Below are 64,451 nucleotides of genomic sequence, written 5' to 3' on the forward strand. Positions count from 1 at the left end.
ACATTAGTGACATATAAAGGGACACGATGTGAGGGGGCTCTGACATTAGTGACATATAAAGGGGCACGGTGTGAGGAGGCTCTGACATTAGTGACATATAAAGGGGCATGGTGTGAGGGGGCTCTGGCATTAGTGACATATAAAGGGGCAAGGTGTGAGGGGTTCTGGCATTAGTGACATATAAAGGGGCACGGTGTGAGGGGGCTCTGTTATTAGTGACATATAAAGGGACACGACGTGAGGGGGCTCTGGCATTAGTGGCATATAAAGGGACAAGGTGTGAGGGGGCTCTTACATTAGTGACATATAGAGGGACACAGTGTGAGCGGGCTCTGGCATTAGTGACATATAAAGAGGCACGGGTTCAGGGGCTCTGGCATTAGTGACATATAAAGGGACACGACGTGAGGGGGCTCTGGCATTAGTGGCATATAAAGGGACAAGGTGTGAGGGGGCTCTTACATTAGTGACATATAAAGGGACACAGTGTGAGGGGGCTCTGGCATTAGTGACATATAAAGAGGCACGGGTTCAGGGGCTCTGGCATTAGTGACATATAAAGGGACACGGTGTGAGGGGGCTCTGTTATTAGTGACATATAAAGGGACACGACGTGAGGGGGCTCTGGTATTAGTGACATATAAAGGGACACGGTGTGAGGGGGCTCTGGCATTAGTGACATATAAAGGGACATGGTGTAAGGTGGCTGTGGTATTAGTGACATATAAAGGGATACGGCCTGAGAGGCTCTGGTATTAGTGACATATAAAGGGATACGGCGTGAGGGGCTCTGGCATTAGTGGTATATAAAGGGACACAGTGTGAGGGGGCTCTGGTATTAGTGACATATAAAGGGATACGGCGTGAGGGGCTCTGGTATTAGTGACATATAAAGGGATACGGCGTGAGGGGCCTCTGGCATTAGTGGTATATAAAGGGACACGGTGTGAGGGGGCTCTGGTATTAGTGACATATAAAGGGATACGGTGTGAGGGGGCACTGGTATTAGTGACATATAAAGGGACACGGTGTGAGGGGGCTCTGGCATTAGTGACATATAAAGGGGCACGGCGTGAGGGGGCTCTGGTATTAGTGACATATAAAGGGACACAGCGTGAGGGGCTCTGGTATTAGTGACATATAAAGGGGCACAGCGTGAGGGGCTCTGGTATTAGTGACATATACGGGACACGGCGTGAGGGGCTCTGGTATTAGTGACATATAAAGGGACACGGCGTGAGGGGGCTCAGACCTGATACCATATAAAAGGACATGATAAAGCTCTGGCATATAAAGTTTCTTGAGGGGATTCTTGTGGCATGTGAGGGGCATGAGGGGGCTCTGGCATATAATGGGGGCATGTGTTTATGAGAGGGGTAAGAAAATGGCCTGAAATCTTACAATTGGTTATCACCCTCCTGGGGTACTGGCCACGCCCCCTGGTCTCACCCGCTGTCCGGGGATCTGAAACAGAAAGGCGGTAACCCATAGCAATGACACAGAACACATAATATGTAGCTGGCTGACTGGGGGCCGGTTACCGCAGGTCTGTGTGAATCAGGTGTTTCCCATATTAAATGGATGAGTTATAATAACCCCTCCTAACCCCCTGCAATGGGATGGCGCTCCTGCGTAACCTTGTACATCCTCGGAAACCCTTTATGAGCAGTCACACATTCTGTCCTCTGCACGGAATACAAACCTGCAATACATTTACTCTGATTAATAGAACGATCAGGGATTTACAGGGTTAAATGTTACCTCACCCAACCTCTCATCCGGACTATGGACTGTTTTCCCAATACACTCAGCACCTTCCACGTTATATGACAGTAAGACAGGTCAGTAACAAGAATTTCCTGACGAGACATTTTTTAATCAGATGCAGCAGATACATTGTATAAGGGCTGTTTGCAGAGATATATATACAGCAGACAGACCTATTACTCTGACACTTAAAGGATACAATATTATTATTATTATTATTATTATTATTGCAACTGCTAGGCCTGCCACTGTACTGTTGTATTGATATCTGATACAACTGGAAATATTCTTAAAAATAAAATATTAATTGTAAACTTTATACAGTGTTTTACCTTCTGTTTTCCCAGATGCTATGGCATTAGTGTCGTATAAAGGGACACGGTGTGAGGGGGAACTGGCATTAGTGACATATAAAGGGACACAGCGTGAGGGGGCTCTGGCATTAGTGACATATAAAGGGACAAGGCGTAAGGGGGCTCTGACATTAGTGACATATAAAGGGATATGGTGTGAGGGGGCTCTGGCATTAGTGACATATAAAGGGACAAGGCGTAAGGGGGCTCTGACATTAGTGACATATAAAGGGATATGGTGTGAGGGGGCTCTGGCATTAGTGACATATAAAGGGACACGGTGTGAGGGGGAACTGGCATTAGTGACATATAAAGGGACACAGCGTGAGGGGGCTCTGACATTAGTGACATATAAAGGGACAAGGCGTAAGGGGGCTCTGACATTAGTGACATATAAAGGGATATGGTGTGAGGGGGCTCTGGCATTAGTGACATATAAAGGGACACGGTGTGAGGGGGCTCTGGAATTAGTGACATATAAAGTGACACGACGTGAGGGGGCTCTGGCATTAGTGACATATAAAGGGACACGGTGTGAGGAGGCTCTGGTATTAGTGACATATAAAGGGGCACGGTGTGAGGGGGCTCTGGTATTAGTAACATATAAAGGGACACGGTGTGAGGAGGCTCTGGTATTAGTGACATATAGAGGGACACGGGTTGAGGGGGCTCTGGCATTAGTGATATATAAAGGGGCACAGTGTGAGGGGGCTCTGACATTAGTGACATATAAAGGGTCACGGTGTGAGGGGGCTCTGACATTAGTGACATATAAAGGGGCACGGTGTGAAGGGGCTCTGGCATTAGTGACATATAAAGGGATACGGTGTGAGGGGGCTCTGGCATTAGTGGTATATATAGGGACACGGTGTGAGGGACTCTGGCATTAGTGACATAAAGGGACACAGTGTGAGGGGGCTCTGACATTAGTGACATATAAAGGGGCACGGCGTGAGGGGGCTCTGGTAATAGTGACATATAAAGGGGCACAGCGTGAGGGGCTCTGGCATTAGTGACATATAAAGGGACACGGTGTGAGGGGGCTCTGGCATTAGTGACATATAAAGGGACACGGTGTGAGGTGGCTCTGACATTAGTGACATATAAAGGGACACGGCATGAGGGGGCTCTGTTATTAGTGACATATAAAGGTACACGGCGTGAGGGGGCTCTGGCATTAGTGACATATAGAGGGACACGGTGTGAGGGGGCTCTGACATTAGTGACATATAAAGGGGCACGGTGTGAGGAGGCTCTGACATTAGTGACATATAAAGGGGCATGGTGTGAGGGGGCTCTGGCATTAGTGACATATAAAGGGACACGGCGTGAGGGGGCTCTGACATTAGTGACATATAAAGGGGCACGGCGTGAGGGGGCTCTGGTATTAGTGACATATAAAGGGGCACGGCGTGAGGGGCTCTGGCATTAGTGACATATAAAGGGACACGGTGTGAGGGGGCTCTGACATTAGTGACATATAAAGGGACATGATGTGAGGGGGCTCTGACATTAGTGACATATAAAGGGGCACGGTGTGAGGAGGCTCTGACATTAGTGACATATAAAGGGGCACGGTGTGAGGGGGCTCTGGTATTAGTGACATATAAAGGGATACGGCGTGAGGGGGCTCTGACATTAGTGACATATAAAGGGGCACGTGTGAGGGGGCTCTGGTATTAGTGACATATAAAGGGACACGGTGTGAGGGGGCTCTGGCATTAGTGGTATATATAGGGACACGGTGTGAGGGTGCTCTGGCATTAGTGGTATATAGAGGGACACGGGTTGAGGTGCTCTGGCATTAGTGACATATAAAGGGATACGGCGTGAGGGGCTCTGGCATTAGTGGTATATAAAGGGACACAGTGTGAGGGGGCTCTGGTATTAGTGACATATAAAGGGATACGGCGTGAGGGGCTCTGGTATTAGTGACATATAAAGGGATACGGCGTGAGGGGCTCTGGTATTAGTGACATATAAAGAAATACGGCGTGAGGGGCCTCTGGCATTAGTGGTATATAAAGGGACACGGTGTGAGGGGGCTCTGGTATTAGTGACATATAAAGGGATACGGTGTGAGGGGGCACTGGTATTAGTGACATATAAAGGGACACGGTGTGAGGGGGCTCTGGCATTAGTGACATATAAAGGGGCACGGCGTGAGGGGGCTCTGGTATTAGTGACATATAAAGGGACACAGCGTGAGGGGCTCTGGTATTAGTGACATATAAATTAACACAGCGTGAGGGGCTCTGGTATTAGTGACATATAAAGGGACACGGCGTGAGGGACTCTGGTATTAGTGACATATAAAGGGACACGGCGTGAGGGGGCTCAGACCTGATACCATATAAACGGACATGAGAAAGGTTCTTGAGGGGATTCTTGTGGCATGTGAGGGGCATGAGGGGGCTCTGGCATATAATGGGGGCATGTGTTTATGAGAGGGGTAAGAAAATGGCCTGAAATCTTACAAATGGTTATCACCCTCCTGGGGTACTGGCCACGCCCCCTGGTCTCATCCGTTGTCCGGGGATCTGAAATAGAAAGGCGGTAACCCATAGCAATGACACAGAACACATAATATGTAGCTGGCTGACTGGGGGCCGGTTACCGCAGGTCTGTGTGAATCAGGTGTTTCCCATATTAAATGGATGAGTTATAATAACCCCTCCTAACCCCCTGCAATGGGATGGCGCTCCTGCGTAACCTTGTACATCCTCGGAAACCCTTTATGAGCAGTCACACATTCTGTCCTCTGCACGGAATACAAACCTGCAATACATTTACTCTGATTAATAGAACGATCAGGGATTTACAGGGTTAAATGTTACCTCACCCAACCTCTCATCCGGACTATGGACTGTTTTCCAAATACACTCAGCACCTTCCACGTTATATGACAGTAAGACAGGTCAGTAACAAGAATTTCCTGACAAGACATTTTTTAATCAGATGCAGCAGATACATTGTGTAAGGGCTGTTTACAGAGATATATATACAGCAGACAGACCTATTACTCTGACACTTAAAGGATACAATATTATTATTATTATTATTATTATTATTATTATTGCAACTGCTAGGCCTGCCACTGTACTGTTGTATTGATATCTGATACAACTGGAAATATTTTTAAAAATAAAATATTAATTATAAACTTTATACAGTGTTTTACCTTCTGTTTTCCCAGATTTTCCAGAATTAATTCTGTTCCCCTGAGTAACCCCTAACCCTGACTGACAGACCGAATTACATGCAGCGCTACAGAAGCTAGAGATGTGAATATAAAGTAGCAGGAGTCAGTGACCACTATTTGATATAAATAGGGGGCAGCATAGGGCCTTTCAAAGCAGTGTCACATGCAAAGTGCATTTTCATACCATTTTTCCTTGGTTTGCTGCTTCAGACTGATGATAATGATTGTTAACTGATAATTCTGCAGATTTTCCATCGAACTGTGGTTACCGTGGCAACCACAGTCACATGACACAGGGTGTAGTGAGCAGAGAGGCTGTTCTCTCCATGACAACCCACTTCCTTCCTCTACTGCTGAATAGTTGGGAATCTGTGAGACTGTGTCTGGCAACCATACTTGTTCTCCCTCCAGATATATTTGTGAAATTAGAGAATATGTAGTAGAACAGCAGAAATGACAAGATGCATGCTAAAAACATGAGTGTATCCAGGACTGCCATCAGAAATTGTGGGGTCCGGCACAGACGGATTAGGCAGCCCCCTCCTCCCGCCCTAAAAAAAGTGGAGTGGGTGATAGGCAGAGGCTGACAGGGTGAGGTAGTGGGTGATGGGCAGAGGCATTGCGGTGGGCCCTGGTGCCACCTGTTCCGCCAGGCACCGGCCTCTTCTCTCTCTCTGGGCCCAGGACTCCAGTCCCTTCAGTCCCCCCCTGATGGCAGCACTGTGCATCTGTTATGGCTGGAGGGTGTGCGGTGCACACGGACCTCTGGGTCCATGCCATACTGCACCCATAACCTATACTTACCTCTCTGCCGACGCAATGACCAGTGTAACAACATGCGCAGCAGAGAAATCACCAGGCTCAGCGTGGGTTCTGCACATGTGCACCGGCGAGAGAGGTGGGGCCGCACAGAGACTGTGCACGTGCCATCTCCTTCATTAAAAGGCACCATGGGGCAGATTCAACAGAAAGTGATATTCTTGTTACCACTCGTTACGATTGTTAAATAGTGCTCCAGCCAATCAGCTCCTGTCACATGATAGTTAAGGGCTGATTGGCTGGCGCACCTTTAATCATTCGCAGAGAGTGATAACAAGAATATCACTTGTTGTTAAATCTGCCCCATCATTTAAAATCTATGGGGGATTTGTGCTTTAATACCATTTCCCAAAGAGAACGCGGGATAAGTTAGGGTTAGGCTGCACCGTGGGAGGGTTTGGGTGCGGGGAGGGGCGGTTAGGCACCCCCCTCCGAAGGTTAGGTTGCAGAGGGGGTGGGAAAGGTTAGGCAGTAAGGGGGGAGGTTAGGCTGTGGGTAGGGAGGGGTACGGGATGGGGTACAACACCCCTTACTCCCCCCTGCCGGCATTCTTGCGGTTGGGATCCCAATGACGGTATTTCAAACGCCAGGGTCCGGTGCGCTGGCTTTTCCTACTGAAACCCTTGCAGATAGGTATCATTTGATAGGTTAATATTTTAATTTACAGGTTCATAATGTTTATTGATGAAATGCAGTTTTCAATACACGAGTCAGTTAGGGGTATTCCTGGAAGTGATGATAATGCTTTTATCATGGAAAAGCGTAATAAAGTCTGTTTAATGACCGGATTTTTTGCGACTTTCTAGGCCCATATTAAAGTATTTCATGTGAAATCTGACAGGCTAACGCTATTTTTGATGTTTATTGATAGAATTTTTACTGAAAAGAAAAAAAATATTAATGCAAGAGACCGAACCTTCCTGCGCCGAAGAGCTTACAATCTATACGGAACGAGACCGGTACTTGTTGCTGCCGAACCCGGTGACAAGAGCCAAAGGCTTTCGTTCCGAGTGATGACCTGCACTGAATAAAGCGATGACGGTTATGTGTCCCCTGACTGGCGTGCTGTATCTGTCCCTCATTGATCAGGGGGGCAAAGGTTGCACCTTATCAGCCTGAGCGGCAGTGTGTAAGAGGAGAGAATGTCACAGTATCAGGACAGTCAGACGTCTCGGCATGGCGAGGAGAGCACAGCTGCTGAGCTAGGCATGCCACGAAGGGCTCTGCTGAAGCTGACGTACCCCAGAATCATGCGTTTCCTCCTGCCGCTGGCACTCATCTTCCTCTTCCTGTACTTCAGCTCCACCAAGCTCCGTAAGTAACCAGATCAGAGACCAGGAACGGCGGACTTGCACGGCTATCTGTGTTAGACGAACCTAGTCCCAAACGTGGCGGCCTAAGCCGGGCTGCGGTTGGCAGGGCATGCTGCGACTTCTAGTTCCACACCGGCCGGACATTCACAGGTCGTGGAATAAGTGGATTATACGGAAATATTTGCAATGAAAGACTGGAGGGGTGTATAGGAATTGTTGACATTAGTTCTGTCGACAGTTAAAATGTTGACGCGTTTTGCCGGCGTGGTTGTAATGTGACTTATTGCATTGTGACCGTGTCGGCTTCATAACTTTATGTTTACAGTTAGCGATCATTTAATGGAGGTATATACACACTAGTGGTGAACTTGCTGGCCTCGAACCATTGACTAGTCAGACTGTCCTAATTGCGGGACCCCCAAAGGGTGGGGGTCATAGGACAGCGCGTTGTGGGTGGTTGGGGGGATTAAGGTGGGTTTGGGGTTGTTTGGGTATTTTGTCCCAATTTTGGCTAAAATACTGCTTAAAGGTATGTGACGGTACACCTTCGCCAGGTAGGTGTACCGAAAATGAGCCGGGGAGGTAACCAGGGGTGTGAGAGTGAAGCCATGAGGTGTGATGGTGATTAATGAGATGTGTGGTTAGCTCACGCTTCCTGATGAAGGGGGGGGTCTCCCGGACACTCAGAACGGCGCTGTACGCTCTGACCCGAATCACAACATTAAGCCCTGTCTACTTCTCTGCACACCGAGTGTGATTGCACAACTAGTGCTGTAATCACCAGAGCCTCACTGAGCAGGAGATAACGCACACACATGCAGAGCAGCTTCCAGGTGCAATAACACACTGCAGAGACAGACAGACATACGCAGCGCCACGTCTATCATGCACAGCCAACCCTTATGCCAAAACTAATATGCAGAACCAAACCTAGTGCCAAGACTAATCTGCAGAGCAATACCTGATGCTGAGACTAACATGCAGAGCCATATCTGATACTGAGAGTAATGTGCAGAGCCGTACTTGATGCAGAGCCATATCTGATACTGAGAGTAATGTGCAGAGCCATATCTCATACTGAGAGTAATTTGCAGAGCCATATCTCATACTGAGAGTAATGTGCAGAGCCGTACCTGATACAGAGCCATAGCTGATGCTGAGACCAATGTGCAGAGCCATATCTGATACTGAGAGTAATGTGCAGAGCCATATCTGATACTGAGAGTAATGTGCAGAGCCATATCTGATGCTGAGAGTAATGTGCAGAGCCGTATCTGGTACTGAGAGTAATGTGCAGAGCCATATCTGATACTGAGAGTAAAGTGCAGAGCCATACCTGTTGCTGAAAGTAATGTGCAGAGCCATACCTGATGCTGTAAGTAATGTGCAGAACCGAGCCTAGTGCCAAGACTAATCTGCAGAGCAATACCTGATGCTGAGACTAACATGCAGAGCCATATCTGATACTGAGAGTAATGTGCAGAGCCGTACTTGATGCAGAACCATATCTGATACTGAGAGTAATGTGCAGAGCCATACCTGATGCTGAGACCAATGTGCAGAGCCATATCTGATGCTGAGAGTAATGTGCAGAGCCAACCCTGATGCACAGCCATATTTGCTGCCAGTTATAATGGGACTGAAGTATCAAGCAGATAAAAAAGTAGACAAGTGGAGATGTTGCCCATGGCAACCAATTGGCTTTGAGGTAGAATTTATGAAGCACACCCTATAAAATAATAGGTGGATGCTGATTGGTTACTGTGGGCAACTTCTCCACTCTTTTTGGTGCTTGATACACAGAGAGAGATAAAGTACCAACCAATCAGCTCCTAACTGTCATGTTACAGGCTCTGCTTGAAAAATGACAGGAGCAGACTGGTTGGTACTTTGTGGTCTATTCATGAAGCAGTGAAAAGAGTGGAGAAGTGAGCCTGTGGAGAAGTTGCCGTGGCAACCAATCATCTGCTCCGTACAATTGTATAGTATGCAAATTATGAATGTTACTTCAATGCTGATTGGTTGTCATGGGCAACTTCTCCACACTTTTCACTGCTTCATGAATAGACCCCTTTCTCTCTCTCCGCTTTATCTCTCTCCAAGGCTTAGTAAATAGACCCCTAAGGAGGAATTATATCAAGCCTTGGAGAGAGATAAAGTAGATAAAGTACCATCCAATCAGCTCCTGTCATTTTTCAATTACATCCTGTAACATGGCAGTTAGGAGCTGATTGGCTGATACTTTATCTCCATCTACTTTATCTCTCTCCAAGGCTTGATACATATCCCTCCAGGGGGGAACCACCCATATAATTTTTTTCTTCAAATAACATCCAGTCATGAATGATGGATCACAGTGGGACAGAAGCGCTGTCTCTAGATTTTTTCGCCACTTGAAGTATTGAGAGGTAAAAAACCCGCCCAAAACTATACTTATCAGGACAAACGTATGGGGCTTGAATAATGGCCACCACAGTCTTTCCATGCTAACCCACCCAGCACAAAATGGCCGCCCCTAGAACCAATTATGTAAATTTGCCTTTGTAACGAAAACAAAATGAGATGCGGGAACTGAAAGCAGCACATAAACCCACTGCATCTACACAACGTTACGTGTGGGTGAGGCGGCTCATGTGTGATCTTTTCCTGTCACCCACAGCAGATGCCGACCTACACGACTGCATCATAGACGGCAAGCGGTGCGCGGAGATCCAGAACGACGTCATCGCTAAGCATGAACTGAAAGTAAGTCTATTACCTCTGTGTCCGTGGCCATCATGCGTTTTACAATTCATAGCGCCTTAGAACAAGGGAGGGTGACCGATGCCTAGTACGTTTTCCTGTGCTGGGGATGGGATGGCCCGCCACCTTGACAGACAGAGCTGTCATTCACACCCCAGCCCCGCCTCCGGATCTTGCACAGAAGCTGCCGCTTGTGCGCATTTGCAAAAAACACTGATGGTAAAACCGATGATACCGCATAGAATAGTTATATACAATCAATGGCTTGTGCCACCATCACCAAGACCATCGATGAAGGGCATACCGATGATCTATCTACCCTAGGCTGCAGTTATAGGGCATACGCTGCACAACCCATAGCTATTTATTTTATGAACAGTGATCGCGATACCATAATCCCAAATATTGTCCTTTTACAGCAGGTGGAGGGTGTCGGGTCCATGAAGGAAGAAGCCACCTACATCCGGGTGATAGAGAACTCCATGAGGAACTGCAAGGGGAAGAATTTCCAGATTGGAAAAATGCTGCAGTCGTTTCACAACTGTGTGACGGACGAGCAAGAGATCTTACTGGAGCATTACCTGCATGGGTGGAGGGAGCTGATAAAGTGAGTCTACTCCCCCTGCAGGGTCACACAGAGAGGGGCATTACTAGACATTAGAGGCCCAATAGCAACATTTTTAATGGGCCCTATCCCAATACTTCTAGGGGGGCACCTCTCTCTATAAAGTTTGTCCATGGTTCATATTAATACCCTGGTTAATTTTATACCCGTAATAGTGACCTGGCTAATTTTACACCCCCAATTCATATTGTGTTACACTGTGGTGACCCCTGTTCACATTATGCCACACTGCAGCACCCCATGTTCACAATATGCCACATTGTAATGCCCCCTGTTCACATTATGCCACACTGTAGTGCCCCAGTTTACATTATGCACAATGTAGTGTACCCTGTTCACATTATGCCACACTGTAACGCCCCATGGTCACAATATGCCACAATTTAATACCCCTTGTTCACATTGTCACATTGTAGTGACCCAGTTCACATTATGCCACTTTCTAGTGCCCCCTGTTCACATTATGCCTTATTGCAGTGCCCCTTTTCACATTTTCACCACAATGCAGTGCTCCCTGTTCACAATATGCCACATTGTAGTGCCCCGTTCACATCATGCCACATTGTAGTGCCCCCTGTTTACATTATGCCACATTGTAGTGCCCCCTGTTCACATTATACCACATTGTAGTGCCCCCAGCTCACATTATCCCACACTGTAGTGACCACAGTTTACATTATGCCACATTGTAGTGACCCCAGTGATGGTGTTACAGTGACCAAAAGGCAATGGGGGCCTATTTATTAACAAATGTCAAAATCTGTAATCAAAACAATTTATCAATAAATCTCGGCTAGGTGGCGAAGTGATACTAACTCGGCAGGGTCAATGAGAGCCACAGGGCCTGGGTATTGAAGGGGGAGTAATACAACAAAAGGATAAAAATAACTTGCGCCAAAAACAACTGCAACTCGGAATACCGCTCCCAAAGAGCACCACTCCTTGACACAATATGCAACCAAAAAATAGGACGGCTCCCAAGCGCTGTTGTTATACGTATGTACGAATCTCTTTCTGTCAGACTTCAACAATGTCAATCCTCAGGGAAGAGAAAAGAATATATTCATACATTAAATATATTCGTATATATATCTATTCGCATTGACTGTCCCCAACTGACCTTTGGGCAATGCCCTATGTACACATCAAGGTTTCTTTAAAATCTTCAGAATTCATAACATTAAAAATGGTCTTCTTCTTAACTTATTGGTATATGGCTTACCTTTGGTAAATGCCCTATATGCATCAAAAGGTATCTTTCTTGCACTCCTTCCCCAAAACAGGACTGGAAACGGTCCAGCTATTCTCTTTTCAGGATTAATGGAGCACACCAACAAGAAAGTCCATGCAAAGTTGGGTATAAACCAATTTATTTACATAAAAAAATATATAAAATATTTCCACTATACCACAGGCCACAAAAACCAGAAATAATCTATGTTGGCAGGGTCTACTACACCACACACCCCTCAGATGGAAAAAGTGGGGGGGGGGGGGAGAAATATGAATGGTACAGATGGAGAAAAAGGTTCTATATCCAAAAAATGGCATACAAGTCCTTTACCAATTTCTCCCGGTGAGTGACTCTGTCTGACCTATGGAAAGTGCCAAATTTTACCTTTCCATAAGTCAGACAGAGTCACTCACCGGGAGAAATTGGTAAAGGACTTGTATGCCATTTTTTGGATATAGAACCTTTTTCTCCATCTGTACCATTCATATTTCTCCCCCCCCCCCTTTTTTTTTTTCCATCTGAGGGGTGTGTGGTGTAGTAGACCCTGCCAACATAGATTATTTCTGGTTTTTGTGGCCTGTGGTATAGTGGAAATATTTTATATATTTTTTATATTTTTATGTAAATAAATTGGTTTATACCCAACTTTGCATGGACTTTCTCGTTGGTGTGCTACATTAATCCTGAAAAGAGAATAGCTGGACCGTTTCCAGTCCTGTTTTGGGGAAGGAGTGCAAGAAAGATACCTTTTGATGCATATAGGGCATTTACCAAAGGTAAGCCATATACCAATAAGTTAAGAAGAAGACCATTTTTAATGTTATGAATTCTGAAGATTTTAAAGAAACCTTGATGTGCACATAGGGCATTGCCCAAAGGTCAGTTGGGGACAGTCAATGCGAATAGATATATATACGAATATATTTAAGGTATGAATATATTCTTTTCTCTTCCCTGAGGATTGACATTGTTGAAGTCTGACAGAAAGAGATTCGTACATACGTATAACAACAGCGCTTGGGTGCCGTCCTATTTTTTGGTTGCATATTGAAGGGGGTGTGGCTAAATCAGAAGGCATAGCCATGCCCCTACCAGGAAAATAAACAATAATACTATGTGGGCCATCAAGAAGTGGCATCGTGCACTGCAAAGGGGAATATCTGCCCCCGTCAGCATGTGGCCGAGCCCCTCCGACAGGCCCTGGACCTGGTAATTAGTACTCACTCCCCTCCTCCCAGTAGTAATTTAAGTAGAATAATATGGAGACGCTGGACTAATACTCCATCTCACTTCCCTACAGGTTCATGGACTCAATGGGTACTGTGTTTACTTTCATATCACAAGAGACCCTCTCCAAAATTGACATCCTTCAAGGGTATCTAAATGGCAAGAATGGGAAGAGCTACAGAACGATCAGGTCCATGATAAAACACGAACTGGACAACAGTGTGGTGAACTTCAAGGAGCTGCCATCCAACCAGGTTCCCTCCGGCTGCCGTACCCTGCTACGCATGCACCGGGCCCTCAAGTGGTTGGAAGTTTTCCTCTACAAGGTTGGCACCAGTTCTGAACGAGGCAAGACCTCCGAAATTTGTGCTGAGGCCTACCACAAGACCCTGGCTCACCACCATAGCTGGTTCATCCGGCAAGTGGCTGAGGTGGCTTTCCTGGCCATGCCTACTCTGGAGGAGATGTACAAGGTGGTGTGCGTCCAAGAACACGAAGAAGCTAAAGTTGTCCTCTTGACCACCACAGAAGTCTTAGTCAAAGTCTACAACATTACACAAGAATTCTACAGTGCGAATGATATGTTGGACCTTCCATGAGCGTGGGTTTTGGAGGAGAGATACTTGTTAGCAGAACAGTAATGAGGAATGGAGATAGGTGGTTCACATACGTCCCGTTCCTCTAAGCAATGTAGAAATTGCCCTGTATGAATGCAACAAAGCAGTAAGGGCAATGGATAATTTTGCACTACGATGGACTATTCTCAAGCTCCAAGTGTTTTTGGTTTATCTGTGTAATGGGTACGACGTGCTATGGCTGGCTGTGGAAATGTCTCACTCCATACCTCCCAACCATCCTGATTTTGGTGGGACAGTCTCACCCGCGGACCACAGCGACCCACAACTAGGGAAGGGAAGGTTGGGAGGCCCCCTCTCAACTGCATGCGTGCAGAATCTATTCACAACAGAGAGGGAGTGGGGGCATGTCCAGCAACGCACGGAGCACTAGGCATGCCCCCACCATGATAAAAATTGGGTGTGGGTCCTGTTTCAGTACAAAAGTAGGGAGGTATGCTATAATGTACAAAAGTGATTGTCAGATGTTATAACGCTCTTCCTACTGTAACTTCCTGGGATCACAGAAGCTCCTGTGAAGTTCTGTGATCGGGTAAAGGCCAAGCAAGTCTCAGTAGGCCTAAAAATTAACACTAAGGGGTCCATTACGGCTCATGTTGTCCTGACCCTGAAGCGATGACCTCAAAACTTACCAATTCCAAACGATGACATCATAACGTATTTTCTTTGCAGGAATTTATACTCCCAATTGTCATCCTTGTGCACCCTACAGTCATTATGAAATGAGAAACCGGTTTCCTTTTGTCTTGAGCCAATAAATACAACATATACCGCCATATGGATATACTGTATAATGACAATGGAAATATCTGTTGCCATGAGTTACAGTGGCTTATTGCAGTATTCTCTGCAACAATTTTATAAATAATCCCCATTATTTTCATTTTGTGTAAAACATCTCTAATTATAATTCACCAGTGCAATATATTAGCTTAGTTTTGCTGAAATGTGTTTCCCCCAAGGCTCCATCTCTGCTATATATTGTTTCCTCGTTCATCCAGCTTTGCTTCCAGCCCAAAGACACAGTGTGGGCCAGATAACGGGTGGGCTGGGCCGGGGGACGGAAACACTGCAGTATTGTCTCTGTCCTACTGTAGGTAGCCTTGTCTGTCCTGCTTCCTGGGGCTGCAACAAATGGGCATTAAGGCCGTAAGCAGCAATGCTGTAAAGCAGTCCCGTCATACGCAAGTGCCCCCTGGGGCCACGTTAGCGAACATGTAAATTTTAGGGGGCAGCACCCAATTACCTTATACGTGCAGCTTCATCCGTACACACCATGATGCATTTTAATACAATAAACAGTAGAAAATGGTCTTACAATATTTAGTTATTTTTTCCCGCCAACTGACTTCTAGTATGTGTACACGCGTCGTTTGCTGATGTCAGCGCTGAGTTTTTGGGATGAAGCAATTTTTAACAGGTGATGGCCTCTTGTTCTTGACCTCTGGGCTGTTTTGTCAGCTTCACTTGCAAAAAAAAAAAAAAGAGTGTTTGGCACAGGTATGTACTAAGAAACATTGCAAGGATTTTCACTGCAAGGAGCAAATTTGCACCTTTTTTGGCAAAACTGTGCTGTACTTAAAGGAAGAAGGGGGGACAAACAGATACAAGTGGGAGAGATAAAATACCAACCAATCAGCTCCTCTCCGTCATATTACAGGCTGTGTTTGAAAAATTACAAGTTAGGAGCTGATTGGCTGGTACTTTTCCACTTTATTTATATTTTACATTTCACTGTAAAAAAACCAAACAGAAATCCACTCTCTCTGGACTGTTAAAAACAAAGTTTACTACTGCTTCTTTTTTAATTGAGAAGGAGTTGGCCTTAGCTGGACAAAGTCACATGCCGTTGCTGCTCCAAACTCCCCAGGGGCGGATCCGGAGGGTGGGCAATCAGGGCGATAACCGCACTCCCATGATAACAGGAGTCAGGGGAGGCTACAACAGTCCTTGCTTTCCCCCTGCCTGATGTGCCACATATTAAGGAGGAGGGTATGGGGTACTATAAATACCTGCATTTTGCCACTTTAATAGGAACCCCTTGAGTCCAGCGCCCCCTCTTTGTACTATTGGGAAAGGCTGCATGTTATACTAACCTGTTCTCCTATCTGCTTTCATTCTGTGTCATTCCTTTGCATCCAATATCATCTGGCTTTACTAGTAGGAAATATATATTTTACCAAGTTAACATCTTACTGCCTATCTGTCTTCTTTAAGTCCAGAGCCATCCGCTAGTATTAGAACCACACAGAGGTTTGTCAGACAGGTCAGTGGTGTGTGATGAAGAACAGAAGCATCGGATTTAACCCTTACTCATTACACAGCCCATTTCATATTGGCTGTAGGCGTTTCAGCTGCAGCGCCGGCCAGCCGCAAATACGTTTGCAACTCACTCCCCATCAAATGATGTTTCCAGTCTGTGCATAGCCCAGGACCTACTCCTACAGCGCGATACACACAGGCTGATCTGACGTCACCCACCCGCCCTGAAAACGCTTGGGAACGCCTGCGTTTTTCCTGACACGCCCAGAAAACGGGCAGTTACCCCCCCCCCACCCAAAACGTCCGCTTCCTGTCAATCAGCCCGTGTACGCTAAGCGATCAAAATAAAAACAGGATTTTTTTTGCAGTTAGGCCTCGCACCTGCGCATTACGAGCCGTACAATCCCCAATTTGCACCCTTACCCACACACAACGGAGGGAGCCTCATGCCGGATGAACTAGTATCTGCTCTATAAGAATTCGGAGCTGGAGACAGCGCCGAGACATCACCCGTCCTAGGGACTAATTCAGAACCTGATCGCAGCGCAGCGAAAAAACCTAGCGTGCGATCCGGTGTGAATGACCCCCCTACAGTAGCTCACTAGAGAGGGGCTGCTGGCTGCAACTGCTGTGCGTATTGTGCGTCTGCTGAAGATCGCGCAGCCCCGGGGGAATACAGAACACGCGCTCAACTACAACGTATTCCCTCTCATGTGCAGACTGTCAGCTTGTTGTGTTATGTGCTTAGCTAGCAAACCGTTCAATTACTGCAGCTGCTCTCACATTTCCCAGTGCTCAGCGTGTTTCTCCTCAATGACACACATTACAGCCGGCCAGGAAGATAAAGCGACGCTCCTCACTGACTGAAGGTCGACACATGGCTAGGTCGACACACAAAAGGTCCACACAGTTTTTTTGGGGGGTTCAGAACCTCTTTCAAGTTGTTTATAAACCTTGCGTTACAATAGTCGGTGGTCCCAGATGGAAATCCGGGTCAAGGACCCCCCCCCCATAAAAACGGTGTCAACTTTTGTGTAATGTGTCGACTTTCAGACAGTGTCAACCTACTTACTGTCAAACTTCGGCGGTCGAACTAGACAGGGTCAACCTAATGACCCACACCATACTAAAGTACCTCAGGACTGCTGACTATCTACTCGTACTGTATACTGAATAAGTGACACAGAAGCAGAATTTTCCTGTCAGTAAGAGAAGAGTAGAGGTCAGTAAATGACACACTGCGCAGAAAGAGGCCGTTTCAGGCCTTGAATTGCAGCGGCATCTGCACAAAGTGGCAAACGGGCGACCGCCAACAAGCGCTGCTGCGGGGGGGGGGGGGGCGCTGCGTCCACCTTTGGGTCAGCCCTCGTGTCCGTGGTGTTACTGGGGTCAGTGACGAACTAAGTGTTGAAAAGCCCCCACCCCCAGCCAATGCCTGTGATGCGCACGGCTGGAATGGGGGACGTGGCCTAATTTGAAGGGCGTGGCATCGCGGCAGGCCTCGTTTTTATCATTCCTGGAGACACTGGGCTGCCGACACTGCCAGCTCCTGCCTTAGGGATGGCCATCGGTACACTCACTATCGATGCTTGCCATCGATGGTAAACCTGTTAGTGACCATCACCAAACCATACAATGGAGGACCATCGATGGTTTAATTTACCGATGGTCATCCCTGCTCAGCACGTTTATGTACGCCTCTGAATCAAGCCATGTATTACTACTACACAACTCCTCAACACATTTGTTGTTAAACTCACCGTGTAGCCTTTATTCTATTTCTATGAAGACGCCCCCTACCCGGGCGGTGGGGGTCCTCAGAAATTACCATAGGTGATTGCGGGGGAGATTCCTCTAGCACAGCCGTGGAATAATGGCAGCTGACCGGCCGCTACGTTATCCCTCTCCGAGGCTCGATACAGCACCCCCTGTATGAGAAATAACAGCATGCATTACACGGGTTCTGTGGCTGATTAAAACCAGGTGAAATGCAGGTTGGAACTGAGGACCCTGGATTAAAGGGACGATTATATGGCAAGCCTACATGCAGTGACCAGACCCTGAGAGCATCTGGCTGCCTACTGATTCGGAAAACTACGTTTCCCAGCATGCTTCAGGCCAGGAAGGAAGCAGCGTGGGCCGGGGGTTCAGCTGCCGCTGTCAGTAGTACTATTGTCCGGCCTCTCGTATGGCTTTTTATAGAGCAGGAGGCTGATGGGGGTTGGCAGATGGAAAGCAGCCAGTGACACAGGATGCCCTGCACTGGGACTGTGGCTAATTAATCTGCAAAAGGGGGGGCGGCGGGGAGAGCATTATTCTTGCATTACTGTGCAGGTGGCTAGTGCAGCAGCGGCATCTCATCCTCCGACTGCTCGAGGTTTAAATCCCCTTGATGCAGCACCCAGCAAATCCCTGGAGAGAAGATATCGAGGCAGCTGCATCTGGATCTATCTGCTGACACTGACAGAACCCAGCAAGGACACTGTAGAGAGACGTCTAATGAGCCCCACTGGGCAGTGCGTTGAAAAAAAAAAAATTGTGCGTGCGATTGTTTCGGATTTCCGGTTCCGGGGCCGGTCGATTCCACGCCAGACCCTATGATGGGGTTTTACCCGCCAGCGCTACCAAAAGGGCGTAACACCTCTATCTGCACCCGAGAAGTCACTCTGCTCATTTGCGCGGACCTGTGTCGCCGGCCTGTTTTACACGCGAAGGGATGCGCCAATGTGTAACTAAAACAGAGACGATTGCTGCAGGATATTTTAACTTAACTCTATTTATTATTTATTACTTTGGGGAAAAGAGAAAAAAAAGCTGACATTTAATAACATTTAGCCCCCATGGGCAGACCGCTCACAAAGAAGTAGAACATTTGCAAGGAAGACCATTTTAACATCTTGAGACAGACCTTGGAAATCCTCGAATAAGGTCTGCCGGAGGCCGCAGCAGCTACGATGGAGCGCCAGCGGGCCGAGATGCTGATAAAAATAGCGCGGGTGCGCCTCGAGTGCGGGAGGACGGGCGATGCGCTGAATTACCTCTACCAGGCCCAAAGCCTTTACCCCACACGGGCCGCAGCTGCCCTGATTCAGGCCATTCGGGGTGGTTACCTGGAGACTGACAGAGCCTACTTCCAACCAACCCATGACCACTATGAAGAGAGCGAGTACTGGGCCAACCACAACCATTATGCGGGTTGCGGGAACTGCAGCAGACCATCTTGGCAAGAAGAAGAAGAAGAAGAAGATGACGAGGATGAGAATGAAGAGGAGGCGGAGCGGGAAGAAGAAGAGGAGAGAGTGACGCAAGGCTTTGACGACAGTGAGGATTATTACAGCATCCTGGGAGTCAGGAGGAATTCCAGTGAGGAGATGATCCGGAAGTCTTATCGGAAACTGGCGCTGCGCTACCACCCTGACAAGAACAGTTCCCCGGGGGCCACGGAAGCCTTCAAGGTGAATATGGGCGGTGAGGTAACGGGAGTGTGGGTGATTGGCGGTGGAAGGGGGTTTATGTATAGATGATGTGATAAGGCAGGCCCTAGGCCCATCTCTCCAAAGCTTAGGGGCCACGGGGTACGCTACAGGGGCCAGAACATTTGGGAAGGAAAAATATGAGTCACATAAAGAAGTTTAGGTGGCGCAGCGATGCCAGGGGGAGCGTGCATGGGTAAGTAACAGTGTCTGCCACTGTTTTATATATATATATATATATATATATATATATATATAACTATTCATTCATGATATATACTGTACCGCATGTCTACACAGCTTCCTACCCACCAACCAGCAATATACATATTATTATTATTATTATTATTATTATTATTATTATTAGTATGATACAGGACCTTGGGTTCAGTATGATTTACCGACGGACACAATACCGACAGCTATTGACCGACAGTCAAAAAACCGACATGGTCAAAATACCGACATTCAGTATGCCGACGTGTTCAAAATGCCGACATAGTCAGAATAGCGACATTTCTAAATACCGCCATGAGTTTTTCTGTTTTTTTTTGCGCGCACACAGTGTTTCATTGCACTGGGATGGTAAAGTATGAACAAGTCTGTTTTGGGGCAAAAAGTCCTTAAAAATGCATATCGGCACTTTGATATGTCGGCATTTCAAATGTGGGTATTCTGACTGTGTCGGCATGTTGAATATGTAGGTATAATGAATGTCGGTATTTTGACCTTCGGTCAATGGCTGTCGGGATTCTGACCGTCGGTAGTATCCGTCGGTAAATCAGCTGCTACCCCAGGACCTTGACCAACAGCTTTTATACAGCGGAGTCCCAATGGTACCTTCCCGATTCCTACAGCGACTGACGTTTCTATAATGGGTGCAATGTGTGCGGTGCATGAGGGTCCCTGAGTCCAGCAGGGGGCCCACGTCGCACACACCGCACACATGTTTTATTACTTACTTTTCGGGGGCCCGCAAAAATCACCCCCAAAATGGCTGCTATGTAAGCGCAGTAGTGATTAGTCTCCAGAACATGGCGGGCGCCACGTTTCCTGGAGACCTGCGCATGTGCAGTCAGGTCGCTACTGCGCATGCGTATGCACCGCAAAGCGCAGGCGCGTCGCACGGGTACAAAGCGGATCGTTGCTGAGCGATTGATTGTATGAAGAATCCATTCGCACGGCCGATCGCAAGGAGAGTGACAGGAAGAAGGCGTTTGTGGGTGGCAACTGACCGTTTCCTGGTAGTGGTTGGAAAAAAGCAGGCGTGTCCAGGCGTTTGCAGGGCGGGTGTCTGACGTCAGTTCCGGCCCCGGACAGGCTGAAGTGATCGCAGCGTCTGAGTAAGTTCTGGGCAACTCAGAAACTGCACAAACTATCTTTTGTACCGCTCGGCTGCACATGCGTTCGCACACTTGCACAGCTAATATACACTCCCCTGTGGGCGGTGACTATGCGTTTGCACGGCTGCAAAAAGTAGCTAGCGAGCGATCAACTCGGAATGACCCCCTATGTCTGCTAGATCATAGTATGAATACATAAGGTACAGCTGCCAAATTACCAGGGTGGGGGGCAGCCCCTGGGGCTACATGAGGAAGTGAGGGGCAGACGTTGCTGCTGAGCCTTCACTATAAGATCAGTCTGACCTTGTCTTATGTGTGTCAGGTTGTAGTAATGCCGTTACTTACACAATATGGAATACAATTAGGGAGAGCCAGGATGGAGAGGACTCAGGAATACTGGAGTACAGAAAGCTGAGCAGCAGCACAGGGCCAGACAGCAGCAGCACAGGGCCAGACAGCAGGTGCACAGGGCCAGACAGCAGCACAGGGCCAGACAGCAGCACAGGGCCAGATAGCAGCAGCCCAGAGCCAGACAGCAAGTGCACAGGGCCAGGCAGCAGCACAGGGCCAGATAGCAGCAGCACAGGGCCAGACAGCAGGTGCACAGGGCCAGACAGCAGCACAGGGCCAGACAGCAGCACAGAGCCAGACAGCAGCACAGAGCCAGATAGCAGCACAGGGCCAGACAGCAGCACAGAGCCAGATAGCAGCACAGGGCCAGACAGCAGCACAGGGCCAGACAGCAGCACAGAGCCAGATAGCAGCACAGGGCCAGATAGCAGCACAGGGCCAGACAGCAGCACAGGGCCAGACAGCAGCACAGGGCCAGATAGCAGGTGCACAGGGCCAGATAGCAGCAGCACAGGGCCAGATAGCAGCAGCCCAGAGCCAGACAGCAAGTGCACAGGGCCAGACAGCAGCACAGGGCCAGACAGCAGCACAGGGCCAGATAGCAGCACAGGGCCAGATAGCAGCACAGGGCCAGCAGCACAGGGCCAGACAGCAGCACAGGGCCAGATAGCAGGTGCACAGGGCCAGATAGCAGCAGCACAGGGCCAGATAGCAGCAGCCCAGAGTCAGACAGCAAGTGCACAGGGCCACACAGCAGCACAGGGCCAGATAGCAGCCCAGAGCCAGACAGCAAGTGCACAGGGCCAGACAGCAGCACAGGGACAGACAGCAGGTGCACAGGGCCAGACAGCAGCACAGGGCCAGATAGCAGCAGCACAGAGCCAGGCAGCAGGTGCACAGGGACAGATAGCAGCACAGGGCCAGATAGCAGCAGCACAGAGCCAAACAGCAAGTGCACAGGGCCAGACAGCAGCACAGGGCCAGATAGCAGCAGCAAAGCGCCAGACAGCAGGTGCACAGGGCCAGACGGCAGCACAGGGCCAGATAGCAGCAGCACAGAACCAAACAACAGCAGCACAGGGCCAGATAGCAGGTGCACAGGACCAGACAGCAGCAGCACAGGTCCAGACACCAGGTGCACAGGACCAGACAGCAGCACGGGGCCAGATAGCAGCAGCCCAGAGCCAGACAGCAGGTGCACAGGGACAGACAGCAGCACAGGGCCAGATAGCAGGTGCACAGGGCCAGACAGCAGCACAGGGCCAGATAGCAGCACAGGGCCAGATAGCAGCACAGGGCCAGACAGCAGCAGCACAGGGCCAGACAGCAGTAGCAGCAGCACAGGGCCAGACAGCAGCAGCACAGGGACAGACAGCCGTTGCACATGGCCAGACAGCAGCACAGGGCCAGATAGCAGCAGTACAGAGCCAAACAGCAAGTGCACAGGGCCAGACAGCAGCACAGGGCCAGACAGCAGGTGCACAGGGCCAGACAACAGCACAGGGCCAGATAGCAGCAGCACAGAGCCAAACAGCAAGTGCACAGGGCCAGACAGCAGGTGCACAGGGCCAAACAGCAGCACAGGGCCAGATAGCAGCAGCACAGAGCCAGGCAGCAGGTGCACAGGGCCAGACAGCAGCACAGGGCCAGATAGCAGCAGCAAAGAGCCAGACAGCAGGTGCACAGGGCCAGATAGCAGCACAGGGACAGACAGCAGGTGCACAGGGCCAGACAGCAGCACAGGGCCAGATAGCAGCAGCACAGAGCCAAACAGCAAGTGCACAGGGCCAGATAGCAGCAGCAAAGAGCCAGACAGCACGTGCACAGGGCCAGAGAGCAGCAGCACAGAGCCAGACAGCAGGTGCACAGGGCCAGACAGCAGCACAGGGACAGATAGCAGCAGCACAGAGCCAGACGACAGGTGCACAGGGCCAGACAGCAGGTGCACAGGGCCAGACAGCAGCAGCACAGGACCAGAAGAAGCAGCAGCACAGGGCCAGATAGCAGCAGCACAGAGCCAGACAGCAAGTGCACAGGGCCAGACAGCAGCACAGGGCCAGATAGCAGCAGATAGCAGCAGCACAGAACCAGACAACAGCAGCACAGGGCCAGACAGCAGGTGCACAGGGCAAGACAGCAGCACAGGGTCAGACAGCAGGTGCACAGGGCAAGACAGCAGCACAGGGCCAGATAGCAGCAGCAAAGAGCCAGACAGCAGGTGCACAGGGCCAGATAGCAGCACAGGGACAGACAGCAGGTGCACAGGGCCAGACAGCAGCACAGGGCCAGATAGCAGCAGCACAGAGCCAAACAGCAAGTGCACAGGGCCAGATAGCAGCAGCAAAGAGCCAGACAGCACGTGCACAGGGCCAAAGAGCAGCAGCACAGAGCCAGACAGCAGGTGCACAGGGCCAGACAGCAGCACAGGGACAGATAGCAGCAGCAGCAGCAGCAGCACAGAGCCAGACGACAGGTGCACAGGGCCAGACAGCAGGTGCACAGGGCCAGACAGCAGCAGCACAGGACCAGAAGCAGCAGCAGCAGCACAGGGCCAGATAGCAGCAGCACAGAGCCAGACAGCAAGTGCACAGGGCCAGACAGCAGCACAGGGCCAGATAGCAGCAGCACAGAACCAGACAACAGCAGCACAGGGCCAGATAGCAGGTGCACAGGACCAGACAGCAGCAGCACAGGTCCAGACAGCAGGTGCACAGGGTCAGACAGCAGGTGCACAGGGCAAGACAGCAGCACAGGACCAGACAGCAGGTGCACAGGGCCAGACAGCAGCGGCACAGGGCCAGACAGCAGCAGCACAGGGCCAGACAGCAGACAGAAGCTGAAGTACTGAGCCAGACAGCAGGTAAACAGGGCCAGATAGCAGCAGCACAAAGCCAGATAGCAGCAGTACAAGGTCAGACAGAAGCAGCACAGGGCCAGACAGCAGGTGCACAGGGTCAGACAGCAGCAGCACAGAGCCAGACAGCAGGTGCACAAGGAAAGACAGCAGCACAGGACCAGACAGCAGGTGCACAGGGCAAGACAGCAGCACAGGACCAGACAGCAGGTACATAAAACCAGACAGCAGGTGCACAGGGCCAGACAGCAACAGCAGCACAAGGCCAGGCAGCAGGTGCACAGGGCCAGACAGTGGGTGCACAGGATCAGACAGCAGCAGAAGCAGCACAGGGCCAGGTAGCAGGTGCACAGGGCCAAACAGCAGCAGCACAAAACCAGACAGCAGCAGCACAGGGCCAGACAGCAGCAGCACAGGGCCAGACAGCAGCAGCACAGGGACAGACAGCAGGTGCACAGGTCCAGACAGCAGCACAGGGCCAGACAGCAGGTGCAAAGGGCCAGACAGCAGCACAGGGCCAGATAGCAGCAGCAAAGAGCCAGACAGCAGGTGCACAGGGCCAGACAGCAGCACAGGGACAGACAGCAGGTGCACAGGGCCAGAAAGCAGCACAGGGCCAGATAGCAGCAGCACAGAGCCAAACAGCAAGTGCACAGGGCCAGATAGCAGCAGCAAAGAGCCAGACAGCACGTGCACAGGGCCAGAGAGCAGCAGCACAGAGCCAGACAGCAGGTGCACAGGGCCAGACAGCAGCACAGGGACAGATAGCAGCAGCAGCAGCACAGAGCCAGACGACAGGTGCACAGGGCCAGACAGCAGGTGCACAGGGCCAGACAGCAGCAGCACAGGACCAGAAGAAGCAGCAGCACAGGGCCAGATAGCAGCAGCACAGAGCCAGACAGCAAGTGCACAGGGCCAGACAGCAGCACAGGGACAGATAGCAGCAGCAGCAGCAGCACCACAGAGCCAGACGACAGGTGCACAGGGCCAAACAGCAGGTGCACAGGGCCAGACAGCAGCAGCACAGGACCAGAAGAAGCAGCAGCACAGGGCCAGACAGCAAGTGCACAGGGCCAGACAGCAGCACAGGGCCAGATAGCAGCAGCACAGAACCAGACAACAGCAGCACAGGGCCAGATAGCAGGTGCACAGGACCAGACAGCAGCAGCACAGGTCCAGACAGCAGGTGCACAGGGTCAGACAGCAGGTGCACAGGGCAAGACAGCAGCACAGGACCAGACAGCAGGTACACAGGGCCAGACAGCAGCGGCACAGGGCCAGACAGCAGCAGCACAGGGCCAGACAGAAGCTTAAGTACTGAGCCAGACAGCAGGTAAACAGGGCCAGATAGCAGCAGCACAAGGCCAGATAGCAGCAGTACAAAGTCAGACAGAAGCAGCACAGGGCCAGACAGCAGGTGCACAGGGTCAGACAGCAGCAGCACAGAGCCAGACAGCAGGTGCACAAGGAAAGACAGCAGCACAGGACCAGACAGCAGGTGCACAGGGCAAGACAGCAGCACAGGACCAGACAGCAGGTACATAAAACCAGACAGCAGGTGCACAGGGCCAGACAGCAACAGCAGCACAAGGCCAGGCAGCAGGTGCACAGGGCCAGACAGTGGGTGCACAGGATCAGACAGCAGCAGAAGCAGCACAGGGCCAGGTAGCAGGTGCACAGGGCCAAACAGCAGCAGCACAAAACCAGACAGCAGCAGCACAGGGCCAGACAGCAGCAGCACAGGGCCAGACAGCAGCAGCACAGGGACAGACAGCAGGTGCACAGGTCCAGACAGCAGCACAGGGCCAGACAGCAGGTGCACAGGGCCAGACAGCAGTAGCAGCAGCACAGGGCCAGACAGCAGCAGCACAGGGACAGACAGCAGGTGCACAGGACCAGACAGCAGCACAGGGCCAGATAGCAGCAGTACAGAGCCAAACAGCAAGTGCACAGGGCCACACAGCAGCACAGGGCCAGATAGCAGCAGCACAGGGCCAGACAGCAGGTGCACAGGGCCAGACAGCAGCACAGGGCCAGATAGCAGCAGCAAAGAGCCAGACAGCAGGTGCACAGGGCCAGATAGCAAGTGCACAGGGGCAGAGAGCAGCACAGGGCCAGACAGCAGGTGCACAGGGCCAGACAGAAGCACAGGGCCAGATAGCAGTAGCCCAGAGCCAGACAGCAGGTGCACAGGGCCAGACAGCAGCACAGGGCCAGATAGTAGCAGTACAGAGCCAAACAGCAAGTGCACAGGGCCACACAGCAGAACAGGGCCAGATAGCAGCAGCACAGGGCCAGACAGCAGGTGCACAGGGCCAGACAGCAGCACAGGGCCAGATAGCAGCAGCCCAGAGCCAGACAGCAGGTGCACAGGGCCAGACAGCAGCACAGGGCCAGACAGCAGCACAGAGCCAGATAGCAGCAGCACAGAGCCAAACAGCAAGTGCACAGGGCCAGATAGCAGCAGCAAAGAGCCAGACAGCAGGTGCACAGGGCCAGACAGCAGCACAGGGGCAGAGAGCAGTAGCCCAGAGCCAGACAGCAGGTGCACAGGGCCAGACAGCAGCACAGGGCCAGATAGCAGCAGCACAGAGCCAAACAGCAAGTGCACAGGGCCAGATAGCAGCAGCAAAGAGCCAGACAGCATGTGCACAGGGCCAGACAGCAGCACAGGGACAGATAGCAGCAGCAGCAGCACAGAGCCAGACGACAGGTGCACAGGGACAGACAGCAGGTGCACAGGGCCAGACAGCAGCAGCACAGGACCAGAAGAAGCAGCAGCACAGGGCCAGATAGCAGCAGCACAGAGCCAGACAGCAAGTGCACAGGGCCAGACAGCAGCACAGGGCCAGATAGCAGCAGCACAGAACCAGACAACAGCAGCACAGGGCCAGATAGCAGGTGCACAGGACCAGACAGCAGCAGCACAGGTCCAGACAGCAGGTGCACAGGGCAAGACAGCAGCACAGGGCCAGACAGCAGGTGCACAGGGTCAGACAGCAGGTGCACAGGGCAAGACAGCTGCACAGGACCAGACAGCAGGTGCACAGGGTCAGACAGCAGCAGCACAGAGCGAGACAGCAGGTGCACAGGGTCAGACAGCAGCAGCACAGGACCAGACAGCAGGTGCACAGGGTCAGACAGCAGCAGCACAGAGCCAGACAGCAGGTGCACAGGGAAAGACAGCAGCACAGGACCAGACAGCAAGTGCACAGGGCAAAACAGCAGCACAGGACCAGACAGCAGGTACATAAAACCAGACAGCAGGTGCACAGGGCCAGACAGCAACAGCAGCACAAGGCCAGGCAGCAGGTGCACAGGGCCAGACAGTGAGTGCACAGGATCAGACAGCAGGTGCACAGGGCGAGACAACAGGTGCACAGGGTTAGAAAGCAGCAGCACAGGGCCAGACAGCAGCAGCACAGGGCCAGACAGCAGGTGCACAGGGCCAGACAGCAGCAGCATAGGGCCAGACAGCAGCAGCACAGGGCCAGACAGCAGCAGCACAGGGACAGACAGCAGGTGCACAGGTCCAGACAGCAGCAGCAGCACAGGGCCAGACATCAGGTGCACAGGGTCAGACAGCAGCAGCACAGGGCCAGACAGCAGCAGCACAGGGCCAGACAGCAGCAGCAGCACAGGGCCAGACAGCAGCAGCACAGGGCCAGACAGCAGGTGCAAAGGTCCAGACAGCAGCACAGGGCCAGACAGCAGCACAGGGCCAGACAGCAGGTGCACAGGGCCAGACAGCAGTAGCAGCAGCACAGGGCCAGACAGCAGCAGCACAGGGACAGACAGCAGGTGCACAGGACCAGACAGCAGCACAGGGCCAGATAGCAGCAGTACAGAGCCAAACAGCAAGTGCACAGGGCCACACAGCAGCACAGGGCCAGATAGCAAGTGCACAGGGGCAGAGAGCAGCACAGGGCCAGACAGCAGGTGCACAGGGCCAGACAGAAACACAGGGCCAGATAGCAGTAGCCCAGAGCCAGACAGCAGGTGCACAGGGCCAGACAGCAGCACAGGGCCAGATAGTAGCAGTACAGAGCCAAACAGCAAGTGCACAGGGCCACACAGCAGAACAGGGCCAGATAGCAGCAGCACAGGGCCAGACAGCAGGTGCACAGGGCCAGACAGCAGCACAGGGCCAGATAGCAGCAGCCCAGAGCCAGACAGCAGGTGCACAGGGCCAGACAGCAGCACAGGGCCAGACAGCAGCACAGAGCCAGATAGCAGCAGCACAGAGCCAAACAGCAAGTGCACAGGGCCAGATAGCAGCAGCAAAGAGCCAGACAGAAGGTGCACAGGGCCAGACAGCAGCACAGGGGCAGAGAGCAGTAGCCCAGAGCCAGACAGCAGGTGCACAGGGCCAGACAGCAGCACAGGGCCAGATAGCAGCAGCACAGAGCCAAACAGCAAGTGCACAGGGCCAGATAGCAGCAGCAAAGAGCCAGACAGCATGTGCACAGGGCCAGACAGCAGCACAGGGACAGATAGCAGCAGCAGCAGCAGCACAGAGCCAGACGACAGGTGCACAGGGACAGACAGCAGGTGCACAGGGCCAGACAGCAGCAGCACAGGACCAGAAGAAGCAGCAGCACAGGGCCAGATAGCAGCAGCACAGAGCCAGACAGCAAGTGCACAGGGCCAGACAGCAGCACAGGGCCAGATAGCAGCAGCACAGAACCAGACAACAGCAGCACAGGGCCAGATAGCAGGTGCACAGGACCAGACAGCAGCAGCACAGGTCCAGACAGCAGGTGCACAGGGCAAGACAGCAGCACAGGGCCAGACAGCAGGTGCACAGGGTCAGACAGCAGGTGCACAGGGCAAGACAGCTGCACAGGACCAGACAGCAGGTGCACAGGGTCAGACAGCAGCAGCACAGAGCCAGACAGCAGGTGCACAGGGTCAGACAGCAGCAGCACAGGACCAGACAGCAGGTGCACAGGGTCAGACAGCAGCAGCACAGAGCCAGACAGCAGGTGCACAGGGAAAGACAGCAGCACAGGACCAGACAGCAAGTGCACAGGGCAAAACAGCAGCACAGGACCAGACAGCAGGTACATAAAACCAGACAGCAGGTGCACAGGGCCAGACAGCAACAGCAGCACAAGGCCAGGCAGCAGGTGCACAGGGCCAGACAGTGAGTGCACAGGATCAGACAGCAGCAGAAGCAGCACAGGGCCAGGTAGCAGGTGCACAGGGCCAAACAGCAGCAGCACAAAACCAGACAGCAGCAGCACAGGGCGAGACAGCAGGTGCACAGGGCGAGACAGCAGGTGCACAGGGTCAGAAAGCAGCAGCACAGGGCCAGACAGCAGCAGCACAGGGCCAGACAGCAGGTGCACAGGGCCAGACAGCAGCAGCATAGGGCCAGACAGCAGCAGCAGCACAGGGCCAGACAGCAGCAGCACAGGGACAGACAGCAGGTGCACAGGTCCAGACAGCAGCAGCAGCACAGGGCCAGACATCAGGTGCACAGGGTCAGACAGCAGCAGCACAGGGCCAGACAGCAGCAGCACAGGGCCAGACAGCAGCAGCAGCACAGGGCCAGACAGCAGCAGCACAGGGACAGACAGCAGGTGCACAGGTCCAGACAGCAGCACAGGGCCAGACAGCAGGTGCACAGGGCCAGACAGCAGTAGCAGCAGCACAGGGCCAGACAGCAGCAGCACAGGGACAGACAGCAGGTGCACAGGACCAGACAGCAGCACAGGGCCAGATAGCAGCAGTACAGAGCCAAACAGCAAGTGCACAGGGCCACACAGCAGCACAGGGCCAGATAGCAGCAGCACAGGGCCAGACAGCAGGTGCACAGGGCCAGACAGCAGCACAGGGCCAGATAGCAGCAGCAAAGAGCCAGACAGCAGGTGCACAGGGCCAGATAGCAAGTGCACAGGGGCAGAGAGCAGCACAGGGCCAGACAGCAGGTGCACAGGGCCAGACAGAAGCACAGGGCCAGATAGCAGTAGCCCAGAGCCAGACAGCAGGTGCACAGGGCCAGACAGCAGCACAGGGCCAGATAGTAGCAGTACAGAGCCAAACAGCAAGTGCACAGGGCCACACAGCAGAACAGGGCCAGATAGCAGCAGCACAGGGCCAGACAGCAGGTGCACAGGGCCAGACAGCAGCACAGGGCCAGATAGCAGCAGCCCAGAGCCAGACAGCAGGTGCACAGGGCCAGACAGCAGCACAGGGCCAGACAGCAGCACAGAGCCAGATAGCAGCAGCACAGAGCCAAACAGCAAGTGCACAGGGCCAGATAGCAGCAGCAAAGAGCCAGACAGCAGGTGCACAGGGCCAGACAGCAGCACAGGGGCAGAGAGCAGTAGCCCAGAGCAAGACAGCAGGTGCACAGGGCCAGACAGCTGCACAGGGCCAGATAGCAGCAGCACAGAGTGAAACAGCAGCAGCACAAAACCAGACAGCAGCAGCACAGGGCGAGACAGCAGGTGCACAGGGCGAGACAGCAGGTGCACAGGGTCAGAAAGCAGCAGCACAGGGCCAGACAGCAGCAGCACAGGGCCAGACAGCAGGTGCACAGGGCCAGACAGCAGCAGCATAGGGCCAGACAGCAGCAGCAGCAGCACAGGGCCAGACAGCAGCAGCACAGGGACAGACAGCAGGTGCACAGGTCCAGACAGCAGCAGCAGCACAGGGCCAGACATCAGGTGCACAGGGTCAGACAGCAGCAGCACAGGGCCAGACAGCAGCAGCACAGGGCCAGACAGCAGCAGCAGCACAGGGCCAGACAGCAGCAGCACAGGGCCAGACAGCAGCAGCACAGGGACAGACAGCAGGTGCACAGGTCCAGACAGCAGCACAGGGCCAGACAGCAGGTGCACAGGGCCAGACAGCAGTAGCAGCAGCACAGGGCCAGACAGCAGCAGCACAGGGACAGACAGCAGGTGCACAGGACCAGACAGCAGCACAGGGCCAGATAGCAGCAGTACAGAGCCAAACAGCAAGTGCACAGGGCCACACAGCAGCACAGGGCCAGATAGCAGCAGCACAGGGCCAGACAGCAGGTGCACAGGGCCAGACAGCAGCACAGGGCCAGATAGCAGCAGCAAAGAGCCAGACAGCAGGTGCACAGGGCCAGATAGCAAGTGCACAGGGGCAGAGAGCAGCACAGGGCCAGACAGCAGGTGCACAGGGCCAGACAGAAGCACAGGGCCAGATAGCAGTAGCCCAGAGCCAGACAGCAGGTGCACAGGGCCAGACAGCAGCACAGGGCCAGATAGTAGCAGTACAGAGCCAAACAGCAAGTGCACAGGGCCACACAGCAGAACAGGGCCAGATAGCAGCAGCACAGGGCCAGACAGCAGGTGCACAGGGCCAGACAGCAGCACAGGGCCAGATAGCAGCAGCCCAGAGCCAGACAGCAGGTGCACAGGGCCAGACAGCAGCACAGGGCCAGACAGCAGCACAGAGCCAGATAGCAGCAGCACAGAGCCAAACAGCAAGTGCACAGGGCCAGATAGCAGCAGCAAAGAGCCAGACAGCAGGTGCACAGGGCCAGACAGCAGCACAGGGGCAGAGAGCAGTAGCCCAGAGCCAGACAGCAGGTGCACAGGGCCAGACAGCAGCACAGGGCCAGATAGCAGCAGCACAGAGCCAAACAGCAAGTGCACAGGGCCAGATAGCAGCAGCAAAGAGCCAGACAGCATGTGCACAGGGCCAGACAGCAGCACAGGGACAGATAGCAGCAGCAGCAGCAGCACAGAGCCAGACGACAGGTGCACAGGGACAGACAGCAGGTGCACAGGGCCAGACAGCAGCAGCACAGGACCAGAAGAAGCAGCAGCACAGGGCCAGATAGCAGCAGCACAGAGCCAGACAGCAAGTGCACATGGCCAGACAGCAGCACAGGGCCAGATAGCAGCAGCACAGAACCAGACAACAGCAGCACAGGGCCAGATAGCAGGTGCACAGGACCAGACAGCAGCAGCACAGGTCCAGACAGCAGGTGCACAGGGCAAGACAGCAGCACAGGGCCAGACAGCAGGTGCACAGGGCCAGACAGCAGCACAGGGCCAGATAGCAGCAGCACAGAGCCAAACAGCAAGTGCACAGGGCCAGATAGCAGCAGCAAAGAGCCAGACAGCATGTGCACAGGGCCAGACAGCAGCACAGGGACAGATAGCAGCAGCAGCAGCAGCAGCACAGAGCCAGACGACAGGTGCACAGGGACAGACAGCAGGTGCACAGGGCCAGACAGCAGCAGCACAGGACCAGAAGAAGCAGCAGCACAGGGCCAGATAGCAGCAGCACAGAACCAGACAACAGCAGCACAGGGCCAGATAGCAGGTGCACAGGACCAGACAGCAGCAGCACAGGTCCAGACAGCAGGTGCACAGGGCAAGACAGCAGCACAGGGCCAGACAGCAGGTGCACAGGGTCAGACAGCAGGTGCACAGGGTCAGACAGCAGCAGCACAGAGCCAGACAGCAGGTGCACAGGGTCAGACAGCAGCAGCACAGGACCAGACAGCAGGTGCACAGGGTCAGACAGCAGCAGCACAGAGCCAGACAGCAGGTGCACAGGGAAAGACAGCAGCACAGGACCAGACAGCAAGTGCACAGGGCAAAACAGCAGCACAGGACCAGACAGCAGGTACATAAAACCAGACAGCAGGTGCACAGGGCCAGACAGCAACAGCAGCACAAGGCCAGGCAGCAGGTGCACAGGGCCAGACAGTGAGTGCACAGGATCAGACAGCAGGTGCACAGGGTCAGACAGCAGGTGCACAGGGCGAGACAGCAGCAGCAGCAGCAGCAGCACCAGCAGCACAGGGCCAGACAGCAGCAGCACAGGGCCAGACAGCAGCAGCACAGGGCCAGACAGCAGCAGCTGGGGATAATAACATAGTGAGATGCATGATAAAGGTAATAAAGGCTAATAAACATATTGAGGCATATTCTGCGTTGGAAAGCAGCGCTGTTTGTGTGATGCTTGTGAAGCCTGATGTACCAGCTATTGCTAATCTGTAGGGATAATGCCGGGATCCATGCTGCCTGAAGTAGCTCCGCGCACTGATTTTCATCCACAAGCGATGCGGTCATCACTAGATAGCAAACAACAAGGAGAAAAGAAGACTCTTTTTTGGGTGCACTCTTAATTTGAACAATATATAGACTGAACAGGATGAAATATAATATTTAAAATCAATTTTTATTCACACACAATTAAGATACTTAGTGGTTAATGAGAAAAGAAATAGTCAGAAAAAGAAAACAATATTAACAATTAGCAAAATTGCTGATATGATAATGATGTTTATGCAGTCCTGGCTGGCGGAATGAAATCTAGGTGCGGTAAATAAATTGGATATTAACTGGTACGTTCTACTAACAAAGATCAACGAAATTGCAACCCTGTCCTATATTGGTGCCAGCAAAATGCTTTAATGAAGAAGTAGTAATGAATAGAAAGAGGGGCAAAGGGAAATGAGAAGGCAGAGTGAATCTGCTGTCAGTGTTAGACACTGAGCATGTGGGACCAACGCGTGCTCTACTAAACTGAGTATTCCTCAATGGTCCCCCACTTGAGTACTGACCCAGCCCAACACTGATTAGCTTCCAAGTTCGGACGGTTTTGGGCATTTCCAGTGTGGTATGATAGTAGGGAAAGTGAAACGCCAATAGGAAGCTCTGGAATCACTGATGAGAGTTCACGAATTACATAGTATCAAAGTAAAGTGACAGAGGTCAAATAATAGAGGAAAATAGATGGATCTGCTGCCAATGTTAGACGGGGATATACCCAGAATCAGTGGTGAGAGTCCATGAAATTAAATATAGATGGAAGCAAAGAGGAGGAGTACACAATGGTACCTAAACCAATCAAATGATTTAGAGTTCTCAGAAAAAGAGAAAAAAGAAAAGGCCCATGTCCAGATGAACTAATCAGGGTTATACATACATACAAACAAACAAACAGTTGCTGAATTTGGACCAAATAGTAATATTGTCACTGGATAAGATGCTAGATTGTTGTCCAATATGTGCAGAATGTGATCTCTATGGTTGTATTAATCAGGTATCAAGTGCCGTGTCTTCACCCAATAATAAAATTACAACTGGGTTGTTACTGGGTACAACAAGAGTATTGCAATCTCTATATTGATACTCGATGTATTGAAGAGATGTTTATATAATGGTGGTATTCTTCTAAGTAAACAGAGCAAGATAACAATGTACCCAGTAGTATTGCTACAGAAAAGCGGGTAATATCCAAACTTTCTCCTATCCATCATGATCAGTTTGAGACCCGCTTAGATTGGACATCTACTAGCCCCTGCTGGTCTGAGTCAGCATTTATATCTCCTGCTATTTATTCAAAATTGATACGTTTGTATCTTAAAAATCCCAGGTGTTTTCTCTAATCTCATTTTTTTCATTCTTAATTAGCAATATACGCTGGGATTTATACATACGCTGTGATATTGAAATTTATTCAGCACACTGCCTTTATACCTGCTACAATATTACCTTCGTTTCTAGCTCTGTTTCCCAACACGGACTAGTTTCTTGAAATACATTGGGGTATATTTACTAACATTCGTAATTCTCCCGATTTGGTGGGAGAATAATCACGAATGACATCGAAAGTGTAAAACTGCAACTTTTTGAATTTGTTACGACCAATTTACTAAGCTGCCGTATTCTGCATTTTCGGGTTTTCCGATGTCGATGTCATTCGTTTTTTTAGGCAGTGTTTTACGTGAGTGACTTGTAAAACACTGCCGACTTTAATACAATGAATCTCGGCCGGATCTGAGAGATCCGTGCTGGGCTTCATTGTGCACTTTGTTAAAAAAAAAAAAAAAAAGTTTAAATGTTAAAAAAAAATTGCGTGGGGTCCCCCCTCCTAAGGCAAACCAGCCTCGGGCTCTTTGAGCCGATCCTGGTTGCAGAAATATGGGGAAAAAATGGACAGGGGTTCCCCCATATTTAAGCAACCAGCATCGGGCTCTGCGCCTGGTCCTGGTTCCAAAAATACGGGGGACAAAAAGCGTAGGGGTCCCCCGTATTTTTAAAACTAGCACCGGGCTCCACTAGCTGGACAGATAATGCCACAGCCGGGGGTCACTTTTATACCGTGCCCTGCGGCCGTGGCATCAAATATCCAACTAGTCACCCCTGGCCGGGGTACCCTGGGGGAGTGGGGACCCCTTCAATCAAGGGGTCCCCCCCCCAGCCACCCAAGGGCCAGGGGTGAAGCCCGAGGCTGTCCCCCCCATCCAATGGGCTGCAGATGGGGGGCTGATAGCCTTTTTGTCAAAGTGATTGATATTGTTTTTAGTAGCAGTACTACAAGGCCCAGCAAGCCTCCCCCGCATGCTGGTACTTGGAGAACCACAAGTACCAGCATGCTGCGGAAAAACGGGCCCGCTGGTACCTGTAGTACTACTACTAAAAAAATACCCCAAAAAAGACAATACACACACACCTTGAAAGTAAAGTTTTATTACATCCATCCACACAAACATACATACATACTTACCTTATGTTCACACAAGGGTCGGTCCTCTTCTCCAGTAGAATCCATGGGGTACCTGTTGAATAAATTCTACTCACCAGATCCAGGGTACCAGGCTCCTCGGATAATCCTTTTGTAATCCACGTACTTGATTAAAAAAATAAAACGGATACCCGAGCCACGCACTGAAAGGGGACCCATGTTTTCACATGGGCCCCCTTTCCCCGAATGCCAGAAACCCACTCTGACTGATGTCTAAGTGGGTTTCTTCAGCCAATCAGAGAGCGCCACGTTGTAGCACCCTCCTGATCGGCTGTGTGCTCCTGTACTGTCTGACAGGCGGCACACGGCAGTGTTACAATGTAGCGCCTATGCGCTCCATTGTAACCAATGGTGGGAACTTTCTGCTCAGCGGTTGACCGAAAGTGACCTCACCGCTGACCACAAAGTTCCCACCATTGGTTACAATGGAGCGCATAGGCGCTACATTGTAACACTGCCGTGTGCCGCCTGTCAGACAGTACAGGAGCACACAGCCGATCAGGAGGGTGCTACAACGTGGCGCTCTTTGATTGGCTGAAGAAACCCACTTATACATCAGTCAGAGTGGGTTTCTGGCATTCGGGGAAAGGGGGCCCATGTGAAAACATGGGTCCCCTTTCAGTGCGTGGCTCGGGTATCCGTTTTATTTTTTTAATCAAGTACGTGGATTACAAAAGGATTATCCGAGGAGCCTGGTACCCTGGATCTGGTGAGTAGAATTTATTCAACAGGTACCCCATGGATTCTACTGGAGAAGAGGACCGACCCTCGTGTGAACATAAGGTAAGTATGTATGTATGTTTGTGTGGATGGATGTAATAAAACTTTACTTTCAAGGTGTGTGTGTATTGTCTTTTTTTGGGTATTTTTTTAGTAGTAGTACTACAGGTACCAGCGGGCCCGTTTTTCCGCCGCATGCTGGTACTTGTGGTTCTCCAAGTACCAGCATGCGGGGGAGGCTTGCTGGGCCTTGTAGTACTGCTACTAAAAACAATATCAATCACTTTTACAAAAAGGCTATCAGCCCCCCATCCGCAGCCCATTGGATGGGGGGGACAGCCTCGGGCTTCACCCCTGGCCCTTGGGTGGCTGGGGGGGGGAGACCCCTTGATTGAAGGGGTCCCCACTCCCCCAGGGTACCCCGGCCAGGGGTGACTAGTTGGATATTTGATGCCACGGCCGCAGGGCACGGTATAAAAGTGACCCCCGGCTGTGGCATTTATCTGTCCAGCTAGTGGAGCCCGGTGCTGGTTTTAAAAATACGGGGGACCCCTACGCTTTTTGTCCCCCGTATTTTTGGAACCAGGACCAGGCGCAGAGCCCGATGCTGGTTGCTTAAATATGGGGGAACCCCTGTCATTTTTTTTCCAATATTTCTGCAACCAGGATCGGCTCAAAGAGCCCGAGGCTGGTTATGCTTAGGAGGGGGGACCCCACGCAATTTTTTTTCACAAAATTAACACTTTCCCACCCCTTCCCTGATAGACCCCACTGATATACATGCACGGATCTCATGGATCCGTGCATGCCTATCCAAACACGGCTCAAAAAAGCAGGTCTGTTTTTTTTTAGCACTTTTTAACGATTTGTATTTTTTCACGGCAGTGTTTGTTTGTTTTTTGCTTTGCACTTCTTAGTAAATTACCGAGATTCATACTTAAACAGCCGCGTTTTGACCGATGGTGTATTCATTCGTATTTTTTTTGTTGGACTTCAAAAAAAATACGAATGCCCTCATCACTGCCGAGATTTGAGTTTAGTAAATTCCCGAGATGACACTTTGAAGAAAAAACGGCATCTCGGTCAAAATCGGGACCTTAGTAAATATACCCCATTGTATCCCTCACAGAGATTGCATTTCATTTTGTATACAATATTTACGCAACCCTTGCCGGCCCTAACCAATATGATGCCCTAGGCAAGATTTTGGCTGGTGCCCCCTAGCACCACCGCTGGTTCCGCCTCTGACCTTGCACCTCTTTCCCAGTACCATCACCCCTCACCCATAGCAGTCCTTATTTTGGTGTTTGTACCCCCTATATTTTAAATAGGAACAGTTTGCACATTTGGTGCACAACCCAAAAAGGGGGGTGTTTGCTGGCAAGGAGCATGGCCACACAATAACCCCAATTCCAATTACGCCACACAGTACTGCAACTTTATTCACATTTGATCATGCGATAGTGTCTATAATTCATATTACATCCCACAGTAGTATCACTTTACCTTATAAATGTTACTCCTCACAGTAGAGCCCCTTATTCACATTACATCACACTGAATTGCTCCTTATTCACATTACACCACACCCTATTGCTCTTTATTCGCATTAGATGACACAGTAGTGCACTTTCTATATGCAACGCCACATAGTAGAGCACCTGAGCACCTTATACACATAATGCCACACATTAGTAATGCATTTATACACATTCCACACAGTAATGCCCCTTACACATATGAGACACCTTATTACTGTCCTTATAAACATAATGCGCTTTACACATTAGGACAACCTTTATTAATGCCCTTTTACACATAATGTCCCTTCCACATATGCGACACATTAATGCCCTTATACACATAATGACACATAGTGCCCCTACACATTTGCTGCACATTTTTAGTGCCCCTATACACATAATTACACACCTACAGTAGTACCCTGTTACACATATGCCGCACATTATTAATGCTCTTATACACATAATGACACACATAGTGCCCCTTACACATATGTTGCACATTATTAATGCATTTTTACATGACACACATAATGCTCCTTACACATATTCCGAACACTACTGCACAACCAACCCACTCAGATGCACACAGCACTCACACTGCCACTAACACTGTGACCTCTGCCTCTGCTTGGCTACAGATGTGTCCTTATAAATTTTGCCTCAATGCTAACGTCAGGCACACCTTTTTTATTTTTTTATTTTATTTTTATGAAAATGCATCTTATTTGCATTGTTATGTGGCTAGGATGCACAAGCAGCTTCAGCTGATTAAAATGATATGCGGCATGCCTATATACTGTGTGAGACTGTGGCTGTATCTGCATATGAAATACTACACACAGAATATAGACATGCCCCATATCATTTTAATCAGCAGAAGCTGCTGATGCCCCTAGGCATATCAAATGCCCTAGACAATTGCCTAGTTTGCCTATGCCTATGGCCGGCTCTGGGGATATACCCAGAATCAGTGGTGAGAGTCCATGAAATTAAATATAAGATAACAATGTACCCAGTAGTATTGCTACAGAAAAGCACAAGAGGGTAGGGGGAGGAAAAAAGCAAGGGTTGCGTAAATATTGTATACAAAATGAAATGCAATCTCTGTGAGGGATACAATGTATTTCAAGAAACTAGTCCGTGTTGGGAAACAGAGCTAGAAACGAAGGTAATATTGTAGCAGGTATAAAGGCAGTGTGCTGAATAAATTTCAATATCACAGCGCATGTATAAATCCCAGCGTATATTGCTAATTAAGAATGAAAAAAATGAGATTAGAGAAAACACCTGGGATTTTTAAGATACAAACGTATCTATTTTGAATAAATAGCAGGAGATATAAATGCTGACTCAGACCAGCAGGGGCTAGTAGATGTCCAATCTAAGCGGGTCTCAAACTGATCATGACGGATAGGAGAAAGTTTGGATATTACCCGCTTTTCTGTAGCAATACTACTGGGTACATTGTTATCTTGCACTGTTTACTTAGAAGAATACCACCATTATATAAACATCTCTTCAATACATCGAGTATCAATATAGAGATTGCAATACTGTTGTTGTACCCAGTAACAACCCAGTTGTAATTTTATTATTGGGTGAAGACACGGCACTTGATACCTGATTAATACAACCATAGAGATCACATTCTGCACATATTGGACAACAATCTAGCATCTTATCCAGTGACAATATTACTATTCGGTCCAAATTCAGCAACTGTTTGTTTGTATGTATGTATAACCCTGATTAGTCCATCTGCACATGGGCCTTTTCTTTTTTCTCTTTTTCTGAGAACTCTAAATCATTTGATTGGTTTAGGTACCATTGTGTACTCCTCCTCTTTGCTTCCATCTATATTTAATTTCATGGACTCTCAGCACTGATTCTGGGTATATCCCCGTCTAACATTGGCAGCAGATCCATCTATTTTCCTCTATCAGTTAACTTCTGTCACTTTACTTTGATACTATGTAATTCGTGAACTCTCATCAGTGATTCCAGAGCTTCCCATTTACGTTCACTTTCCCTACTATCATACCACACTGGAAACGCCCAAAACCGTCTGAACTTGGAAGCTAATCAGTGTTGGGCTGGGTCAGTACTCAAGTGGGGGACCATTGAGGAATACTCAGTTTAGTAGAGCACGCGTTGGTCCCACATGCTCAGTGTCTAACACTGACAGCAGATTCAATCTGCCTTCTCATTTCCCTTTGCCCCTCTTTCTATTCATTATTACTTCTTCATTAAAGCATTTTGCTGGCACCAATATAGGACAGGGTTGCAATTTCGTTGATCTTTGTTAGTAGAACGTACCAGTTAATATCCAATTTATTTACCGCACCTAGATTTCATTCCGCCAGCCAGGACTGCATAAACATCATTATCATATCAGCAATTTTGCTAATTGTTAATATTGTTTTCTTTTTCTGACTATTTCTTTTCTCATTAACCACTAAGTATCTTAATTGTGTGTGAATAAAAATTGATTTTAAATATTATATTTCATCCTGTTCAGTCTATATATTGTTCAAATTAAGAGTGCACCCAAAAAAGAGTCTTCTTTTCTCCTTGTTGTTCGATGTTCTAACACTGACTCAGGGTGCACCACCAAACTGTTTAAAAATCAGAAAACTTAATTGTCTTGTTATTTCATAATTTTGGTATTGATTAAATTGTATCTCTATTATATCCTGTGCGGTATTCCCCAAACTTTTTGATCATTAGATATCACCAGCCTGATGTTAGGTGCGCGAGATCCGTCTCTATATGCATGACTGAGAAATGCCCAGGATTCTAGCCACATGACCATAATATGGCCACATGACACTCCTACATGGCACTCCGCCATGACACTCCCACATGGCACTCCCGCATGACACTCCCACATGACACTCCCACATGACTCCCGCATGACACTCCCACATGACACTCCTAGAAGACACTCCCACATGACTCTCCCACATGGCACTCCCACATGGCACTCCGGCATGACACTCCTGCATGACACTCCCACATAGCACTCCTCCATGACACTCCCACATGGCACTCCGGCATGACACTCCCACATGACTCTCCCGCATGGCACTCCCGCATGACACTCCCACATGACACTCCCACATGACTCTCCCGCATGACACTCCCGCATGACACTCCCACATGACACTCCCACATGACTCTCCCGCATGACACTCCCACATGACACTCCCACATGACACTCCCACATGACTCTCCCGCATGACACTCCCACATGACACTCCTAGAAGACACTCCCACATGACTCTCCCACATGGTACTCCTGCATGACACTCCCACATGGCACTCCCACATAGCACTCCTCCATGACACTCCCACATGGCACTCCGGCATGACACTCCCACATGACTCTCCCGCATGGCACTCACGCATGACACTCCCACATGACACTCCCACATGACTCTCCCGCATGACACTCCTAGAAGACACTCCCACATGGCACTCCTGCATGACACTCCCACATGGCACTCCGGCATGACACTCCCACATAGCACTCCTCCATGACACTACCACATGGCACTCCGGCATGACACTCCCACATGACTTTCCCGCATGGCACTCCCATATGACACTCCTAGAAGACACTCCCACATGACACTCCCACATGACTCTCCCGCATGACACTCCCACATGACATTCCTAGAAGACACTCCCACATGACTCTCCCGCATGGCACTCCCGCATGACACTCCCACATGACACTCCTAGAAGACACTCCCACATGACTCTCCCACATGGCACTCCCACATGACTCTCCCGCATGACATTCCTAGAAGACACTCCCACATGACTCTCCCACATGACACTCCCACATGACATTCCTAGAAGACACTCCCACATGACTCTCCCGCATGGCACTCCCGCATGACACTCCCACATGACACTCCTAGAAGACACTCCCACATGACTCTCCCACATGACTCTCCCACATGACACTCCTAGAAGACACTCCCACATGACTCTCCCACATGGCACTCTTGCATGACACTCCCACATGGCACTCCGGCATGACACTCCTAGAAGACACTCCCACATGACACTCCTGCATGACACTCCTAGAAGACACTCCCACATGACTCTCCCACATGGCACTCCTGCATGACACTCCTAGAAGACACTCCCACATGACACTCATGCATGAAACTCCTAGAAAACACTCCCACATGACACTCCTGCATGACACTCCTAGAATACACTCCCACATGGCACTCCTGCATGACACTCCCACATGACACTCCCGCATGACACTCCTGCATGACACTTCCACATAACACTCCTGCATGACACTCCCGCATGGCACTCCTGCATGACACTCCCGCATGGCACTCCTGCATGACACTCCTGCATGGCACTCCCGCATGACACTCCCACATGACACTCCCGCATGGCACTCCTGCATGACACTCCCGCATGGCACTCCTGCATGACACTCCTGCATGGCACTCCTGCATGACACTCCCACATGACACTCCCGTATGACACTCCTGCATGACACTCCTGCATGACACTCCTGCATGACACTCCCGCATGACACTCCCACATGACACTCCCGCATGGCACTCCCACATGAAACTCCAGCATGGCACTCCTGCATGACACTCCTGCATGGCACTCCTGCATGACACTCCCACATGACACTCCCGCATGACACTCCTGCATGACACTTCCACATGGCACTCCTGCATAACACTCCCGCATGGCACTCCTGCATGACACTCCCACATGGCACTCCTGCATGACACTCCTGCATGGCACTCCTGCATGACACTCCCACATGGCACTCCTACATGACACTCCGCATGGCACTCCTGCATGACACTCCCACATGACACTCCCGCATGACACTCCTGCATGGCACTCCTGCATGACACTCCCACATGACACTCCCACATGACACTCCTGCATGACACTCCTGCATGGCACTCCTGCATGGCACTCCTGCATGACACTCCCACATGACACTCCTGCATGACACTCCCGCATGGCACTCCTGCATGACACTCCTGCATGACACTCCTGCATGACACTCCCGTATGACACTCCTGCATGACACTCCTGCATGACACTCACGCATGACACTCCCACATGACACTCCTAGAAGTCACTCCCACATGACACTCCCGCATGGCACTCACACATGGCACTCCTGAATCACACTCCCACATGACACTCCTAGAAGACACTCCCACATGACACTCCCGCATAGCACTCACACATGGCACTCCTGAATGACACTCCTAGAAGACACTCCCACATGACACTCCTAGAAGACAATCCCACAAAACACTCCTAGAAGACACTCCCACATGACACTCCTAGAAGACAATCCCACAAGACACTCCTAGAAGACACTCCAAGACACTCCTAGAAGACACTCCCACATGACACTCCTAGAAGACAATCCCACAAGACACTCCTAGAAGACACTCCCACAAGACACTCCTAGAAGACAGTCCTAGAAGACACTCCCACATACTTGCTAATAGTGTCCATGAAAAGAAAATCAGCGCAATTGTTGCCATCCTAAATATGGGGTACAGATTTGGGTCAGGGATGGATCTAGACTTTTCTTTTAGGGGGGGCGGTTTATTTATTCCTGACTCCTCCCCTACACTCATTACTCCTCCCACTTCCCATACCAACTGTCTATTAATGCTCTAAAGAGCACATAAAGCATTGCCAGGCTGCACATGTGCTTCTTATGTAGCACACACAACTGGGCACATGTAACTACTAACACACCGATGGGCAGCACACACTGCCCAAGGTGGGGGTGACGGCATGTGATGATGGCAGATGAGGCTAGGGGCCCCGGGGACACGGGGGACCGGGAGGGATGTCAGTGCAGCCACACACCATCACCTGGCAGCTGCCCCCACCTCATGTAAGTGGGCGTGGCTATGACTGTTAGGGGGGGCACTCGCCCCGTTCGCCCACCCCTGGATCCGGCCCTGATTTGGGTACTGAAATAAGAACAAAACAGAAATCGAGATGGTTAGAAACGGGCAACCTCAAGGGTTTGGAAAGGTCAAATTATAAAGGGTGGGGGAAGGGGGGCTAAGAGGTGACTGAGATAACAAATACATCCAAGGTCAATACAAGGATGTGTGTGTAAGGAACGTTACTTAGCAAGAACCACACATTGGATTCATCCGTTGTAAATGGGTGGGAAAAGGTTCCACCATCCACATAGGGAAGGATTCTTTACTGTACGGGAGGGAAAGCAGTGGATTCCTGACCACATGTGGTGGTGATTGCACTAACCAAGCGTAAACACTGATTGGAGCATATCTTTGAAGAAATGCTACATGTACCTTTAATTGAGTAGGTGACCACCTTTCCAAATAGTATTACTGGGGGCAAATGTGAGTTTATTGACCATTACATCTATTCACACAAAACTTCTGCTTCTGGTCCATACTGAATAGCTTGTATGTCTATTTCAGGTGATTGGGAAAGCATTTGCCGTTCTCAGCGACCCAGTTAAGAGGAAGCATTATGATGACTCGCAAGGCCGGACGTCTGTAGCTTCTGACCCGGACCTGACCACCGACGAGCTCTTCGATCTCTTCTTCAGGGGTCACTTTCCAGCCCGGGCAGCTTATGCTGGTCATTCACGAGAGCCAAGGTCAACTAGAATAGACGAAGACGGAAGGCGGCAGCGGTGGCCATCCGATGAGGACGCACAAGATAGGCCAAGATGGCAAAGGGAAGGCATGGGACAAGATAACAGTCAAGAGAGGAGACGGAGGGATGAGGTATATAATGAAGAAAGACGGCAATGGCAATGGGAGAGAGAGCAGAAACAGGATGGCGGACTACCAAAGTGGCAGAAAGAAGCAAAACGAGAAGCCGGAAGACCTAAAACTCAACAGGAAAGGAGACAAGACGCTGGGATGTCAAGTCCAAAGTGGTGGGATAAGAAGGGTCAAGAGAGCAAAAAGTCAAGATGGCGTGAGGAAATGGAGAAGAACAATATTAGGCGACCTAGAAGACAGGAGGAAGAGGAAGAAGGCGGGCGCCCTAAAACAGCTTACTCTGCCTTCATCCAGGTCCTGCCGGTACTCATCCTGGTGGTGGTATCTGTGGTGGCTCAGATGACTGCCACCAGTCCACCATACAGCCTCCATCCTCGACCTTCTTTCGGCTTAACTATAGCCAGGGAAACAAGCAGCCGCGGAGTTCCTTATTACGTTGGCCACAATTTTCAGGCCCGATACCGCGGCCAAGCGCTGGTGGAGCTGGAGAGGGCCGTGGAGAAGGAGTACGCGGAGCAAGTACAAGCTGGATGCTGGAAGGAGAAACAGCAGAGGTCAGACCTGGCCAACCTGGCCCGGCTTTATGGAGATGAAAGACTAAGAGAGAAGGCTGACTCCTTCAAGATGGAAAATTGCAGGAAGTTGTCAGACCTCATAGGCTTGCGTCGGGGAGGCTGAGGGCGCACAGGGAAGCGTGGTGGGGGGTCTGGCTATTGATCTTGGTGGGACATTTTTATGGAACTGAGAACAAGACCCCGCCAAACGCAACCAGTTCATGTTAACGCTAATAGGAAATTTTGAAGTATCAGCACCTCTAAACCTAGAGATTAATAGTATTTCTACAATTTCTTACCCTTATTGCCTGAGTTTTCCTTTTGTTTACAAAGTAGTTTGAACTTTCTTAGACATCTTCTGGGGCAGATTATTATACCATACTTTAGAGGTACTTTTTAATATAGATATTCCGCATACTGTGAATATAGACTCAAGATCTTCTGAACAAAAAGAAAAAAAGTGCCAAACTCTAAGAGTTCCCTACACGAAGCCGCAGAACATTCCCTAACCGGACAGAAGGCGAAACGCAGTTATGATATAGCAGATTGGCTCTAACGGGCGTCAGACGTTTCTTATCGGTGGAAATGTTGTATGTATGTGTTTATGTATATGTTTATTTATATTACGCTATATATTGCACCGGAGACTTACGGTATATAGCATTGGGAGTAACATCGATTTCATATTGTAGTACGACAGGGAAGATGATCTTGTCTAAAAAGTACAACGCTAATCAGGTGGCTGACGACTCAGGGCCTGGCGCTGCGCTGTTTGTAAATCGGGTGTAACCTACGTTCATAAAAAAAAAGCTTATTAACGTCCACTGTGCGCCGCGGGAAATGCATGCAGCCTGACACTAACCTCTCTCCACAGCCTGACACTAACCTCTCCCTGCAGTCTGACACTAACCTCTCCCTGCAGCCTGACACTAACCTCTCTCCACAGCCTGACACTAACCTCTCCCTGCAGCCTGACACTAACCTCTCCCCACAGCCTGACACTAACCTCTCTCCGCAGCCTGACACTAACCTCTCCCTGCAGTCTGACACTAACCTCTCCCTGCAGCCTGACACTAACCTCTCTCCACAGCCTGACACTAACCTCTCCCTGCAGCCTGACACTAACCTCTCCCCACAGCCTGACACTAACCTCTCTCCGCAGCCTGACACTAACCTCTCCCTGCAGTCTGACACTAACCTCTCCCTGCAGCCTGACACTAACCTCTCTCCACAGCCTGACACTAACCTCTCCCTGCAGCCTGACACTAACCTCTCCCCACAGCCTGACACTAACCTCTCTCCACAGCCTGACACTAACCTCTCCCTGCAGCCTGACACTAACCTCTCCCCACAGCCTGACACTAACCTCTCTCCGCAGCCTGATACTAACCTCTCCCTGCAGCCTGACACTAACCTCTCTCCCTGCAGCCTGACACTAACCTCTCCCTGCAGCCTGACACTAACCTCTCCCTGCAGACTGACACTAACCTCCCCGCAACCTGTCACTAACCTCTCCCTGCAGCCTAACACTAACCTCTCCCCACAGCCTGACACTAACCTCTCCCTGCAGCCTAACACTAACCTCTCCCTGCAGCCTGACACTAACCTCTCTCCGCAGCCTGACACTAACCTCTCCCTGCAGCCTAACACTAACCTCTCTCCGCAGCCTGACACTAACCTCTCCCTGCAGCCTGACACTATCTTCTCCCTGCAGCCTGACACTAACCTCTCTGTGCAACCTGGCACTAACCTCTCCCCAGCCTAACCCTAACCTATCTCCGCAGCCTGACACTAACCTCTCCCCGCAGCCTGACACTAACCTCTCCCTGCAGCCTGACACTAACCTCTCCCCACAGCCTGACACTAACCTCTCCCTGCAGCCTGACACTAACCTCTCCCTGCAGCCTGACACTAACCCCCCCACCCACAGCCTGACACTAACCCCCCACCCACAGCCTAACCTTAACTTCTCCCTGCAGCCTGACACTAACTCCCCGCAGCCTGACACTAACCTATCCCCGTAGCCTGACACTAGCCTCTGCCCGCAGCCTGACACTAACCTATCCCCGTAGCCTGACACTAGCCTCTGCCCGCAGCCTGACACTAACCTATCCCCGTAGCCTGACACTAGCCTCTGCCCGCAGCCTGACACTAACTTCCCACAGCCTGACACTAACCCCCCCACCCACAGCCTGACACTAACCCCCCACCCACAGCCTAACCTTAACTTCTCCCTGCAGCCTGACACTAACTCCCCGCAGCCTGACACTAACCTCTCCCCGTAGCCTGACACTAGCCTCTGCCCGCAGCCTGACACTAACTTCCCACAGCCTGACACTAACCTGACCACCATCATGCGCCAGCGAGCGTGGGAATTGTTGGGATATATGAAGCTTCTTTATAAGACACAAAGGATAATCACTTAGGGTCATGCACCACACTTAGGTAGCACAAATCTAGAGCAGAGATGGAAGGCAAGAAGTCACATGATTTGTCATTCACGGGAACCAATCAGACGATTGCTTTCAGAAAGAAGACAGGCTGATGAGAGCAATAATCTAGTTGTTAGTACGCACAGTGTACATAGTCATTGGCTGTCCATGCAGCAATAACTGTTCCCTTACTTCTGCAAGTAATAAAATGTATGTGTCACTCCAGGCTGAGATACTTAATAGCAGAACCATGCATGGGAAACCCCGGACATAGGTCTGCCAATACTGACAGCCCAGCCATGCCAACCTCATAGGGAGATAACATTTCTGAGGGTCAGAGGGCCATAGCAACCAATCAGTATCTACTTATCATTTATCTAGCGCCTTCTTGAAGATAATAGCTAGAATCTAATTGGTTGCTATGGGCAACATCTATATTTCTAAAAGCCTGCACTTTAGTAAATATACCTCTGAGAGAGATAAAAGGGGTGCGGTATAAAAAGTCAACATTCTCAATGTTGACATTTAGAATAACGACACAGGATGTACACGTGGTGTGAATGCTGACAAGGACAACTCTCCATAAGGGCCCAGGACACCAGTCCCCACAGTCCCCCCCTGGTGGCTGCCCTGTCCCTAACCCTTATGGCAGCCTCACACGAACTCTAAAAATTGGCTGTTGACATTCTGTCCGAGTCGGTACTGGGAAGGTCGACAATGCTGAACGTGTACTGGTAGGAGGGCCCTGCTCACAAGCTTGCACTCTGTGGGGAAATAGGAGTGTGATACACCAGGGTAAGTGCTACATATTGCATATTGGTACATGGCTCAGGAGAGAGTGGCACCGGGGAGCGTGGCACAGAATAGCCCCCTATCTTCCACCACACAGGTAAGAACGTGACTGGTTTCTATGATGTTACTGCACATACTTACCTGTCCGCCACCTTACTCACTAGGGCCTCAGTGACTGTAGAATGTCCTTACCGTGTGAGTGAAAGGACTGATGACGCTCCTCTTCATTGCAGAAATAATAAGGAATCACGTCTTTATTGGTGAATATCACCATTCTGTTGTCTCCCAGAAGGCCCAGGGAATTCATGAATTATTAATAGTTCTGCTGTATAACCAGAGAGCGCTCACCTGTTGCGCGGTGGGTGGGGACATGGAATGAATCGCAAAAATGTAGACACAAACAGAAGGGAGCTTGCGAGTTTGCAATAACTATCTATGTGGGGACTTAACGTAAGATATGAGGACCGGAAAACGGAACATGGGAATATTAGTAACTGGGAACGATTGTGAAGTGACGGGCGATACGTTATTATGCGTCCGTCAACGCAGATGTAGCAGGGCGGGGCCGGTGCTCACTCCTAGGTACCACAAATGGTGACCAAACCCATATACCACCTGGTAAGGTATTTATTAGCTGAGGTAACATTTCCTATATGTAGGTTTGCCATACTATCCCGGGACACTAATGAATTACACAGGTTCTGTGGCTGGCTGACAGCAGGCCTGCATTTCACCTGGTTTTAAGCAGCCACAGAACCTGTGTGAACCATGAGTGTCCCGGTTTATAGGGATGGTATGGTTAGCCTATGTATATGTGACATTATTATAGGAATCAGATCACTATATGCAGTTCCGCACTCCTTATAACATGCAATAGTAAGAGCATCGCGGCTATTTGCCCCAAAACACACATTTTGGGGGGTTAGCCACAGATATTCGTCAGCCGGTGGGTCCATTCTGCGCACGCACCGGTGACTGGGGTCCTGGAAGGCTGCAGGGGCTGCTGGGAGTTCAGGTGGTGGAGCTTGCGCAGGGTGCCGGGCAGAAAGCAGGGAAGCATTGAGCTTGGGTGATGCAATTCAGAGACGGGGCGGGGGGGCGCTGGAGGAGTCGGGAACATCTCCACAGTAACCCTGCTTCATGAATTGCCCGAAGAATAGACCAGCATATCCGGAATGAGAAGCATTCCGGATATTTGCCCCGGCAGCTACCGGCCACTGCAGCCGATAAGCTACACTTTGTGTTTGCAGCTGGCTCCTCCCCCTATGACCCTCCTCCAAGCCTCAGTTAGATCTTTGTGCCCGAACGAGAAGGGTGCATACTAAGGGGCTCTCCTGAGCTGCTTAGAGTAAAAGTTTAAAGTAGGTTTTTTATTTTCAGTGAGACCTGCTGGCAACAGGCTCACTGCACCGAGGGACTAAGGGGAGAAGAAGCGAACTCACCTGCGTGCAGAGTGGATTGGGCTTCTTAGACTACTGGACATTAGCTCCAGAGGGACGATCACAGGCCCAGCCATGGATGGGTCCCAGAGCCGCGCCGCCGGCCCCCTTACAGAGCCAGAAGACTGAAGAGGTCCGGAAAATCGGCGGCAGAAGACGTCCTGTCTTCAATAAGGTAGCGCACAGCACCGCAGCTGTGCGCCATTGCTCTCAGCACACTTCACACTCCGGTCACTGAGGGTGCAGGGCGCTGGGGGGGGCGCCCTGAGACGCAATAAAAATACCTTTTTTGGCAAAAAATACATCACATATAGCTCCTGGGCTATATGGATGCATTTAACCCCTGCCAATTTTTCCATAAAAAAGCGGGAGAAAGGCCGCCGAGAAGGGGGCGGAGCCTATCTCCTCAGCACACTGGCGCCATTTTTTCCTCACAGCTCCGTTGGAGGAAGGCTCCCTGACTCTCCCCTGCAGTCCTGCACTACAGAAACAGGGTAAAACAAGAGAGGGGGGGGCACTAATTTGGCAGATAAATATATACAGCAGCTATATCAGGGAAAAACACTTATATAAGGTTATCCCTATATATATATATAGCGCTCTGGTGTGTGCTGGCAAACTCTCCCTCTGTCTCCCCAAAGGGCTAGTGGGGTCCTGTCCTCTATCAGAGCATTCCCTGTGTGTGTGCTGTGTGTCGGTACGTTGTGTCGACATGTATGAGGAGGAAAATGGTGTGGAGGCGGAGCAATTGCCTGTGTTAGTGATGTCACCCCCTAGGGAGTCGACACCTGACTGGATGGTCTTATGGAAAGAATTACGTGATAGTGTCAGCACTTTACAAAAGACTGTTGACGACATGAGACAGCCGGCAAATCAGTTAATACCTGTACAGGCGTCTCAAACACCGTCAAGGGCTATAAAACGCCCGTTACCTCAGGTCGATACAGACACTGACACGGACACTGACTCCAGTGTCGACGGTGAGGAAACAAACGTATTTTCCAGTAGGGCCACACGTTACATGATCACGGCAATGAAGGAGGTTTTGAACATTTCTGATACTACAAGTACCACAAAAAAGGGTATTATGTGGGGTGTGAAAAAACTACCCGTAGTTTTTCCTGAATCAGATGAATTAAATGAGGTGTGTGATGAAGCGTGGGTTTCCCCCGATAAAAAACTGCTAATTTCTAAAAAATTATTGGCATTATACCCTTTCCCGCCAGAGGTTAGGGCACGTTGGGAAACACCCCCTAGGGTAGATAAGGCGCTCACACGCTTATCAAAACAAGTGGCGTTACCGTCTCCTGATACGGCCGCCCTCAAGGAACCAGCTGATAGGAAGCTGGAAAATATCCTAAAAAGTATATACACACATACTGGTGTTATACTGCGACCAGCAATCGCCTCAGCCTGGATGTGCAGTGCTGGGGTGGCTTGGTCGGATTCCCTGACTGAAAATATTGATACCCTGGACAGGGACAATATATTATTGACTATAGAGCATTTAAAGGATGCATTTCTATATATGCGTGATGCACAGAGGGATATTTGCACTCTGGCTTCAAGAGTAAGTGCGATGTCCATTTCTGCCAGAAGAGGGTTATGGACGCGACAGTGGTCAGGTGATGCGGATTCCAAACGGCATATGGAAGTATTGCCGTATAAAGGGGAGGAGTTATTTGGGGTCGGTCTATCGGACCTGGTGGCCACGGCAACGGCTGGGAAATCCACCTTTTTACCCCAGGTCACCTCTCAGCAGAAAAAGATACCGTCTTTTCAGGCTCAGTCCTTTCGTCCCCATAAGGGCAAGCGGGCAAAAGGCCACTCATATCTGCCCCGGGGCAGAGGAAGGGGAAAAAGACTGCAGCAGACAGCCTCTTCCCACGAACAGAAGCCCTCCCCCGCTTCTGCCAAGTCCTCAGCATGACGCTGGGGCCTTACAAGCGGACTCAGGCACGGTGGGGGCCCGTCTCAAGAATTTCAGCGCGCAGTGGGCTCACTCGCAAGTGGACCCCTGGATCCTGCAGGTAGTATCTCAGGGGTACAAATTGGAATTCGAGACGTCTCCCCCTCGCCGGTTCCTGAAGTCTGCTTTACCAACGTCTCCCCCCGACAGGGAGGCGGTATTGGAAGCCATTCACAAGCTGTATTCCCAGCAGGTGATAATCAAGGTACCCCTCCTACAACAGGGAAAGGGGTATTATTCCACGCTGTTTGTGGTACCGAAGCCGGACGGCTCGGTGAGACCCATTTTAAATCTGAAATCCTTGAACACTTACATAAAAAGGTTCAAGTTCAAGATGGAGTCACTCAGAGCAGTGATAGCGAACCTGGAAGAAGGGGACTATATGGTGTCTCTGGACATCAAGGATGCTTACCTCCATGTCCCAATTTGCCCTTCTCACCAAGGGTACCTCAGGTTTGTGGTACAGAACTGTCACTATCAGTTTCAGACGCTGCCGTTTGGATTGTCCACGGCACCCCGGGTCTTTACCAAGGTAATGGCCGAAATGATGATTCTTCTTCGAAGAAAAGGCGTCTTAATTATCCCTTACTTGGACGATCTCCTGATAAGGGCAAGGTCCAGAGAACAGTTAGAGGTCGGAGTAGCACTATCTCAAGTAGTACTACGACAGCACGGATGGATTCTAAATATTCCAAAATCGCAGCTGATTTCGACGACACGTCTGCTGTTCCTAGGGATGATTCTGGACACAGTACAGAAAAAGGTGTTTCTCCCGGAGGAGAAAGCCAGAGAGTTATCCGAGCTAGTCAGGAACCTCCTAAAACCAGGCCAAGTGTCAGTGCATCAATGCACAAGGGTCCTGGGAAAGATGGTGGCTTCTTACGAAGCGATTCCATTCAGCAGATTCCACGCAAGAACTTTTCAGTGGGATTTGTTGGACAAATGGTCCGGATCGCATCTTCAGATGCATCAGCGGATAACCCTGTCTCCAAGGACAAGGGTGTCTCTCCTGTGGTGGTTACAGAGTGCTCATCTCCTAGAGGGCCGCAGATTCGGCATTCAGGATTGGGTCCTGGTGACCACGGATGCCAGCCTGAGAGGCTGGGGAGCAGTCACACAGGGAAAAAATTTCCAGGGCTTGTGGTCAAGCATGGAAACGTCACTTCACATAAATATCCTGGAACTAAGGGCCATTTACAATGCCCTAAGTCAGGCAAGGCCTCTGCTTCAGGGTCAGCCGGTGTTGATCCAGTCGGACAACATCACGGCAGTCGCCCACGTAAACAGACAGGGCGGCACAAGAAGCAGGAGGGCAATGACGGAAGTTGCAAGGATTCTTCGCTGGGCGGAAAATCATGTGATAGCACTGTCAGCAGTGTTCATTCCAGGAGTGGACAACTGGGAAGCAGACTTCCTCAGCAGACACGATCTTCACCCGGGGGGAGTGGGGACTTCACCCAGAAGTCTTCCACATGATTGTGAGCCGTTGGGAAAAACCAAAGGTGGACATGATGGCGTCCCGCCTCAACAAAAAACTGGACAGATATTGCGCCAGGTCAAGGGACCCTCAGGCAATAGCTGTGGACGCTCTGGTAACACCGTGGGTGTACCAGTCAGTATATGTGTTCCCTCCTCTGCCTCTCATACCCAAGGTACTGAGAATCATAAGAAGGAGAGGTGTAAAGACTATACTCGTGGCTCCGGATTGGCCAAGAAGGACTTGGTACCCGGAAATTCAAGAGATGCTCACGGAAGACCCGTGGCCTCTACCTCTAAGAAAGGACCTGCTCCAGCAGGGACCATGTCTGTTCCAAGACTTACCGCGGCTGCGTTTGACGGCATGGCGGTTGAACGCCGGATCCTGAAGGAAAAAGGCATTCCAGATGAAGTCATCCCTACCCTGATCAAAGCCAGGAAGGATGTAACTGTGCAACATTATCACCGTATTTGGCGAAAATATGTTGCGTGGTGTGAGGCCAGGAAGGCCCCTACAGAGGAATTTCAACTGGGTCGATTCCTGCATTTCCTGCAAACAGGACTGTCTATGGGCCTCAAATTAGGGTCCATTAAGGTTCAAATTTCGGCCCTGTCAATATTCTTCCAAAAAGAACTAGCTTCAGTTCCTGAAGTTCAGACGTTTGTCAAGGGGGTACTGCATATACAGCCTCCTTTTGTGCCTCCAGTGGCACCTTGGGATCTCAATGTAGTTTTGGGATTCCTAAAATCACATTGGTTTGAACCACTCACCACTGTGGACTTAAAATATCTCACATGGAAAGTGGTAATGCTGTTAGCCCTGGCTTCAGCCAGGCGTGTATCAGAATTGGCGGCTTTATCCTATAAAAGCCCTTACCTAATTTTTCATACGGACAGGGCAGAATTGAGGACTCGTCCTCAATTTCTCCCGAAGGTGGTTTCAGCATTTCACTTAAACCAGCCTATTGTGGTGCCTGCGGCTACTAGGGACTTGGAGGATTCCAAGTTGCTGGACGTAGTCAGGGCCCTGAAAATATATGTTTCCAGGACGGCTGGAGTCAGAAAATCTGACTCGCTGTTTATCCTGTATGCACCCAACAAGCTGGGTGCTCCTGCTTCTAAGCAGACGATTGCTCGTTGGATTTGTAGTACAATTCAGCTTGCACATTCTGTGGCAGGCCTGCCACAGCCAAAATCTGTAAAAGCCCATTCCACAAGGAAGGTGGGCTCATCTTGGGCGGCTGCCCGAGGGGTCTCGGCTTTACAACTTTGCCGAGCAGCTACTTGGTCAGGGGCAAATACGTTTGCAAAATTCTACAAATTTGATACCCTGGCTGAGGAGGACCTGGAGTTCTCTCATTCGGTGCTGCAGAGTCATCCGCACTCTCCCGCCCGTTTGGGAGCTTTGGTATAATCCCCATGGTCCTTTCGGAGTCCCCAGCATCCACTAGGACGTTAGAGAAAATAAGAATTTACTTACCGATAATTCTATTTCTCATAGTCCGTAGTGGATGCTGGGCGCCCATCCCAAGTGCGGATTGTCTGCAATACTTGTACATAGTTATTGTTACAAAAATCGGGTTATTATTGTTGTGAGCCATCTTTTCAGAGGCTCCTCTGTTATCATGCTGTTAACTGGGTTCAAATCACAAGTTGTACGGTGTGATTGGTGTGGCTGGTATGAGTCTTACCCGGGATTCAAAATCCTTCCTTATTGTGTACGCTCGTCCGGGCACAGTATCCTAACTGAGGCTTGGAGGAGGGTCATAGGGGGAGGAGCCAGTGCACACCAGGTAGTCCTAAAGCTTTTACTTTTGTGCCCAGTCTCCTGCGGAGCCGCTATTCCCCATGGTCCTTTCGGAGTCCCCAGCATCCACTACGGACTACGAGAAATAGAATTATCGGTAAGTAAATTCTTATTTTCTAATACCGACATGTTATTCGGCCATCTTGCTACACTCATACCTTGATCCTCCCAACCAATCACCTGCACGCTCTCCTCACAGCCGGCCATCTTTGTACACCTTTTTCTCTTCTCGAAGTCGCCCTTCCGCCATCTTGATAACCAGTGCCGTTTCTTGCGGCGGGCGCGCCGTGCAACCGCACGGGGCGCACGCTGCGGCCCTCTGCGGGTCCTTGTTTCCCCCTCCTCCCTCTTCCCGAGTACTCCTGCTCGGGGGGCGGAGTTTCGCGGAAGGACGCGGTTGTGTCGTGATGTCACAACGCAATCGCATCATTCCACAAAACTCCGCCCCTCGAGCAGGAGTACTGATGACAAGAGGAGGGGGAGCCAAGCTAGAAGGAGGCGGCGGCCGGCGCGAGGAAGGAGAGGCGGACCGAAGAGCGGGAAGAACCTCTTCAAATGTAAGTAGTCTCTCTCCCCCCCTCCCTTCCTTCCTACCTCACTTGACACTTGCCTGCTGTAATGTGTAAAATGGGGACACCTGCCTGTCGTACTGTGTAAAATGGGGACTCTTGCCTGCCGTACTGTGTAAAATGGGGACACGTGCCTGCCTAATGTGTAAAATGGGGACACGTGCCTGCGTAATGTGTAAAATGGGGACTCTTGCCTGCCGTACTGTGTAAAATGGGGACACGTGCCTGCCTAATGTGTAAAATGGGGACACGCGCCTGCGTAAGGTGTAAAATGGGGACTCTTGCCTGCCGTACTGTGTAAAATGGGGACACGTGCCTGCCGTACTGTGTAAAATGGGGACACGTGCCTGCCTAATGTGTAAAATGGGGACACGCGCCTGCGTAATGTGTAAAATGGGGACTCTTGCCTGCCGTACTGTGTAAAATGGGGACACGTGCCTGCCGTACTGTGTAAAATGGGGACACGTGCCTGCCGTACTGTGTAAAATGGGGACACGTGCCTGCCGTACTGTGTAAAATGGGGACACGTGCCTGCCTAATGTGTAAAATGGGGACACGCGCCTGCGTAATGTGTAAAATGGGGACTCTTGCCTGCCGTACTGTGTAAAATGGGGACACGTGCCTGCCGTACTGTGTAAAATGGGGACACTTGCCTGCTGTATTGTGTAAAATGGGGACACGTGCCTGCCGTACTGTGTAAAATGCGGACACTTGCCTGCTGTATTGTGTAAAATGGGGACACGTGCCTGCCTAATGTGTAAAATGGGGACACTTGCCTGCCGTACTGTGTAAAATGGGGACACTTGCCTGCCGTACTGTGTAAAATGGGGACACGTGCCTGCCGTACTGTGTAAAATGGGGACACTTGCCTGCTGTATTGTGTAAAATGGGGACACGTGCCAGCCTAATGTGTAAAATGGGAACACGTGCCTGCTGTATTGTGTAAAATGGGGACACGTGCCTGCCTAATGTGTAAAATGGGGACACGTGCCTGCGTAATGAGTAAAATGGGGACACCTGCCTGCCGTACTGTGTAAAATGGGGACTCTTGCCTGCCGTACTGTGTAAAATGGGAACACGTGCCTGCTGTATTGTGTAAAATGGGGACACGTGCCTGCCTAATGTGTAAAATGGGGACACGTGCCTGCCTAATGTGTAAAATGGGGACACGTGCCTGCGTAATGAGTAAAATGGGGACACCTGCCTGCCGTACTGTGTAAAATGGGGACTCTTGCCTGCCGTACTGTGTAAAATGGGAACACGTGCCTGCTGTATTGTGTAAAATGGGGACACGTGCCTGCCTAATGTGTAAAATGGGGACACGTGCCTGCCTAATGTGTAAAATGGGGACACGTGCCTGCGTAATGAGTAAAATGGGGACACGTGCTTGTCGTAATGTGTAAGATGGGGACACGTGCCTGCTGTAATGTGTAAAAATAAGATTTTACTTACCGATAAATCTATTTCTCGTAGTCCGTAGTGGATGCTGGGGACTCCGTCAGGACCATGGGGATTAGCGGCTCCGCGGGAGACAGGGCACAAAAATAAAGCTTTAGGATCAGGTGGTGTGCACTGGCTCCTCCCCCTATGACCCTCCTCCAAGCCTCAGGTAGGATACTGTGCCCGGACGAGCGTACACAATAAGGAAGGATTTTGAATCCCGGGTAAGACTCATACCAGCCACACCAATCACACCGTACAACTTGTGATCTGAACCCAGTTAACAGTATGACAACGTAGGAGCCTCTGAACAGACGGCTCACAACAAGAACAACCCGATTTTTTTGTAACAATAACTATGTACAAGTATTGCAGACAATCCGCACTTGGGATGGGCGCCCAGCATCCACTACGGACTACGAGAAATAGATTTATCGGTAAGTAAAATCTTATTTTCTCTAACGTCCTAGTGGATGCTGGGGACTCCGTCAGGACCATGGGGATTATACCAAAGCTCCCAAACGGGCGGGAGAGTGCGGATGACTCTGCAGCACCGAATGAGAGAACTCCAGGTCCTCTTTAGCCAGGGTATCAAATTTGTAGAATTTTACAAACGTGTTCTCCCCCGACCACGTAGCTGCTCGGCAGAGTTGTAATGCCGAGACCCCTCGGGCAGCCGCCCAAGATGAGCCCACCTTCCTTGTGGAATGGGCCTTGACAGATTTAGGCTGTGGCAGGCCTGCCACAGAATGTGCAAATTGAATTGTGCTACAAATCCAACGAGCAATCGTCTGCTTAGAAGCAGGAGCACCCAGCTTGTTGGGTGCATACAGTATAAACAGCGAGTCAGATTTTCTGACTCCAGCCGTCCTTGAAATATATATTTTCAATGCCCTGACAACGTCCAGCAACTTGGAATCCTCCAAATCGCTAGTAGCCGCAGGCACCACAATAGGCTGGTTCAGGTGAAACGCTGACACCACCTTAGGCAGAAAATGAGGACGAGTCCGCAGTTCTGCCCTGTCCGAATGGAAAATCAGATATGGGCTTTTATACGATAAAGCCGCCAATTCTGACACTCTCCTGGCTGAAGCCAGAGCCAGTAGCATGGTTACTTTCCATGTAAGATATTTCAAATCCGCCGATTTGAGTGGCTCAAACCAATGGGATTTGAGAAAATCCAAAACTATATTAAGGTCCCACGGAGCCACTGGGGGCACAACCGGGGGCTGTATATGTAGTACTCCTTTTACAAAAGTCTGGACTTCAGGAACTGAAGCCAATTCTTTCTGGAAGAAAATCGACAGGGCCGAAATTTGAACCTTAATGGACCCCAACTTGAGGCCCATAGACAATCCTGTTTGCAGGAAATGTAGGAATCGACCCAATTGAAATTCCTCCGTGGGGGCCTTTCTGGCCTCACACCACGCAACATATTTTCTCCAAATGCGGTGATAATGTTGTGCAGTCACCTCCTTCCTGGCTTTAACCAGTGTAGGAATGACCTCTTCTGGAATGCCTTTTTCCCTTAGAATTCGGCGTTCAACCGCCACGCCGTCAAACGCAGCCGCGGTAAGTCTTGAAATAGACACGGTCCCTGCTGAATCAGGTCCCGTCTTAGAGGTAGAGGCCACGGATTTTCCGTGAGCATCTCCTGAAGTTCCGGGTACCAAGTTCTTCTTGGCCAATCCGGAGCCACGAGTATCGTTCTTACTCCCCCTTGCCGTATGATTCTCAGTACTTTGGGTATGAGAGGCAGAGGAGGAAACACATACACTGACTGGAACACCCACGGTGTTACCAGAGCGTCCACAGCTATTGCCTGAGGGTCTCTTGACCTGGCGCAATACCTGTCCAGTTTTTTGTTGAGGCGAGACGCCATCATATCCACCTTTGGTTTTTCCCAACGGTTCACAATCATGTGGAAGACTTCTGGATGAAGTCCCCACTCTCCCGGGTGTAGATCGTGTCTGCTGAGGAAGTCTGCTTCCCAGTTGTCCACTCCCGGAAAGAACACTGCTGACAGTGCTATCACATGATCTTCCGCCCAGCGAAGAATCCTTGCAGCTTCTGCCATTGCTCTCCTGCTTCTTGTGCCACCCTGTCTGTTTACGTGGGCGACTGCCGTGATGTTGTCTGACTGGATCAACACCGGCTGACCCTGAAGCAGGGGTTTTGCTAGGCTTAGAGCATTGTAAATCGCTCTTAGCTCCAGTATATTTATGTGAAGAGACATCTCCAGGCTTGACCATACTCCCTGGAAGTTTCTTCCCTGTGTGACCGCTCCCCAGCCTCTCAGACTGGCATCCGTGGTCACCAGGACCCAGTCCTGTATGCCGAATCTGCGGCCTTCTAACAGATGAGCACTCTGCAACCACCACAGAAGAGACACCCTTGTCCGTGGCGATAAGGTTATCCGCTGATGCATCTGCAGATGCGATCCGGACCATTTGTCCAGCAGATCCCACTGAAAAGTTCGTGCGTGGAATCTGCCGAATGGGATTGCTTCGTAAGAAGCCACCATCTTTCCCAGGACTCTTGTGCATTGATGCACAGACACTTTTCCTGGTTTTAGGAGGTTCCTGACAAGTTCGGATAACTCCTTGGCTTTCTCCTCCGGAAGAAACACCTTTTTCTGAACCGTGTCCAGAATCATTCCCAGGAACAGCAGACGTGTTGTCGGGGTCAACTGAGATTTTGGGAAATTCAGAATCCACCCGTGTTGTTGCAGCACTACTTGGGTTAGTGCTACTCCGTCCTCCAGCTGTTCTCTGGACCTTGCCCTTATCAGGAGATCGTCCAAGTAAGGGATAATTAATACGCCTCTTCTTCGCAGAAGAATCATCATTTCGGCCATTACCTTGGTAAAGACCCGAGGTGCCGTGGACAATCCAAACGGCAGCGTCTGAAACTGATAATGACAGTTTTGCACCACGAACCTGAGGTACCCTTGATGCGAAGGGCAAATTGGGACATGTAGGTAAGCATCTTTTATGTCCAGGGACACCATAAAGTCCCCTTCTTCCAGATTCGCTATCACTGCTCTGAGTGATTCCATCTTGAACTTGAATTTTTGTATGTACAGGTTCAAAGATTTCAGATTTAGAATAGGTCTTACCGAGCCGTCCGGCTTCGGTACCACAAATAGCGTGGAGTAATACCCCTTTCCCTGTTGTAGGAGGGGTACCTTGACTATCACCTGCTGAGAAAACAGCTTGTGAATGGCTTCCAATACCGTCGCCCTGTCTGAGGGAGACGTTGGCAAAGCAGACTTTAGGAACCGGCGAGGGGGAGACTTCTCGAATTCCAACCTGTAACCCTGAGATACTACCTGCAGGATCCAGGGGTCCACCTGTGAGCAAGCCCACTGCGCGCTGAAATTCTTGAGTCGACCCCCCACCGCTCCTGAGTCCGCTTGTAAAGCCCCAGCGTCATGCTGAGGGCTTTGCAGAACCCGCGGAGGGCTTCTGTTCCTGGGAAGGGGCTGCTTGCTGCCCTCTCTTACCCTTTCCTCTGCCTCGGGGCAGATATGACTGTCCTTTTGCCCGCTTGTTCTTATAGGACCGAAAGGACTGCGGTTGAAAAGACGGTGTCTTTTTCTGATGGGAGGGGGTCTGAGGTAAAAAGGTGGATTTCCCGGCAGTTGCCGTGGCCACCAAATCCGATAGACCGACGCCAAATTATTCCTCCCCTTTATACGGCAATACTTCCATATGCCGTTTGGAATCCGCATCACCTGACCACTGTCGTGTCCATAAACTTCTTCTGGCAGATATGGACATCGCACTTACTCTCGATGCCAGAGTGCAAATATCCCTCTGAGCATCTCGCATATAAAGAAAAGCATCCTTTAATTGCTCTAAAGTCTGTAAAATACTGTCCCTATCCAGGGTATCAATATTTTCAGTCAGGGAATCCGACCAGACCACTCCAGCACTGCACATCCAGGCTGAGGCGATGGCTGGTCGCAGTATAACACCAGTATGTGTGTATATACTTTTTAGAGTAGTTTCCAGCCTCCTATCAGCTGGATCCTTGAGGGCGGCCGTATCAGGAGACGGTAACGCCACTTGTTTTGATAAGCGTGTGAGCGCCTTATCCACCTTAGGGGGTGTTTCCCAGCGCGCCCTAACCTCTGGCGGGAAAGGGTATAATGCCAATAACTTTTTAGAAATTAGCCCTTTTCTATCTGGGTTAACCCACGCTTCATCACATACATCATTCAATTCCTCTGATTCAGGAAAAACTACAGGTAGTTTTTTTTTACCCCCCACATAATACCCCTTTTTGTGGTACTTGTAGTATCAGAGATATGCAAAGTCTCCTTCATTGCCGTGATCATATAACGTGTGGCCCTACTGGAAAATACGTTTGTTTCTTCACCGTCGACACTAGATTCAGTGTCCGTGTCTGGGTCTGTATCGACCGACTGAGGTAAAAGGCGTTTTACAGCCCCTGACGGTGTCTGAGACGCCTGGGCAGGTACCAACTGGTTTGACGGCCGTCTCATGTCGTCAACTGATTTTTGTAATGTGCTGACATTATCACGTAATTCCATAAACAAAGCCATCCATTTCCGGTGTTGACTCCCTAGGGGGTGACATCACCATTACCGGCAATTGCTCCGCCTCCACACCAACATTGTCCTCATACATGTCGACACACACGTACCGACACACAGCAGACACACAGGGAATGCTCTATTGAAGACAGGACCCCACTAGCCCTTTGGGGAGACAGAGGGAGAGTTTGCCAGCACACACCCAAGCGCTATAATATATATGGGAACAACCCTATATAAGTGTTGTATCCTTATAGCAGCTTAAATATATTAATATCGCCAAAAAAAAGTGCCCCCCCTCTCTGTTTTACCCTGTTTCTGTAGTGCAGTGCAGGGGAGAGTCCTGGGAGCCTTCCTCACAGCGGAGCTGAGCAGGAAAATGGCGCTGTGTGCTGAGGAGAATAAGCCCCGCCCCCTATTTCGGCGGGCTCTTCTCCGGAATCTGTGAGATCTGGCAGGGGTTAAATACATCCATATAGCCTCAAAGGGCTATATGTGATGTATTTTTAGCCATAAAAAGGTATTATATATTGCTGCCCAGGGCGCCCCCCCAACGCCCTGCACCCTCCGTGACCGCTGTGTGAAGTGTGCTGACAACAATGGCGCACAGCTGCAGTGCTGTGCGCGACCTCAGGAAGACTGAAGAGTCTTCTGCCGCCTGCTTCTGGACCTCTTCCATCTTCGGCATCTGCAAGGGGGGTCGGCGGCGCGGCTCCGGGACGAACCCCAGGGTGAGACCTGTGTTCCGACTCCCTCTGGAGCTAATGGTGTCCAGTAGCCTAAGAAGCCAATCCATCCTGCACGCAGGTGAGTTCACTTCTCTCCCCTAAGTCCCTCGATGCAGTGAGCCTGTTGCCAGCAGGACTCACTGAAAATAAAAAACCTAAAAACTTTTTCTAAGCAGCTCTTTAGGAGAGCCACCTAGATTGCACTCTGCTCGGACGGGCACAAAAACCTAACTGAGGCTTGGAGGAGGGTCATAGGGGGAGGAGCCAGTGCACACCACCTGATCCTAAAGCTTTATTTTTGTGCCCTGTCTCCTGCGAGCCGCTAATCCCCATGGTCCTGACGGAGTCCCCAGCATCCACTAGGACGTTAGAGAAATGGGGATTTTTTTATTCTGTGGTGCCGTGATGAGATCAGATGAGGCAACGGCCATTTTAATGAGACCACACCCATTTTAATGAGACCACGCCCCCTTGCCGGGAGTACGCACGCGCATGCTTTTTCTTTTAATATCTAATGGGGGGGGGGGCTTTTTTTATGTCAATGGGGGGGGGGGCGCATTTTGAAATCTCGCACTGGGAGCCAAATTGGCTAGAAACAGCCCTGTTGATAACACCCAATTGGTTAACACATCATACCTCCCAACATGACCCTCTACAGGAGGGTAGCGTCTAGTTTCCCTTTGTGGAGAGGCCCTTTCCTATAAGCACCTGGGTCCAGGTCACAAACTATTCAGACGAAATCGCCATCTCTGTACACCCATGACGTTAGGACGTGACCGCCATCTTTGTGCACCCGTGACACCACCAGACGCTGGGACGTGGCCGCCATCTTTGTGCACCCATAACACCGCCTGACGCTGGAACGTGGCCGCCATCTTTGTACACCCATGACACCGCCAGGCGCTGGGACGTGGCCGCCATCTTTGTGCACCCATGACACCGCCTGACGCTAGAACGTGGCCGCCATCTTTGTACACCCATGACACCGCCAGGCGCTGGGATGTGGCCGCCATCTTTATACACCCATGATACCGCCAGACGCTAGGACGTAGCCGCCATCTTTGTCCTCCCGCGGTATCGCGGTGCTTTGTGCTCCTCCTCCGGCACCAGGCACAGAGACAGCGGAAGAGTCATGGCGGCAGTGAAGATGCTGAGTCCCGGGGCAGCGGCTCTGAGCAGCGGACAGGCCGCGGAGATGGACTGGATGAGCCGAGAGGTCACCACCGGGGTGAGTACGTGCGGGGGGCGCTGCGAACCGGGGAGATACGCGAGGCCGGGGGAAAGCCTGGCAGCTAGGCCGGTGATGCAGCATTGTCATGGGCCGGTGCCGGTCATGTGTCCCTGGCAGGCGGCTGTGCTGGGACGTGTAGTGCCGCAAGAAGTGGGGAGTCTCATTATAATGGGGTGTGCTGGGACGTGTAGTGCCGCAAGAGGTGGGGAGTCTCATTATAATGGGGTGTGCTGGGACGTGTAGTGCCGCAAGAAGTGGGGAGTCTCATTATAATGGGGTGTCCTGGCACATAAAGTGCAGCAGGGGCTTTGCTGGGACATGTAGTGCCACAGGAGGTGGGGAGTCAGTATAATGGATTGTGCTGAGACATGTAGTGCACCAGTGGCTTTGCTGGGACTTGTAGTGCCATAGCAGGTGGGGAGCCTCAGTATGATGGTGTGTGCTGGGACATGTAGTGCCACAGGAGGTGTGGAATCAGTATGATGGGGTGTGCTGGGACATGTAGTGCCACAGTGGTGTGGAGTCTCAGTATGATGGGGTGTGCTGGGACATGTAGTGCCACAAGAAGTGGGGAGTCTCAGTATAATGGGCTTTGCTGGGACATGTAGTGCCATAGCAGGTGGGGAGCCTCAGTATGATGGTGTGTGCTGGGACATGTAGTGCCACAGGAGGTGTGGAATCAGT

General features: G+C 50.7%; 3 protein-coding genes and 2 pseudogenes across 4 annotated transcripts in view; 4 read left to right on the forward strand and 1 right to left on the reverse strand.

Annotated features, from left to right (window-relative positions):
• Window positions 1-7,107: 7,107 nt before the first annotated feature.
• GLTPD2 (glycolipid transfer protein domain containing 2) lies at window positions 7,108-15,237 on the forward strand. 2 transcript variants are annotated; one of them, XM_063930765.1, is made up of 4 exons: window positions 7,108-7,455; window positions 10,114-10,199; window positions 10,616-10,803; window positions 13,356-15,237. In XM_063930765.1, exons 1-4 carry the CDS (start codon window positions 7,284-7,286, stop codon window positions 13,879-13,881), a joined length of 972 nt encoding a protein of 323 aa, XP_063786835.1. In that variant the 5' UTR covers window positions 7,108-7,283; the 3' UTR covers window positions 13,882-15,237. The 2 variants fall into 2 exon arrangements, with proteins under 2 accessions (XP_063786835.1, XP_063786836.1); XM_063930766.1 differs by having other exon boundaries at window positions 10,117-10,199.
• Window positions 15,238-18,308: 3,071 nt separating this feature from the next.
• On the forward strand, window positions 18,309-47,980 carry LOC134935912 (dnaJ homolog subfamily C member 18-like). The gene is made up of 2 exons (XM_063930764.1): window positions 18,309-19,634; window positions 44,458-47,980. The coding sequence occupies exons 1-2, from the start codon at window positions 19,134-19,136 to the stop codon at window positions 45,445-45,447; spliced, it is 1,491 nt and encodes a 496-aa protein (XP_063786834.1). The 5' UTR covers window positions 18,309-19,133; the 3' UTR covers window positions 45,448-47,980.
• On the reverse strand, window positions 33,714-33,832 carry LOC134937467 (5S ribosomal RNA; annotated as a pseudogene).
• Window positions 40,003-40,121, forward strand: LOC134937345 (5S ribosomal RNA; annotated as a pseudogene).
• A 15,630-nt stretch (window positions 47,981-63,610) lies between the features above and the next one.
• PSMB6 (proteasome 20S subunit beta 6) overlaps window positions 63,611-64,451 on the forward strand; it is a 10,392-nt gene continuing 9,551 nt past the window's right edge. Inside the window, exon 1 of the mRNA XM_063930767.1 lies at window positions 63,611-63,764. Within this exon, the coding sequence (XP_063786837.1) occupies window positions 63,669-63,764 (96 nt within the window). The 5' untranslated portion in view covers window positions 63,611-63,668. The remainder of the gene's footprint in view (window positions 63,765-64,451) is intronic.

This window comes from Pseudophryne corroboree, chromosome 6, assembly GCF_028390025.1.
Source record: "Pseudophryne corroboree isolate aPseCor3 chromosome 6, aPseCor3.hap2, whole genome shotgun sequence".
Lineage (NCBI taxonomy): Eukaryota > Metazoa > Chordata > Amphibia > Anura > Myobatrachidae > Pseudophryne > Pseudophryne corroboree.

What these genes read in the sequence shown, in the direction of transcription:
- GLTPD2 (XM_063930765.1), top strand. Translation starts at nt 7,284, where the DNA reads ATGTCACAGTATCAGGACAGTCAGACGTCTCGGCATGGCGAGGAGAGC. An exon ending in CTTCAGCTCCACCAAGCTCC is followed by an intron (nt 7,456 to 10,113) that starts GTAAGTAACCAG and finishes TGTCACCCACAG; the next exon opens with CAGATGCCGACCTACACGAC. An exon ending in GGGTGGAGGGAGCTGATAAA is followed by an intron (nt 10,804 to 13,355) that starts GTGAGTCTACTC and finishes ACTTCCCTACAG; the next exon opens with GTTCATGGACTCAATGGGTA.
- LOC134935912 (XM_063930764.1), top strand. Translation starts at nt 19,134, where the DNA reads ATGGAGCGCCAGCGGGCCGAGATGCTGATAAAAATAGCGCGGGTGCGC. An exon ending in GGGCCACGGAAGCCTTCAAG is followed by an intron (nt 19,635 to 44,457) that starts GTGAATATGGGC and finishes TGTCTATTTCAG; the next exon opens with GTGATTGGGAAAGCATTTGC.